General features: G+C 34.8%; 4 protein-coding genes and 1 non-coding gene across 5 annotated transcripts; 2 read left to right on the top strand and 3 right to left on the bottom strand.

Moving 5' to 3' along the window:
* Nucleotides 1-14,664: 14,664 nt before the first annotated feature.
* Nucleotides 14,665-25,653, top strand: LOC137925150 (facilitated trehalose transporter Tret1-like). Its single transcript, XM_068768532.1, has 3 exons — nucleotides 14,665-14,738; nucleotides 23,502-23,637; nucleotides 24,368-25,653. Exons 1-3 carry the CDS (start codon nucleotides 14,688-14,690, stop codon nucleotides 25,651-25,653), a joined length of 1,473 nt encoding a protein of 490 aa, XP_068624633.1. The 5' UTR covers nucleotides 14,665-14,687.
* A 15,906-nt stretch (nucleotides 25,654-41,559) lies between these two features.
* LOC137925149 (facilitated trehalose transporter Tret1-like) lies at nucleotides 41,560-46,288 on the top strand. The gene is made up of 3 exons (XM_068768531.1): nucleotides 41,560-41,601; nucleotides 42,979-43,105; nucleotides 44,997-46,288. The coding sequence occupies exons 1-3, from the start codon at nucleotides 41,560-41,562 to the stop codon at nucleotides 46,286-46,288; spliced, it is 1,461 nt and encodes a 486-aa protein (XP_068624632.1).
* A 7,018-nt stretch (nucleotides 46,289-53,306) lies between these two features.
* Nucleotides 53,307-57,570, bottom strand: LOC137925148 (facilitated trehalose transporter Tret1-like). The gene is made up of 3 exons (XM_068768530.1): nucleotides 57,529-57,570; nucleotides 55,937-56,063; nucleotides 53,307-54,595 (listed from the first exon to the last, which is right to left on the bottom strand). The coding sequence occupies exons 1-3, from the start codon at nucleotides 57,568-57,570 to the stop codon at nucleotides 53,307-53,309; spliced, it is 1,458 nt and encodes a 485-aa protein (XP_068624631.1).
* A 6,284-nt stretch (nucleotides 57,571-63,854) lies between these two features.
* On the bottom strand, nucleotides 63,855-70,517 carry LOC137925147 (facilitated trehalose transporter Tret1-like). Its single transcript, XM_068768529.1, has 4 exons — nucleotides 70,444-70,517; nucleotides 67,866-67,993; nucleotides 67,077-67,203; nucleotides 63,855-65,137 (listed from the first exon to the last, which is right to left on the bottom strand). Exons 2-4 carry the CDS (start codon nucleotides 67,905-67,907, stop codon nucleotides 63,855-63,857), a joined length of 1,452 nt encoding a protein of 483 aa, XP_068624630.1. The 5' UTR covers nucleotides 67,908-67,993; nucleotides 70,444-70,517.
* Nucleotides 66,883-66,964, bottom strand: TRNAS-GCU (transfer RNA serine (anticodon GCU)). Its single transcript has one exon. It is a non-coding gene; the product is annotated as a tRNA-Ser (tRNA).
* Nucleotides 70,518-72,089: the final 1,572 nt, after the last annotated feature.

The following is a 72,089-nucleotide window of genomic DNA, read 5'->3' as shown; positions in this document are numbered from 1 at the left end:
TTATACCTTCTTTCTTTCCTCGCCTTTCTTCCATCATCTTCTTACTCTAAGGTGGCTAGGTACATTTTTTATATTTAATTTATCTTTATTTACAAATTTATTTTACTTTCTTAATTCTTACACACATCTTTTTCTATTTCTTATTATTAGTTAACAATTTATTTTGTGCAGAGTTTATTAAGTACCTTATTCTATACAGTTTTATTTCTTTCAACCGTATCACTCGCCACCCCACGAGCGAAAGATAGGAATGATAATATATTGTTGTTCAGAGTGTATAGATCATTGATTCGTCATTTATCTGTTGATAGCCAGCATGACAGCGACGCCCCGCAATATTGAATACATGCTGTTCAACTAGGGGGGGGGAGGGGATGATCGCCAATCGTGACTTTCCACCCCAACGCCATAGGTAACACGAGAGAAATGCCCTGCCAACTGCCATTTATTTAACGAGCAATTCTGCGAGCTACATCGGTGACTTTGCCTGATTTGCTACTCATATAATAACCTTTCGATCTTCGGCACTATTATATTATTATTAAATATATATACTGCACAAGTTTAAGTTCAAGTTCCTCCTGCTCCTCCCAAAACATAGTAGAGATCCGTACCTAAGCTGCCGTGGGAACACTCGAGCTTGTACATCTACCATATACTATATATATATCTACTGTATAGTCCTATATACAATATACTATTGGTTAATTGTAATTTTTCAATATATATATATCAGTGTACTTCTTATATGTGTTAAGTACGGAACAATTTTAACGACATTGTTAAATAAGTTCACACTCGTTCTCTTACTTAATAGTGTACTGGAAACATATTAAATTTATAATGATGTTGACATTTACCAGCGGCGCATTACAACATCTAGGACTATATACAGAATGATTGACTTTATGTAGATATGAAACTTTAAAGATGTTAACGTGTGGCTCATTTACTGTCAATATAGCGAGGTACAGGGTGACGCATAGATGGAACAACGGAGGCACTAATCGATGTAACATAACTCCTGAAGATGCCCCGTGGAGGGGTGAAACACGTGTTGAGTGATTTGGCGATGGCGGTTGTGTGATTCGCATTGTTTGCCGCATACGCATTTATCAGCGGGCTGGCGGGCGATGCACTTTGTTGTACGGCTACCACTGCATGTGCGGAAGTGGCTAGATATTGGTCCTTTTCTTACACATAAAGTATGGTATATTAAAAGATGTAAGAAAGAATTATTAATTAAGGAATAAAAATTAAAAACTGGAATATGGACTTGAATTGTAAACTATATATTATCTAAGAATATGACGAAGGTAGAGAGATGTAAGTATTGTGAATGAAAGGAACAGAACAAAAGAAAAATTAATGAATGAAAGAGAGATGGGAGAGGAGATTGAAAATAAATAATAATGTTAAATGAAGTCACTATTCCACATACAATAAACGGAATGATAGGACCCTGATAACAGAGGTCCTTTTAAAAAAACCTAGAGGATTTTAGGGATCTCTGTTTAGCTCGTTTTGTGGTTTGTGGTGAATGTTTTTCATTAATCGATAATTTATTTTATTTTATCACAAAAAAAACGCATTCTTAATTTAAGTCTAAGTAATTTAGATCTACTTTTAACTTAAGTAGGCTTCGAGTTTACTGTATAAAGTAAGCTATGCACAAGCCAGTCGATAACGGGCCTCTGACCCAATCATTTTCCGTTCGTAACGCGACCGTCTACTTGCAACCGTTAATGACATAATGATTACCGTCCGCAATAAACTGTAACAGACTTACATAATGACACCGTCACAATAAATATTAGCGAATGTTTTGTACAATGAAAATGAAGATTCATGTCGTAAGAATCTTTGTAATTTTATAGCATGCGGCGCAAAAGTAATGTCATGATGTGAATGTACCTTAATTTTTACAAAAGGCGCCCAAATTATACTATAATTTGATATTTATAAAGTAGATATATAAAGAATTAGTTTTTAATAAAATATAGTATATCTATGTATACGATTTGTGTCAAAAATTAAAGCACACTCACATTATCAAATATCTTTTACAGCGACTCTTATATTACTTATAAACGATAGAAAATATAAAATCAGGAATACACGGCTTTTGTTAAGTTTAAAAATTTTATTTATTGATTAAATTTGAAATAAATAAATGAATTTTAAGTTAATATGTACTGGCCGATACAGTCGTTGAACAACATTATTTTGCATCTTATGAACTGTAAAACGCGCGAAATTCTTAAAATTCGTATAATAAGCAGTGTAGGCTCCTCCGTCTTCGCTACCTTAAAAGAGGTTATATGCTAGTCGTACTCTGTGTCCTGAACCTGCGGAACTTACATTTACTTTGAGCAGGTCCGAAAGTACAGTAAATAAATATAAAAAGGAGTTAATAGATTAAAATTCATCTTTTCATAAGAACCTTGTACATAGTATTATAAATAATATAAAAACGATGTAATAAAAACAATAACGTCGTTCTCTAGTTACAACGTAACGTAGGGAAATCTATATAACATGTATACATAATTATAATCATGTATATTATTAAACTAATTTAATACATTTTAATTTAAATATTCACGCTTTGTATTGCTGACCAGTATGGCAACGATACTCTTTGTTAAATCATTCTCCCGCGTTCGCATTCAAATTTCGAACGCCGATTTTAATTCGGACGCCGTCAGTGTTGTGTTCGCCGCCGTTGCGTTAGGTCGTGTAAATTGTACTCTATACATATGTGAATACACCTTTGATCACACTTGGTTATCATCTTCCTCGCCATCGTGATCGGGCGATAGTTCGCCCTTAATCGCATATATACTTTAATTTTAAGTGTGCGTAATATGGACCGGAGAATAATTTTTATGATTATTTTAATTAATAAAATAAAAAATTAACAAAAGTAAAATAAAGCGTAACAATAGATTGACAAAAAAAACAAACATATAAAAAGCATAGCGTCATAAATTGTTAATGTTTTAAGTGGCTCAGTCAGTCGCTAATAGCCATATATATTACTATATATAATAGTATCTTATTGTAAGCATGTAAAGATGTGATATATAAGTCATAGAAACAGGAAGTGATGAACAACAACGGAATATAAAAATAATTTATACATAATCACATTGCATCTGTCTTTCAAATAGATAAAACAAAGCAGGAAAATATGTAAATCATTTGTTGACATATACCAGTTTATTTTTTTTATTAGATAACACAATATATATTGATAAATAAACACGAAGAGTGTAATAAATTGATTCTACACAACACACTGCTGTGATATGAAACAAAACAATAACAAGATGGCGTCGCACAAAGCGCGGGAAACGGTTCTGTGTTCACTTGACCCAAATATACCGTACTGAGTTTATGTTCATTTGTTCCGATAAAGTTTGTGTATTACTGCGTTTTGTATTTGATAAATAGTACTTGCATCTATTGAATTAATAAATATATAAAAATATATATTATATATATTTAATATATGTATATATATGGTACATATACCAATATTACATTTTTTTCTCAAACTTTATGTATGGGAAGGAGTGTGCACATAAATAATAAAATTAAAATTGTGATGCTATAAAGCAAAACACTAAAACAACAGATGCGCTTGCGCATGCCCTAATATTAAAGTGGCAATTGTCCGGACATATGCCGGACAATCGGTAGACCATACAGACAACAAATTATAAGGGACCAGAAGAGAAAGATGGGAAGACCAAACAGACAGTAGACTGGTGATGTAATTAATATAGGAGAAAAATACTGGCTGACCCAAGTCAAAGCAGGAGACGCAAGAAAGAAGTTGAAGAAGTTCTTCACCCAAAGATGGATTCCATGTGCCGCAATAACAAACAAAAACAAACCACTTAGACATAAGTAAAGGAATAACTTGAGAAGAAAAAATTTTTTTTGTAAAAGTAGTCCTTGTATAAAGGGAAAGTACGATAGGTGCATAAACACGAAGGCCATATAAAAACATTTCAATTGCAAAATATTGATATGGAAATAAACGGCTTTGTTCTTATTATTGCACTAGCGTAGAAAGGCTTTAATTTAAAGTAAATTTATTTCAGTGAACGTGTATTACTTAAGGATTCCATCCATAATAACGATATCTCTGGAACTATAAAACTAGATTTGGTAGATACATTTCTTTTCCACTCTCAATGCGGATTGAAATGGTGTTATACTTTGGCCCATGTATACATAGAACTATGCCTTAAAATATGGAATTCAGGACTCATTTTTTAAATTTAACAGCCTTGGAACTTTATTGTTAAAGGAACAGGTGTCGTTATCGCAAGGGATGTTATGAAAGTCAACCCTGTACCTTCATTCATTTGTCAATCCGATTTGGACGCGTTTAAACATTACCTTAGTTTAAAAGCATCAAAGTATCTATTATGTATTTTGTTAAAAAATTGCTTTACAATATACATTGATTATTAATAATAGTTTTTGTAGTAATATTTAATTATATCCAAAGTTCTAGCACTACTTGAAAAGTTTTATGAAACTACACAAAAGAAAGCGCAGGCCACGCGTAGGTTGAGAGACATCTGACAGCTGACAGATTTTAGTTAACATGATTTCTTACACACTTCTGTTCGATACCTATATATACACTTGAACAGATCATAGATCTCAAATCCGATGAAGCTATAAAAACCCCCAGACTAACAGCATCAAGTTCAACCGAAACCTAACAAGCACTTGGACATGTGACAGATAAAAATAAAACACAATAGCCAATTCAGGTATTGTAATAAATTAAATTGTAAAGAAAGCACTAAAATAGTAACAAATAGTGTAAAATAAACATAGAGTAGTAAGTAAAATAGTGAGAAATTGTAATAAATAAATAGAAAATGTCAATAATTGAACAATTAATATGTAAAAATATAATATAGATAAAATAAAATTGTAAACAAGAATTAGCATGTAGTTGCTGAGGATGGATGTAACGGAATGGAAAAGAAAGGCCGGGAAAACTGTAGAGAGAATGAAGAAGAAAGACAGACAATAAGAAATATGCAAGAAGAGAATAAAAATAAATAGTAGTGTGTGAATAAATTAATAAAAAATAAAAAGTCCCTGTCCAACATAAGATAGGGGAACGAGAAAAAAAAAGCACTTGGACAGATGGTTGACAGGTTAGTTTGCGTTTCATAAACATTTACTAGTTTATAGCAAGATAAATATTAATCTACAATAAACAGCTGACAAAAAACAATCCTAAAACAAATACGCATGCGCATGTGAGAAAGTGACAATGACTCCAACGCTGACATTATTCAAAGGCAAAATGATATGTTAAGAATCATTTGAATCTCACAAAGATTTATCACTAACAGAATTTTACAAAGCACTGAACTTAAAAAATAAGCTGGTCAAGTAGGAGCTAAAATAGCAGGCAATAAATATAAACAATAATTAGCTATACTAAGCCATTGAAACGCCATGATTTAGAAACACTTGGTGACGGTGAAGAATGAGGTATCTCTTGATAAACGCCTAAACGTCATAAAGTACATATTTTGAAGGGCTCCGAATCGACACCGAGCACCGGTTGGAAAAAAGGATGGAGGAGGCGACTATCACCTTCATCATCACAGACGTAAAGGAAAGAACATTCTTCCTCAAATTCTCCAGGAGGGTAACTAAAAATGTAATAGATAACAATAAATACGTAAAATAGTGCAAAGTAACTGTACTTAATTAAGAATTTAAATTAAAATTATGTTAGGAAACAGATTAAAATGTAATAACAACACTACTGAACTGTGATACATTAAATAAAACTGTGATACATATATGTAACAGAGAAAAATAAAAAATAAAAATATAATATCTATCTGTAATATATTGTAAATAGTAAATAGACCTAACCGCAGTTGAGGATGGGTGAATAGAATTGAATGGAAGAGAAACATAGATAAAATTGTTGAATGAAAGAGTAACAAGATAGATATTGTGAGGAATGGAATAAGAGAAAGTAAATAATACAAACATAGTGAAAAAAATAATAAACAAAATAAAGACCTTGTTTATCAATAAATAGGGGTGGAATGAAAGGTTTCCCAAAAATAGTCTGAATCTGGTTGCCGATAAGCACAGAGAAAGGATTGAAGATTTGTTTAACTCATAACATCTTTAATTGCTAAGTCATTTTAATGCATCTGCTTCTTATATGTCTTTCTTAATAAATAAATAATCGTAATAAATTATAATATTATTATAATTAGTACAAATATTTGTACAACATAGAATATATATAATAGACTTTCCGTGAACCTTCGGAATGTGTACACATCTTGATATAGATTGAGGTCATTAGAAATTACATTCAATGTTAATGACACTTAAGACAATCATTGTTTTACTGTACTTAGAAAAAATTATATATAAATTATCAACAATATGATTAGAACTAACGCAACACAATTTTGAATTGTACCAACCTTGCAATAATTATTAACACTTGTGGGCAACTATGTATGGTATTACAATACACTTTCGTCTTTCTCAGTATTATCATGAAATACATTTAATATCTTGTTAAGGTCGCTTTTAACAGGTCTTATTAGAAAGGCTATAGGGAATCCTATGATCAGCAATTGACTTCAATTGACGATGATAAAACTTGAGAAGTTTATTAAACAAAAACCTCGTTAAAATTGTATCACAGTGTAAAAGATTTTGTTACAGATAATAAAGCAAGGGAAATTCAACTTCATGCGAAGCAACCACGAACCGGCAGTCATAGCGTAGAAAGGTGTACTAGGTGTAATGAAGAAATAGTTGAGGTTGCTGAAAAAGAAAGATCGGTCATCGTGGCAATGTTTGAAAGAAGCCCAGGAGCAGCTCTAGCTCGTGTAGCGCCCGTGTATAATGAAACCCTGGCGGCCCCTAGGCCTAACCCCCCCACATCTATAACTATATAAGAAAAGGACCAAGAGCTCAGGAGAACTCCTGAAGATTCCCCGTGGAGGGGTAAAACACGTGTTGAGTAAATAAACGGTGGCAGTTGTGTAATTTGCATTGTTTGCCGCATACGCATTTATCAGCGGGCTGGCGGGCGGTGCACTTTGTTGCACGACTACCACTACATGTGCGGAAGTGGCTAAAAATTGGTCCTTTTCTTACTAAGGATGGACTTCCGCAAGGTAACGCCTGATTCCATTAAATAGCTATAATTATTAACTTTGCCGTTGTAACTAGAAAGGTTTTTCATATTCCAACAGGCTATTTTATAAGTAGGTATAGCCAGTATGGTATAAGTTACGGCCTTTATTCTTATGTTACTGCCGCCACAGTGCTGGTTGGTCACTTCTGTCATATCATTTTGTACCATGATGGTCCATGACGATGTTCTTAGCTGTCGTGTGCATTGCACACCCTGCACTATAGGTTAAACCGCCCCTGAAGAGGTCTGTACCTTGCAGCTTCTATCAGGTGAAAAGAAGAAAAAATTGAGGTCGAGTATTAACCATTGTAGATTTAATTTGAATCCTTTATAGAGTAGCTGAACCAGATTTAAGTTTCTATTAAAACTAGTATTTTTGTCACAAAGTAAACTAGAGGTGAGTGTAAATGATACCATGTGATCTCTCTCACAAATTTACAACTTAAAAGTAAAGTTATTTAAACATGAAATCCTAAGTAAGAAAAGGACCAATATTTAGCCACTTCCGCACATGCAGTGGTCAGTCATCTCTGTTTCTTTGTTTGGCACTAATCGGTGTAACATAACTCCTGATGCCCCGTGGAGGGGTGAAACACGTGTTAAGTGATTTAACGGTGGCAGTTGTGTAATTCGCATTGTTATACTTACGCATTTATCAGCGGGCTGGCGGGCGGTGCACTTTGTTGCACGACTACCACTGCATGTGTGAAAGTGGCTAAATATTGATCCTTTTTTTACTTAGGATGGACTTCCGCAAGGTAACGCCTGATTCCATTAAATATGATATCCTAATAAAACTCTCTGATCTTTAAAACATATATCAATACCACATAACTAAGTTAAACAATTACTACGAACTGGTAAATGAAATATTAATGGTTATATTCTTAGTAAATTTATTAGCGGCGGAAGCAAACATAATAGCAAAATCTCTTAGGCGTGTTGAGAGTGAAAATCAAATTATTTCTGGAACGGAATTGTAAAGCAGCGTTGGTAGGGTTATATAAAATTTGGATGGTAGGAAAAAGAGTCTTATCCGTGAAGGTCAATGCCAATGCTTTTCATGGAGACATTCCTAATCCTGTACCTGGCATCTCTTATACAATCCCAAGCACCAGTCCTTGGTCCTCTCGCACTGGTTGCCAAAAGAATGCAAAGAAGTTACTTCACCAGTCTAGTGTATTTATAAAGAGCTTTGATTATTTAGAACCGGTCATGATAACCGACATATCATATAAGATCAGCTCTGAAGCAATCGTGCTAACATAATACAACAATGGAATATAAATGCGACATCTGTTTATACATAAATCACGATGAACCGCCATTAGTACGCAAATAAAAACTTAATTATTTATGGGATATTTATGAATGCTATAAGATTTGTTTTACACATTTACAAATGCAGCATTATACTGCATTTTAGTACCTTTTTTTACTCTTCCCCCTTGCAAAATATGGTACAGGGAACGTCCTTGAACATTTCAGGTAATTGACGTTTTCAGGGTTTTAAATTTTTTATTTACATACTCCTTCCTTACTTCTCAACATCTTTCATATTTATTATTTCATTTGCAAATCTTCTTCCATACATTGCCTTTCTTCCCTCATCTACATTCACTTTATTTCTAGTTTTACAAATTTAATGAAAGGTGCTCACATTTCACTCATATATATATATATATATATATATATATATATACATACACTCGCCTATATATATATATATATATATATATATATATATATATATTTACGACAACCTAATGTATGTAACATAAAAAATATATTTCATTTAATTTTGTATTTAAATGTTTACTAAAGAAAACGTTACTGACACATACACAAGAGACCTAATCGATCTCTTAAAGAACTGCTTTAAAAAATTGTATATTATTTATAATACTTAGATTAAATAGCTTATTATCAATATTTATTTACTATGCTTAACACAGATAATTGTATATATTTGAGTTCTAAAAGTAAACAATTTTTTTTTGATTTCTTAACACACTGTATATGTTAACCAAGTCCCTTCAATAATTGTGTGTAAGATAAATTTAAAGAAAAATAAATAAAATGTACCTGGCTACCTTAGAGTAAGAAGATGATGGAAGAAAGGCGAGGAAAGAAAGAAGGTATAAAAGAACAAAACGAAAGATATTGTGAAGGACAAAAGTAAAGAATAAAAGATATTGTGACGCGTGAAAGAGAGTGATAAATAAAGAAAACACTGAAAAAATTATTAAACAATAAAGTCCCCTACGAGATACGAGAGGCCCCCAATAGGGGGGCTATTAAAAAAAAAAATTGTGTGTAAAAAATCACAATGTGCTCTCAAACCTTTTGTACTTATTCTTTTGCTAATTTATTATGTTCCTTAATAAATAATTTTGTTTATATAAACTTTGATTATTGTATGATAAAATTTCTGGGTTTAATTGAACCAAACATTACGGCGATCTGTAACATTGACTACAATAAACCTAACATATAAATCGAGGCATGCATTCTAATATCACTGTTAGATATAAATGGCAAGCAGTCGTGTGATCTTCGCAACTCTGTATTTGTACCGTAGGCCTTCACCTATTTAACTGTTCGTAATTAATTTGACAGCGATGGATAAGGTCAAAGTGCTTCAGATATTTAGCTATGCTATTAACATATGGAATAAAAAAGTAATTACAAAATTAAATAATGTATTTACAATACTTAATGTACAGAGATGAATTTACAAAGGCATTATTCAGTTAACCTTTTGAGAGGTGCAAAGATAATTTAAGACAGATATTTAAGACGTGGTCACTTACGTAAGAAAAAGACCAATATTTAGCCACTTTCGCACATGCAGTGGAAGTCGTGCGACAAAGTGCACCGCCTGCCAGCCCGCTGATAAATGCGTATGCGGCAAACAATGCAAATTACACAACTGTCACCGTTAAATCACTCAACACGTGTTTCACCCCTCCACGTGGCATCTTCAGGAGTTATGTTACACCGATTAGTGCCAAACGCAGAGTGGTCACTTACGACGGCCTCATAAAGAGTCTCAAGGGTATTCAGAGAGCAATAGAGAGGGCTTAACGGGAGTTAACGGAATGGAGAAGGCTTTGTTTTCATTGTTCATGTAGCTCCATCATTTGCCCGTCTGAATAGGCAGTGTTATGGGCACATTGCTCTAACAACTGATGATCATTGGAGCCGAAAGGTTCTACTCGACATAGTAAAGGTTGCCGGAAGTCGCTGGATGAACGCAGCTGGAGGCAGCGCAGGACCGGTCATCGTCACAATCTTTAAGGTAGGTCCATGACTTGCATCGACTAGAAAGAAGAAGAAGGAAGAATAAAGTCAAGGAGTTATGTGTGTAGCCAGTAATAGATCTCAAACTATGAGCCTCATTGCAATTTTACAGTCACACAGTCTTGAAGAAGAATATGCTTTAGATTTATTTACTAGATCGAATCAGGGAATCTGGAGATCCAAAGGCTAATGAAAGTCACTGACAAAGATCAGCGGATTGGCATATTAAAGTGACAATGGGCAGACCACATACCACGTAGATGGCTGCTGAAGACTTAAGTTGGTGAAGTGGAAATTACGGCCTGACAAGCACAGCGAATGACGTACATCCTCATGGTGGTGTTCACTTTAAACAGATCCTATCGGAAATATAATGATAAGGCCTATATGTAGCAGTGGTCATCTTACAGCTGAAATTATGATAAATATATGATAAATAATTAAAAAATAGTTTAATTCAAATATACATTAGTACTTATAATGATAAAATACAACAATATACAATTACTTTGATGACAACGTCAGCAATAACATTCGAATCTAATAAGGATAGAGATATAGTTCTAAGTAAATCGTAATAGTAACATGACGCAGGGGAGAATAAAATTAATTAGTATTGTCAAGATTAATAAATTAATATATTAATCTTGACAATACTAATAAGGATATATTAAGATAAGATATAAAATAGATCAAGAGATAATAGATAAAAAAGAGTTAAGATAAAAAAATTAATTAAAATGGACATAAAAAAATTGCGGATTATATTTATTAAAAATTATATTATCAAAATGAGATAATCACGTCGGGCACACTCTTGGAATCTGACTCGGTATTTCGTGCTACTCGCTAGCAGAAATAATCAAGCGATATTTCTAACCTTGTGAACTCATTTTATATTCTTTAACCGTCGAGATAGTCACTCGAACCGTTTCGTAGACGTTCAGACATATCAATGTTTTATGTTTTATGCCATAACTTAAAAACGAATTTCTCAATTTAATTCATCTTTAGTAAATATTATACATGAATCAAACTGCAGCGCCTGTGAAAAAATAATAGCATTTTTGATTCAACTTTTAGTTGCGAAATTAAAATAAAAGGACGATATGTATACATATAGGTACGTTATATTGACGATGAAGGTGCAAAAAATCATTTATGAGGAATTCAAGGTTTTTCCTGGTGCACTCGCAGATTTATCATCGTCACTTAGCCATAAGATGTTCACAGCTGGACATACACCTCTACTACAGGTATGATTAATAACTACAGTGACCAATTGAATTGCGAACAATATAACAATTTTACATCAAATTTAAGTAAAATCCTACAAAATACACTCCTTGGCTAGCGATGCACTTATCCCAGCGTTGATTGCACGATTGGAAGCACTTCTGAAATAATTCTTTCGGAAAGCCCTTCAGTCGAAAATTGTGTTAGAACAGTTTCTTTTTAGCAAGGTTTTTATTTTTGAGTCAGAAATCGTTTCGTGCTAAATCCGAAAAGTAATATAGGAGTGAACAGACAGTCAATTTTGTTTTCCTAAAACTCGCGAACAAATAGCGATGTGTGGCATGGTTTCACGAAGGAGGTGAAAACCGTTGGCCCATTTTTCGCGTTTTTTACGACACCATAGCTGTTTAGTTCCTTGGCAAGTAAAAAGACAAAGTTTTCGTAGGTTTCTGAGGCCAAAGGACAATCCGGCCTTTGTCCATTATCAACATATATATCAACATACACTAGTTTAAACATTTCATGGGCTATACGGCTTATTTACCACTTTGTTGTAGCTTTATAAAATAAATTATGTTAATACGTACAAAATCCACGAAGTGTGACAAATAATGCGAATATCACCTCACTCTTCTAGCTGCGGAAGTTGGTAGAAAAGTCACAACCTGTCCAAATTGCTACAGACTATCTCAATGAATCAGAACATCCAACGTATTCATTCAAATGAACGAAGATACTGTAGTTTCTGGTGTTGGCGTGTGGACTATATAAACGCATTAAATAAATATTATGGTGGTAATTTAATTATAATTTTACAAAACTAGATAACAGTAAACTAATATATAATAATAAGCTGTCAGAACAAAACGAACGACATAAACTGTCAATATGAAAAAAAAAAACAAAACAACTCGAAACTCGAAGGTTTACAATAAGGCTGGTTAGTAGCCTGTATCAAGTGTCTACCAATGACCTAAACCAGGTCGACTGTCTTATAAGCCGTGTGTTTCATCTTTGACTATATCTTCGTTTCCCATTTCGTTCTGGCGATTAGGTGATCAAACCCAGACAAGGAAGTGTTAAATAAATCTGATAGAGAAATCCGTAACATAATCTTCTCCATGAGTTGAGCAGCTGGTCCCCGAGTCTTAGAAAGGAAACTGATGGCGTGAGACAGTTGTTTTGAAAAGCGCTCAGAGAAAAAGAGTCAAAAGCGTGTATGTGCATGTGAAACTATTGTCACAGTTTATACGAAATGATAGCACACAGTTATATAAACTGAGGTATAAGACGTAATGTTTTTGATCGAACGGCCTTGTATAGGGTTATCGTACCTTTATGTAATACGCGACTGTAGATAAACATATATATTTATATATATATATATATATATAGTATAGCTATATAGTTCAAACATTTGAATTTGAACAATCAAAACAAATTTATACAGAATGACTCTTAATCGTTGTAAAATGTTTAAATAGGTTAATGTGTGTATAAAAATCAATGATTTCAGAAATAATAAATAAAAAATCATATTGCATTTGCTTAGTTCCGATTATTACATTCAAATTAATTATTTTTTACTATCTATCATTGCATACACACACACACACACACATATATATATATATATATATGTATATATATATATATATATATATATATGTATCTAATATATTAAATTTCCATGTCACAATGTTAGTTACCGTACTCCTCCGAAACGGCTTGACCGATTTTTACCAAATTTTATATGATTATTCAGTAGGTCTGAGAATCGGCTACTATCTATTTTCCATACCCCTAAGTGATAAGGATAGTCCACCCCTGAATTTTTTATTTCATTTCTTAGACAAAATTTATTATTTTTATTTTTTTATGATACAGCATACAAAAATACACACAACCCTAAATTTTCACCTCTCTACAATCAACTTTTATTTTTTATTTATTAATTAAAAACTATATTTATTTTGCAAAGCAACGTTTGCTGGATCAGGTAGTATATATATAAATAAAAAAAAAGGAAATTTTTCTCGACTATGTAGTTACATGTTTCAAATAAACAGTAATGCGTTGTTTTGATAATAGATATTTGTATATATTTTAATTATTATTTACTGTCTGTCACTGCAGACTTTGTACTTTGTGCTCAAGTCGGTTAATGAACCTATCTGAAAACAGATAAACAAATTTAAAGTTTATTATTTAAAATGTCGAATTCTTTCAGAAGTTTATTCTGCAATATTTCAAATTATCACTTTGACATCTCAAATACCGACTGCTTTACCGACCGCAATAGACGCCATCATAACACAATTAATAACAGCGCCATCTATGAAGTGTGAAGGTTAAACAGCTACTGCTTTACCGACATTAAGCGCAACAATACAAAATAAAATTATGGTAATCAATCATCCTGTAAATGGAAGTAGTAGACTGCCAGGCTACTTTTAGTTCATTTATTCTTCTTCCTCTTTTTAACCCATAGATGCCCACTGCAAAACAAAAGCCTCTTCTGAAGATCTCCACGTTGTCTGGTCTTGCATTGCCGGATTCCAAGCTACTTCTCACAACTTAGCGTGGCACCACTTGCCCACTCTATGTCCAACAGCTTGCGGTAAGGTTGTGCACTTTGCCTCAATCGCCGCCCGCCCACTGCACTAATTACATTAGAGAAACCACATAAGTTTAAAACTAGTAATATTAAATGTTTTATATACCGTATAATAACATTCGATTCGGTATCATTTACCCAAAAAAAAAAAATACTAATCACCATTCGTTAATTCAATCCCTTATCATATTTACACTTATTCTCATTTAACAGTTCACAACGTAACGGCACAGTGTTTAATTGTAATTATAAATTGAACAGTGTATTATATTATTCAAAAATTATGAGAAACGACGGATATATTTTATGATCAAAATGTCGACTGGATATGGAATTTTGACCCCGTTTGTGAAACAGGTAATGCGTGAGGAATATTTTTTTATCGAGTATATACAAAGTTTTTCATCTCTCTCCTCTGATGTTAAATGATGACGAGGTATGTGATGCTACGTGCTTGCCTAGAAGAAACCTATTCGCTCTAGACTTGAAGGTTCCAAAGTTATAGTTTTTTTTTCTTTTGGCTTTTTCTCTTGTTTTAGGACGGGGTTTTTACACATCCTTTTTTATTCTTCTTCTTTTATACCTCTTAAAATCAATGTTTCCTCTTCTCATTATTCCACAATTTTCTGTCATTATTTTCCATACTAATATCTGTTCATTCATCGCTTTACTTCCTTCGTCTCGATCCTCAAATATCACACAGTTATCTCATTTATACGAGTATATTTGTTTATGCTATTATTACTATATATAAATATATATATATATATATATATATATATATATATATATATATATATATATATATATATATATATATATATATATAAACTACTCAAAACAAAATAGGGCCCACCATCATTTTGCCCCTTAATTTATGTGCATACATGATTATTAGATTTTTACAATTAGTCGATGTTGAATTAGGGTTTTACATATTAAGTAAACACAAAATAACGTTTGAATTGTTTAATTTTATCGCAATACACTCAAACACACATTTTTAGAGAAAATGAGCACTAAGTAGACTGTCAATAAAAACTTTTATAGTCACTGTTTGTTTTTAATAAACTTGCCGGGAGCTTTTCTTTAATATCGAGTAGGACCTCCTTTGCTTCGTATGCACTCTCTGAGTCTATCTGGTACACTCTCAATCAGATGAGTGATGTTTTGGTCGGGTATTCGTTCCCAACAGAGTTTCAGCGCGTTTATGAGGTCCTGTTGGCTGTTAACGTAACGCTTAGTGCGGGTTGAAGGAATTTCAACCGTGTAAAGATGTCGTGTAGCTGTAAGTGTCGTTGCCCGATGAAAGAAAACAGATGGGGGAATTAATTCATATAACTCTGAAGAATATTCACCAAAATTTATATATAGAACACCGATTAAGCGGCAATTCTTCGCCAATACTACAAGCTCGATTTTGCAATTTTTAATTTATTTATTTGTATAATAAATATTCTTCAATTTCAATAATTTACGTGTACGTCATGTGAATAATGAAGGAAGAGCATAATATTAACATAAAATTCTGTCTTATTACGTATTAGCAGTCAGATTTAAATACCCTATAAGGCTTTCTTTAAGTTACAGCTACAAAGGTTCCAAACAGGCTTTAATCTAAAAAGGTTCTAGCTAAGGAGCCTCAGTACATAGGCTGTTTGTTGGTACTACCACCTACTAAACAATCACACACATTTAGACGCCGTAATTCTAAAATCGAGACATGGGCTTGGCTCTCCGAAATTAAGACAGCTAAACAGTTATTATTGTCGAACGACAGCCCAGGTCGAGAAAACTCCCCGAGGATCCTTGAGCCTAATTACTCCATGGAGTCATCCGCTGAAATCATCTAAGAGCTCAGCTGAGAACGGAAATAAAAAAAAACTAAGTGAAAAAAAATTGCCCAAAAAAGACCCTGTCCCACCACGAGGCCCCCAATAGCGGGGGTGATAAAAAAAAAGAGCTCAGCTGCCTCCAAATTCGGTGAAATCTAGTAGCGGCCACAGCTGAGGCTTCCTAGGTAGTTTCGAGATATGTCACCTTAAAAACAGGTGTACCTTAGAAACAGACTGAGCGCCTTCAGCGCCCTGCCACCTCGCACATGCGAAGTCTGCAAATGCCATTTGAGCAGCAAAGCAAGTCAAATAAAAAAAAACTCAACTAGTTTTTAGTGTGATATTCAACACAGTTACTGAATCGATTCATTCCCAAGCTGTTTCATAGTTGTAATGAAATACGCGTTTGTCTTCCATCTCACCTAATGGAAAGTGTAGATGAAGACGAAGGTGGTACACGCCCATCCAAAAGAAACCTGTTCACTCTACTCTTAAAGGCTCCAGAGTTCAACTCATCAGTAAAAATAGACACAGGCAGGTTGTTCCAAACCTTGGCGACTTTCACAAAAACCAAGCTGTCAAACTGTTTAGTTCTTTTGGGTATGTCGACAACGTATGGATGTAACTTTTGCCTGCGCCTAGTAGTCCGATAAAGGAATGGAGATGGATTAATCAGTTCGTAAAGAGCCTTCTAGCATTCTCCAAAGTGTATCCTATAAAAAACCGATAAGCTGGCAACTCGACAACGATGCTCAAGGGTGTGTAGTCTGCTATTTCAGCTTTAAGAAAGCTATCGACTCTGTTTCAATTAATTCTTAAAGCGTATTATAACTTAGATTTTTTTTTAGTAATTCTTTCTGAACAAGTTATTAAACTTAATTTACATATGTTTCCGAGGCAACACAAAATAGTTTATTATAAATATTATACATATACAGGTATAAGTCTGTCATTATTTGTAATGTTTCAGTGCTAAACTTGTGTAGATCACTGTTTTATTTTACTAAATTTACATAAAAATCTATAAACAAAGTAAATGCAGACATATACGAGAAAAATCATAGCAAAATTTAAAATATATGTATTTAAATATGTTAATTAAAGTGAAGTATATATCTATAAGTATATAAAACAAAGTCGATAACCCAATACAGTCAGGATGACAATATGGAGTAGGGATAAGGAAGTGGTCACACGAAACGTTGTGCCGTTTTTAGGATGAAAAATATATATATATTTAATTAAGGGTAGGCCTGGTCTAATTTTACACCGCAGCTCGGTACTCCCCTGATGGTGGTGGTGGTCAGCCGCACGATCTCCCAGGACTGATCAGGCGGCTGCAAGTCAAGAGCAGGGAGCGCCGGTAGGTAGCAGGATGTGATGATTCCGGTGAAAGTTGATATGAATTTCAACAGTGTAAAACTCGAAGCATTAAACTCGCAATGTAAAACTCGAAGCGTAAAACTTGCAATGTAAAACTCGAAGCGTAAAACTTGCAGCATTAAAGTCGCAGTGTAAACTATGCAGTGTAAACCTTGCAGCATAAAACTTGCAGTATAAAACTTGCACCCCTTTGGCGTGCGAGGCGATGTAAAGATTGTGGCGTGAACTAAATGATGCCCAGAGAATGAATAGGACCAAGGCGTGAATTTATAACGTAAATTCTACTTGGCCCCGGCGCGTATGAAGACACATAGCTGGTGAACGCAACCGACACAAAGAGTGTGCGTCGGTGCGTGAGACGACACCTAGCTAGTGAACGCGACCGAGGCCTCGACCCTTCTGCCGAGCACCGGTGTAAACTCTGTGTGCTGGTGCGCGGGCGCATTGGAATTTTTGTTATAAAAACAAAGATCCGTTAAACCAATATCATGCTCCCACGACCCCACGCCACTTGAGACGTACCGTTACCCGCTAAGGGTTGAACAATTTTTTGCTGTGTTGCGATTTATGAGACGTTTCTCGTGATTATATTTTTTTTGGTTAAAATTTTAACTAAGATTTATGGGACGTTAACTTGCAACATTACAACGTAGTTTTAAACTCTAGACATTATCAAGGCGTCGTTAAAATAGATAAAAGGGATAGTAAAAACTAACATGCAAAAACTCGAATAAAAAATTTCGAAATTATTAAACGTATATGTAAAGACGGTAATGTCTGTGGAATAAGGATACTAATTTAAAAAAAAAAACATGCATTTGGAAGCGTGCATTAACATAAGTTAGTACGATCAGTATTGTATAGATCTGAAAGATGCAGCGTGGGTAGATCTTCCACTAGGTCAGTGATTCCTAAAGTGGTCTATATCGACCCCTAAGGGTCTATGACAACCTGCAAGGGCCTACGTCAGCGAAAAAAAAATTTGGGGTCCATGAAGTGAAAATGGGGGTCCACGATAGTGGATCTCAACACATACACTGATAGTACCTATTTACTTACACCATACTATCTTATAATGTCAAAACATTTATTTATTTATTATTTATAAAAATACCTATGAAGTAAAAAATTTATTATATATGTTTATAAAATTGTGTAAGTTTTAGGATGTTGGTATTCGCTTTGTGGTCGCAATACATTTTGAACTTGTAAAAACCTGAGAGTCGCAGTCTCAGAGCTTCGCTACCTTGTTCAATTCGTCACTCTAAAAATCAGATGTGGGACAAATACGTTTATTCGTTTCCTGAATCTTGAAAAGGAAAGTGCTAAGAAAATATTTTAAAAAATTAAAAATATAAAGAGACAGTATATCACACAAATGTATAAATTAACATGTGTTTTTACTTTAAGTTTTTAACACTAAACTTCACTTTAGTTAGAAATTTACAAGAAATCAATATCAGGTAAGAAGGGGGTATACTTAACACGGAAAAACATGGCAAGGGGTCTACGACACAAAAAAGTTTGGGGAACTCTGCTATATACATAGCAAGGGTACTTATAATTCCATACATGAGATCCATATTCTACGATACTCTATACGAAATGTTGCGTGCGGTAGAATGAATTGGTCGAAGAATTTGAATTTGACTTTTTTAGCGTCAATATTATTATATGCATTAAAGCGCAAATACATGAAACATTTCTTTGTTTCTCGAATTTTAAATAACAACCTTTTTATTTATTTATAAATTGTATGCATCTGTGTGTGCATGCACACGTATACATGTATATATGCATGTGTATGTGAGTATATGTTTGTATATATCTTGTAAGACTTTGTTGAACATCCTGTATGTGCTATAGAGTTTATTGAGTAACTTTGGTCTATGTAGGATTATGATCCTTTTGCACGTCCTCACAATAAATAATGCTAAAGGCGAAAACTTGTAATAACACCATGTTGTATAAGTCGCCTGTTAAAATACAATTAGTTCTTAAGTTTCCTGTATGAGAAAAAAAAAATAATGAGCATTATTAAACTTTTAATTCTTTTAGATTCTAAATACAATATCGTCTGCAATACAAAAGAGTAAATTTAAATTTGGAACAGGTCATTGAACTTCTATATTAATATCCATGAATGTTTAAATTATCTGTAGTGACAAAGAATGATGTATAATTATAGAAGTTTTAACGAGATAATTATTTATTAAGGAATTATTTAAGACTGACTTCATTAAAATTAGCGGTCGTTGAACCATATATTCACAAGCGTCGCAAATATTACTTCTTGCAACATTACGACAAACTACAGCTTTGTTTATGACTATTAATGACAATTGCCTCCTCACAGATATAGCAAGTTATTTTAGTAACTTCCTGATGGATTTAGGCGTTACTTTGCGGAAGTCCATCCTTAGTAAGAAAATGGCTAATATATAGCTACTTCCGCTATGTAGCAGTAGTCGTGCAATAAAGTGCACCGCCCGCCAGCCCGCCGACAAATGCGCATGCTACTTAAACAATGTACAGAGATGAATTTACAAAGGCATTCTTTGTCATTTAACCTTTTAAGATAATTTATTGTAGTATTTTTAATGTATTGCCGGTGATGACGTACATCCGAGTCGTGGTCACTTACGTAAGAAAAGGACCAATATTTAGCCACTTCCGCACATGCAGTGGTAGTCGTGCAACAAAGTGCATCGCCCGCCAGCCCGCTGATAAATGCACATGCGGCAAACAATGCGAGTTACACAACTACCATCGTTAAATCACTCAACACGTGTTTCACCCCTCCACGGGGCAACCTCAGGAGTAATATTACAATTGTAAACGGTGTAACGGGTAGCGGTGTAACGGGCTTTATTGCACGACTACTGCTACATAGCGGAAGTAGCTATATATTTGTCCTTTTCTTACTTCAGTAACTTTACCTCATCTTGCTAGATTACTTTGATCTGAAATGATACATTATTTCAGTACTTAGTTCACATAGAAGTCAAACCATTCTATTAGTTCAAATTTACTACGTATCATTTTTACTAGACTAGATTCACTGCGGAAAATAGGTTCATCTTCATCTATTTCCTTTACGATCACCTGCTTTCTTCATGCAATTACATCACAACGCTGTTCCAAGTTTCACCACAATATTTCTTTCAAAATTATCCTTTCATATTAAATATTCATACCTAGACAGATTTGACGAACACGTTTACTTCATTTTACAGAAATTAAAAAGTATGGAGTAGACTTTTGTTGTTTTTTTTTTGTCGATTTTCATCGTATCGGCTTGACCGTTAGGTAAATGACAAGTATAACTTTCTCCATCTCTAGATATCTCAATTTAGTATCAGAGAAGTAACACAACAGATATGTATTCTCAATTCTATACTATGTAAGCCAATGTTTAAAAAAATATATTTACCAATATTTTTACAAAAAAATACTTTTCTAGTATAATTCATTGTTAATAATTTTTTTATCTATTTTGAGGTTTACAAACAAGCGTATTATATTTTATATTATAAGCCAATTAGATGTAAACAGGATTTTAATTTAATTTTAAAAAAATCGATATGAACTATTTTTTCACTCTTACATGTATATCTTATTATAAAAACAGATTAAGAATTACAATAAAAAAAAAATTGTTCTACTACTGTATTAAAGATCGTTTTAAAATTTGCCAGGCTTTTTGGCTCTTCCCAGATCCCTTTGGAACAATTGTAGCTCCGCTTTCTCGTCTTGGGGGTTCTCGTTCCCGTATCATAAACAAAAGACGGAAGCTTTTATTTCTAAATATTTTTTTGATTTGATTTTTATTGATTTATCTTCTTTTGCCTTCAAATTTCTACCGCTCTTCTTCTCCCGTCTTTCATTATCTTTCATTCTCATACAATTATTTTAAAATACATCGTATTTTTAGATATTTTTATGACCTCCGTTATTAGGGACTTGTCGTACATTACTCTGTCTTGGGTAAACAGGTACAATTTTTCAAATAATTTATTCGCTTTCTAATTCAATCTTCTTCATCCTTTTCAATTTCTCCCACTCGTTTCTCTTTTTTATCTTCACATGATCTTTCATTCCTTTTCATTCAATTACAATTCGTACATTACCTAATTTATTTCACTGTTTTTTTTTACAATTTTTATTTTGTTATTTTCTTTATCTGTACTCACTTATTTTTATAATCTTTTATCATTGTAACTTAGACGTAGCTTTAGCTTAAAGCATGTTATTACAGGAGAGCTTTATTTTATTTTAGTTTCTATATTAGAATTCTATATGAGAATCCTTTTTCTCCTTCCGTCGTTTTTCTGACTAGTAAGGATTATGACTCTTTTTAGAAAGTTAGTTTCGGACTATGTTACGCCATCTGTGCCGGAAACAGATACGTTTCCGGGACAATCATTTCCGCTTGCTTCTTCTCGCACAGCGATGGCGATTCGTTGCAGGATCCACACCTCGCCTTCGATCGCCGAGTACTACTAGCTCTTATATCAAATCCCATATACTCTGTCTCTCTCGTTGAATTATACGCATGTATGTGTATACTTTAGTATACTCACACGCATATGATTCACCTTCACATGAATGTCAACGCTCAACTGGAAAATTTGTTAAGTTCGTGGATCCTTCAGTTCTGATGACACTGTAAAAGTCTAAAGGCTAGCAGCATTAATATCAACAGATACAAAATACATCTGTGCCGACTTTTAGCGGTGTTTATTTCTTCGGCTACTGTTGTATTAAGCGTTGTTCGAATCTATACAGAACATAGTGTTGGAGTCTTGTGAGTCACCATCGATCATGTTATCTTTTTTTTTTATTATAAGGATATATATTTCGCAAACATTAGCGTCCGTGCATTTGTTTTTAAACGATTTTATTTAGTTCGACCCGTACGGAATTTATTTGTTTGGGTTAAAATTAGAAATTGAAATTTAAACACCTTCCCGTTGTCAAATTGATCTGAAATTTGGTACACACATTTAATTTAGATGACAATACAATTTAAAAAAATCAATAACATTATAAATCTTAGATGGTCGCCGATACAAAATAGCGAATTACATATTTTTCCTTAACCCCCTCAATATGGGTATCAAATGATAGGGCTAAACTAGTAAAACACGATGATTATGTTAAAATTTAAAATCCAAGATGGACGCCGTTCCAATGTGGTGGACTAGGTACATATTTTTCCACAATCACCACAATATGGGTATCAAAAAATCGTTTAACTTAAAAGTTTTTTAAATGTATTTATTATACCTTTAAATATTCCGAATTTCTTTTGCTCACGTTTTTGCATGCATACAGTGTTTACTAAGTCTCTTGATCTATTTTAACGACATTCTAACGATGTCAAGTTTTTAAGAATACGTTTCGTGCGACCACTTCCTCATCCCTACTCCATATTGGCATCCTCAGGTTGTGCGTCAGTGTCCGTTTGATTGCCGTATTCGTCACATCGATGAACCTTGCGATCGCATCTTGAGTCTCGTCCGTGTGATACACGCACGAGTTCGTGTGACGTCATATTGCTACCATCGCGTGATGGACACTGTCATACAGCCCGAGGGTGCCTGTTATTCGACGGACAACGATGACCGCCTCGCTCTTTAGGCCCTAAACTTCGCGGAAGGCGAGCGTCCTTGCACCTGTCTCCTTACCATAGCCTTGGCTAATGATAACTTGTTTAATAGCTTGGGTGTGAGTTAGGTGCAGGGTGGTGTATTCTTTTCAGATTAAAGGCGCAGGCGAAGGCGCACCACCTCTTTGGACGAATGGGCATATATGGTCTATCAACTTTGACGGTGATCAAATGTATTTAATGAATTCTTAGTGGAGGAAAATACTGAAAATTTATTGATGTAATTTCCAGTGCTTCGTAACTTCAGGAGTTACAATAAACCTCGCCGGTCATGGTGTCGCTAATGGTTTTATGGCAGGTCTCCTCCCCCAGCTGCGAAAACCAGGGTCTGAGATACCAATAAATGACGAATCCGGTTCTTGGATTGGTAGGTATACGTGTGCCTTTTTATGCCAATTGTAACAGCATATTTTCATTGTATTGAAATTCTTTTTAAGTAAAACCAATTAATGTTTAAGTTCAATTTCAAGAAAGAGTCCACTTGCCGGATCCAACTCTAAAAGGCAGTGTTTAGGAACTTCCGAAACCTCTTTCCATCCAAAATACCCCAATGTTTGAAAACGAAGGTCTTTGAGCAATGTGTGTTGCCGATGATGGCTTATGGATCCAAGACGTGGTCACTTACGACGGGCCTCAGACAAAGGCACTCTAGGGTAACAAGACACAATAAGGTCACTCATAAAGCAATACAGAGGACTATACTCGGAGTTACGCTGCGATATGGAAACAGAAATGAAGAGATGCGCAAAAGAACCAAGATCACAGAAGTAGCTCGAAGGATTACTTGTCTGAAATGGCAGCGGGTGGAGCACATTGCTCTTGCAATCTGATTCGATCTCGCAGCGAAACTCAAAGCGTAGCCATCCCTGTTGCTCTTGAAATGCTCTTAAATTGCTCAAGAGGGTCACCCAGTCTTATGAAGCTCGTTGTAAGTGACCACGTCTGGGATCCGTATTTATTCGTCTTTAATTAATATGACTTTGAATTTATAACCATTATGAAGCCGCATGACAGAGATATAGCATGAAATGGAATAATAAAATCATTATTTTGCACTTAATAAGACTGTTTTAAAATCATTTGATTATTTCTTACAGTATCTGTCGCCGGATTTGCTTTCGTCGTTGGAAATTTTGTGATACCTTTTGTTATGGGAAAATACGGAAGGAGGACCGGAAACATGGTCGCCTTAGTTCCAATGATCATCGGATGGATATTTATAGCGCTGGCAACTAATATAACGATGCTCATATTGGCAAGATTACTGCATGGCCTGTCGATCGGCATGGGCACTACACTAGGTCCTATCCTGATCGCTGAATATACTAGTCCTAAAAAAAGAGGAGCTTTTCTAACACTTATATCATTGATGATGTCTATTGGAGTGTTGGTTGCACATACACTTGGTGCATACATACATTGGCAGACCACAGCTGTTATATGCGTCTTCATCACTCTAGCCAATTTTGTAATAGTTTTACTATCACCTGAATCACCCAGCTGGTTAGCAGATAAAGGTAAAATTGATGAAAGTGTAAAAGTATTCAGATGGTTACGTGGAAATGACGAAGAAGATGAGTTGAAAGGTATAATAGAAGCTTCAAGCGACAGAGATGAGAATATTCAAGTAAAACCATCAGTATCAGCGATGAAGATGTTCAAAGAGAAATGGGAGTATATAAAAGCGATGACAAAAAGAAAAGAGTTTTATAAACCTATCATAATAATGATACATATTTACATCCTTTCGCAATGGGCTGGAGTGAACATATTAATAACATATACTGTTGATTTGATAGATAGCTTACTAGGAAAGGAAGTTGATTCAGCTTTGATAACTATATCTGTAGATATACAAAGATGTATTTCAAATTTACTAGGTGTTTACGTGATAAAGAAAACTCGAAGAAGAACCATGTTAATGGTTGTTGGATTACTAGCTATATTTGCAATTTTAATGACAGCCTTCTACTCGTATCTTAAAGAGGAAAACTTACTACCTTTTGATCATTACATGATTGGTATAATTCTTCTCCACGTACATATGATGTCAGTAGGTCTAGGAACTTTAACATTTAGTTACATTATATCTGGAGAACTCTTCCCTATGAGGTTTAGAAGTGTTGCTGGAGGTATCAGCGTTATATTCCACTCAGTTGGATATGTTATAATAACAAAAACTTTTCCGTTTCTTTTTAAATCAATAGGACTTGCTGGAACTTATCTTCTTTACGCGGCTATTACAAGCTATTCTTTAGCTATCTCTTGGTGGCTTCTACCGGAGACGAAGGATCGAACGCTACGAGAGATTGAAGAAGAATTTAGTAGTACATCGCACAATGTCAGACTTTTTGAATTGCAGCCAATGAAGTCTGAAATGTAGCTGTTAATTTATGGGAATATATTTATTAATAATTGTAAGCAGATTATATTTAAATAAAACATGTTTTTGAATTTCTTTTAGCACTTCTAAAAAGATATAGAGAAGCTCCGTCCATTCCTTAATTTGCATTTGAATAAGTATCTCTGGTCCGATAGACGCCATTGCAAGACCTATACCTTTGCCACAGATCGCCACGATGACTTGAATTGTCTTACGCTGCCCGGATCTAGTGACTTCGTTAGTAAACCACCTAAGCTGTATCTACTGGCTTGTGGCTGCCACTCGTGAACCTTTTGCCACCAATGGTGTTGTATATACCCGGCGTAGGATCATTCATTTTATATACTTACGTCATCTGTTTTAACAATAAATATGCAAATAATCAAATAGATCCCAAAAAAAACTTTGTGGAAATTTACGGAAAAAATAATAAAAATTCGCAAAAATAAAAATCTAAAACAGATAACGAATCGCAATCCGTCATGGTACCTGGTTAGCATACGTAACAAAAACAAACAAAGGTCGATGTGCAATATTTATCGCCGGGTGCTTTAATTATTCATGCTAAATATAGGAGGCTAATATACGAGGTTATGTGTCCGAAAGAGAGTCTCTTCACGGGTCACGGGGGGTTCTCTGAGTACCTTCACAGGTTCAAGCTCAAGGAGGACCCCTCGTGCTTCTGTGAACCGGGCGTGGGCCAGACCGTGGTCTACCTTGTGGCCCACTGTCCGGCGTTCGGAAGACTGCGCGCAGATTCCGAATGCCGGATGGGCAAAAAGATAGAGGAAAGGAATGTCTCGGCCATCATGCAAGACGAAGGGGAGAGAGAATGCTTCCTCAACTACTGCAGGAAGGTGGTAATAAATGCAATAGGTAGAAATAAAACAAACACTAAAATATAGAAATAAAAGGAATATAGAAGTACCAAAAATAGTGCAATAAATAGTATAATACGAGGGTCAAACTGAAAGTTCTTAGAAAATCAAAAACTAAGCATTCTAGCAAGTTATTAGTTTTATTATAACTTTTCAAAATAGCGTCCATTTACATCAATACATCGCTGCATTCGATGGAACCATTGAGAAAAGCACCTTGCCCACTCGGCCTTAGGAGTCTCTTCGACGGCGTTTTGAAACGCAGCCACTGCTTCTTCGGCGTCCATAAAATGTTTTCCTCGAAGTTTTTCTTTTATTTTCGGGAATAAATAAAAATCGCAGGGTGCGAGGTCGGGGCTATACGGCGGGTGACCCAGTAATTCCACGTCTGAGGTCGCCAAATAGTCGATCGTTTGCCTGGCGGTGTGCGACGAGGCATTGTCGTGATGAAGGAGGATCCTGCTGCGAGGTCGTTTCTCTCGAACTTTTTCCAAGACAAGTGGCAAACAGTTGTTAGTGTACCACTCTGCATTAACCGTTTTCTGATCCTCTAAGACAACTGTCGCGTAATGACCTGTCTTTTCCGAAGAACGAGGCCACCATCTTTTTACCAACACTTCGACCTCTCTTCACTTTAGTTGGCAACTCTTCGGAAGGAAACACCCACTGAGCAGACTTTTTGGTTTCCGGATCATAACAGTAAATCCAGCTTTCATCACCCGTTAGTATGTCGAACACAGCATTTGAGTCACCTCCGTTAAATTTTTGGATCATTTCTCGGCACCAATCAACACGGCGGAGTTTTTGAGCCTCGGTCAAATTATGCGGTATCCAGCGGGCACATAGCTTCCTGACCGCTAAATGTTCATAGAGGATTTTGTGCACTTGACTCATACCTATGCCTAGACTTGTCCGAATCTGCTGATAGGTCACTCTTTTGTCAGTCTCTATCATACGCCGCACAACACTGTTATTGTCTTCAGTCGTCGCTGTAGAAGGCCGTCCCTCACGCAAATCATCGGTGAGATTAGTTCGACCACGTTTGAATTCATTAAACCAGTGGTAAACTGTGGCACGAGATGGGGCTTCATCGTGAAAAGCCAATCGAAGTCTATCATAACTTTCTTGTTGACTTATATGACATCGAAAGTCATAAAAAATCATTGCACGAAAATTTTCTCGGCTTAAATTCATTCTGACGTGCACAGACAATTTTCAATTTGCCGCCAAATCGTAAAACAAATGACAAATGAATGAAATGTATACTCAATATTATTGGTAAAGAGTTCTATTTTCAAAATTTAAACTTATTTTTTTAATATAATGCTTTTAAGTTGCCAGTTCTAAAAACTTTCAGTTTGGCCCTCGTATAAGATGATAATTACAAAAAAAATACGTGTTAAATATTTGAACAATAAATGTAATGTTGCAAAATAAAATAGTAAGGAAACCTAGAATGTAGTGGTTGAGGATGGATGTATGGCTAATGGAATGAAAGAGAAAGACTGGGAAAATTGTAGAATGAAAGAAACAGTACGACAGATAAGATGATACATGAAAGAGAAGAATGATAATAATAAAAAATATGAATAAATTACTAGAAATAAAAAGTCCCTGTCCCACACGAGATAGGGGAACGAGAGGTCCCCAACAGCGGGGACCATATATAAAAAAAAAATTTACTCGAGCCTGCGCGCTGGTGGAAGAGATCTCGTGCCGTAGGACGCGGGATGGGGTTCCATGTATGCACACTCATCGCAGGCCCTGTAGGTGCGGGGCGCGGGGGGCAGGCTTTGTATGGCCGCTCTGCGCAATGCCGTCCGCAACAAGTGCTATGGTACGCAGAGAATGCTGTTGCCTATCCTCTGGAAACCAGTTTATAAGCAGTGGCAATCAATGCAAAAAGTTTCAATAATATAAGATTACTAGCTGATCCCGCAAACGTCGTTTTGCAAAAAAAAATTGATATTTTAATTAACAAATAAAAAATAAGGGTTGATCGTAGAGGGGTGAAAAATTATGGTTGTATGTATGCTGTATCATAAAAAAATAAAAAAAAAATTTCGTTAAAAAAATATATTTTTTTAAGTGTGATCAACCTTTATCACTTAGGGGTATAGAAAATAGATAGTAGCCGATTCTCAGACCTACTGAATACGCATATTAAATTTGGTAAAAATCAGCCAAGCCGTTTCAGAGGAGTTCAAGTTCGAACACCGTGACACGCGAATTTTATATTAGATATTTCATTAATCAAACCCGAAACCTTCGATCGCGTGTCTTGCTCCTTTACCGTTGCACTACCACCTCTATTGTGTAATGCTACTTTTTTTTTTTAAATGGCCCCCGCTATTCGGAGCCTCTTGTACCCCTGTTTTGTTTGGAACAGGGACTTTATTTACAAATAATTTTTTCAGGGTTTTATCTTTATTTTACACTCACTTTCATTCTTCTGGATTTCTTTTATTCTTTCCTTTTATCCTTCACAATATCTTGCAGTTTTTGTTCTTTCATTCCTTCTTGCTTTCATTGCCTTCCTTTCCTCGTCTTTTTTACTTTTAGGTGGCTATGTACAATTTTATTTACTACTTAATTTTATAACATACGCCGTTGATTTATTTAAAGGATTTTGATACTTGGTAATTTCGATTGTTTATACAGGGTGTTTGGTAATATGCGTAAAAGCTGTAAAGGAGTCAACACTTATTTGTCAGCGAAAAGCTTAAAAGTTTTTACATGACTTTCCAATCCCCCGATATATAGAGATCACTCTGAAATCTCCAGAGACAAGTAGTAAATAATAATCAAATTTGAAAACGCTATTTCTTTGTATATTATCATAATTTTATTTATTATTATAGAACAGGATTTGTTTTCGGATAGGATGCGTTTTATATTAATTGATGACAAATGTGCCATACATTCACCTATTTTAAGATTTTATACCTGTATATAACAACAATGTCAACTTTTATGTTTGAACCTTGCATTTAGTTACAAACCTAAGCAATTCAATTTATTTACCGTCTCGACGATTTTATAAATTTAAATAAATAGATTTAAAAAACTTTTAAGTTAAACGGTTTTTTTAATACCCATATTGTGGTGGTTGTGGAAAAATATGTACCTAGTCCGCCATATTGGAATGGCGTCCATCTTGAATTTTAAATTTTGACATAATCATCGTGTTTTACTAGTGTAGCCCTTTCATTTGATACCCATAGTGAGGGGTTAAGGAAAAATATGTAATTCGCCATTTTGTATCAGCGGCCATCTTTGATTTATAATGTTATTGATTTTATTATAGTGTATTGTCATCTAAATTAAATTTGTGTACCAAATTTCAGATCAATCTAACCACGGGAAGGTGCTTAAATTTCAATTTCTAATTTCGATCCAAATAAATTTCGTACGGGTCGAACTAAATAAAACCGTTTAAAAAAATAATTTTTAATTTTTTTAATCTCACGTTTAAATGGACGCGTGTGTAATAAACAAAAATGTATTTAATTTTAATATTACTCATCAGTCTAATAATTTTAATTCAAGCACCGTTTTTTTTGCCACTAAATGTGTTAATTTTTTTTTCATATGCACGATATTTAAACAAAGTCAGTTACCTCGTTCGTGTTGTGAAAACTTGTATGGTATGAATTTAAATTTGATTTTTAAATTTAAAAATTATTTATTTGTGAATACCTTTTATTTATATAAATAAATTCAGTTCTTCGATATACAATAACTGTAATTTATATCGGTAAGTTTATTTATTAATATATTTTGTTTTGAACCATCATTTTTTTTAAATACGCGCTAGCTGCGCTTATATATCTATGGAATGTAACATAGTACCTTTTTCATACCAACTATTTTACAATGGCAGATTATATGGCTGAAAAAGAATCCAAGCATTTTATTCTTTTCATTATTATAAGTGCGGAAAAAAAAATTAAATTTTGACGACGAAGCTTTGAATTCCATATAGACGAGCCAAGAGGTTGATCGGTAACTTTATTTATTTATTTAATATTCTTTATTGTACACGATAAGATACATAGTATACAGATACAATAATATACAGAAAAGTACAATGGGCGGTCTTATCACACAAGGCAATCTCTTACAGACAACCATAGTAAGGAAAAGATAATAGTACTTATAAAGGGTAGTTCACGTGTACAAAAAAAAATACATATTCACAAACAAATGAACATAAATATACATAAACATACATAGACATACATACATACGTATATAACATATATACTTATAATAAAAAAACTTTGTTAAACACTAAACTGCAAAGCTTGGAGGATCAGCGAAAAGTTGCCAGGTTATCGGTATCCTACATACTGCATTTTGAAGTGTATGCGTCGGAATTACACCAAATAATTCTTCCATTTACCTTCTTTCTTTGGACAACAAGACGCACGGATTGACGACATCAGAACAAGACACATCCTTCCAACCGCACAAAATTCGCCTATACTTTTATAGGGCGAACAGCCGAGTGGAACAACCTTCTGGCATCATTGTTTCCAACTATAACTTAGAAGTCTACAAAAGTCAAGACAAAATTGAAAAGGATGTAGCATGTAGCATCGTAGACCACATTATCGCTTACCATCAGCCGAGAAAGTCAAATGCTTCACCTATAAAGGATTTAAAAAATTAAAATTCTTAAAACTATGAAAACAATGTTCAACCAATAAAAGTCGTCAGCCAATCACAAGTCGAGAAATATTGTAAGCGCTCTCTTTCGCCTGATGTATATAAAGATTTATATTTCTGTGGAATTCCCCTTTTTATTTCTCCTGAATGCTGCGTATCTTTTTTTTGTGTTCCTTTTTTCATCTGCGATCAGTCCCAGGACTATAAGCGGATTTGTTGAGTGGTTAGCTTTAAAAGGGGTCTCCCCGGCGGGAGACACTCCTAGTTCACCATCGAGCGTCTAGTCTCTGAATGTCATGGCGTTTAATACGTTTCCTGTACTGGATGCAAGTCAATTCGGAAGTCAAGTTATTTGGGTATTTGTCTAGCCAATTTTTATAATTAGTCGATGACTGCTGGATCTCCTTCTTTACGCGTATCTAACCATAAATTCTGTTACTGGCTGTTTACATACATTACAAAAAAACATTGATTTGAATTTCGAACATTAGCTTCTACGTTAAAAAATAGACTTCTTTCCCGCCATTATGTTAGTGGAGCAATAAGAGAATAAGATTGCAGTAATTGCACTGTACTAAATAGGTAAAAAGCCAGTCGACATTTTTGATACAATAAAAAGCTAGAGATTAGCCGAATGTTTGTGTATCATACCATCCAAAGGTACACTGAAACAATGTCTGTTGATGACAATGAGAGATCCGGACGTTCACGCTCTATTCGAACAAACCACGCCGTTAATGCAGACAAGGCCAGAATTCGTCAAATTCCATAAGGAAGCAGAAAATCCTTTCCAGAAAAATGAGAATCCAACCGGGGACACTTTCTTGGAATATCAAACAAGACTTAGGTCTAATGGCTTACCGGAGAATCACATGACATACCTTAAATCAGGCACTAGAACAATAGAGAGTCGAAGAATCAAAACAGCTGTTACTTTGCGGTTGAAAAACACAGAAAAATTATTTTAAGGGATGAAAATTTTTTTACAATCAAAGAGCACTACAATAAACAAAACTAATCGAATGTATGCACACAACTCTAAAGAAGCTTCTGAGGTAGTGGCCAAAGTTCAGCGAAGCCATCATCTAGCAAACGTCATGGTTTGGTGGAGTATCTCTTACCCAAGGGGTTACAAAACTTCATTTTTGCGAAAATGGAGTGAACACTACACATGTATCAAGATACCGTGTTAGAAGCGATAGTTAAACCTCTCAACAATTTTATTCAAAAACGAAGTGTGGACATTTCAACAAGATTTGACTTGAACAAGCAGTTCCAGAATTCATAAAGAATGATGTTTGGCCTTCGGCTAGTCCGGACTTAAACTTTTTTGACTATAAATTGTGGTCTGTGCAGACGATATGGCCTGCTCAATCTCTCAATCGCAGTCAATAAATGCTATAAGATTTACTCTCTCTCTCTCTCTCTCTCTCTATATATATATATATATATATATATATATATATATATATACATACTACTAACGTACCTTTTTGAAGACGAAATTCAGCCGTGATTTTTAATTCTTGTATTATCATGTGTCTGTCACCAATTTTCATATAAGATTTTAAATTATTATACATAAAAAATATGTTATTAAAAATGTATTGCAGCAAGTTGATAATTATACAATAAAATATATAAAATAAATTATAATTTGAAATCAACATACGAAGTATAATTAATAATTTTAACAATACAATGCCTTATATCAATATAAAAATAAAAAAATTTAAAAACGATTTACCAATTATTTCATTCAGCTGGACCGTTCACCGCTGGAATAAGCCATAAGCCTCTAAATATGTCCAATAAGACCGTTTGTTCTACCTTTCTCTGAGCTTCATAAAATAAATAACTATTTTATGTAAGTATACGGTATAACAATACATTTCCATATGTCAATTAATTATCTCGAAATATATTTTACAAGTTCAATAAAAAAAATGCAAAAAAACTTCTTACAGTGTAAATAATTTTTTGTGGTTATAGAGCTTAAGAATATTATAAAGGCGTGTTCACAAAAAAAAGCAGTTTATTGTAGGCTCTACACGAATCAGGACACGTTTGCAACCCTCGGTTTAAGTTGAAGGATGCCTTGGGTCTTCATCTAGCTTCTTGACGACGTGGAGTCTAAACCACTATCACCACAACTTGTCAATTCGCTAAGTTAATAGAAATCATTAAGTTTAAGCTTAAATAAGTTAATCTTTACGATTTATTAAATAGTTTCTACTAATTATGGACTAGCTTTGCCCGCCGGCTTCGCGTAGCTCGCACTGTTTTTTAAGTGTGTCATTAGCATATTATAATATAAGATTTATTTTTAAATAATAATAGCCTAAGTTACTTCTTATTACATCAGCTATTCACCAGTATAATTCCTGTCAAAATCAGTCCAGAAGTTTCAGAGATTAGCCAAACAGACAAATAGATAGACATATATTAATGTGTATATAGTAAAAATCGTTTACATTAATACGAGTACTAGCTGATCCCGCGAACGTTGTTTTGCAAAAAAAATTAAAGTTTTTATTTAACAAATAAAAATAAGGGTTGATCGTAGAGGTGTGAAAATTTAGGGTTGTATGTATTTTTTTATGCTGTATCATAATAAAATAAAAACCAAAAAAATTGTCTAAAAAATTAAAAAAATAATTTAAGGGTGGACGACCCTTAACACTTAGGGGTATGGAAAATAGATAGTATCCGATTCTCAGACCTACTGAATACGCAAGTAAAATTTGGTAAAAATCGGTCGAGCCGTTTTAGAGGAGTTGAAGTTCGAACACCGTGACACGAGAATTTTATATATTAGATTACAAAGAGACAGTCAAATTTTATTTATTTGTATAAATTACTCTATTCGATTGATATTCTTCTGAATAAACAATATTTCTCATTTCTTCATAGATAAGGAAACCTCCAAAATAAGTTACATTTAATGGGAAAATATCATAATAAAGAAATTTCTGGAACAAATCCTGGGTAAGTTATAAACTTAAAAATATTACGTACAACTGGCTTGCAGTGAGAAAAGGCTGTGACGTTACGGAAAAGAAGTTTCCTTTGTACACGCACATAAATACTTAAATTAGTAAAAATTATTTTTAAACATACGTAACTAAAATGACGGTGGAACAAAAAAAGGTCTGAGGTCATTTTCATAAAATTAACATAATTTTAAGTTTACAAAGCAAATATAAACTACATTTTTTTGTTCCAAATTTAAACGTTAATATAATTTGCGTTTTAAAAAAGTGTGACGTCAACAGTGCAGACATCACTATAATTATTTCTATGGTCAATCGATGTGTTGTTAGTAAAATATAAATTCTATAATATCATCTTAAGCAGAGTTCCACAAACTTTTTTGTGTCGTAGACCCCTTGCCATGTTTTTCCGTGTTAGGTAGACCCCCTACTTACTCATATTGATTTCCTGTAAATTTCTAACTGTAGTGAAGTTTAATGTCAAAAACTTAAAGTAAAAACACATGTTAATTTATACATTTATTAGGGTTTTACAAGTTCAAAATGTATTGCGACCACAAAGCGAATACCAACATCCTACAACTTACACAATTTTATAAACATATATAATAATTTTATTACTTTATAGGTCCTTTTATAAATAATGTAAATGTTTTGATGTTATAAGATAGTATGACGTAAGTAAATAGGTACTATCAGTGTATGTGTTGAGATCAACTATCGTGGACCCCCATTTTCATTTCATGGACCCCCAAATTTTTTTTCGCTGACGTAGACCCCTTGCAGGTTGTCGTAGACCCCTAGGGGTCGATTTAGACCACTTTGGGAATCACTGATCTAAAGTATTCCCCGTCAGATAAAATTCTCTTTTTTCAACGCATTTTCCAGACCTTGAAATAGTCAGAATAATCTTTATCGGGAATAGCTAGGGCATTACAACTCTAAGCTAAAATCTAAATACCGGTTTTTCCAATTTTAAATATCGGGATACCGATACTAAAACCGGTATTATTAATTATAAAATTTACTAGTTATATTTTTACTTACCTCAGTTGTTATATTGACTTGTTAACAAATAATATATGAAATCCAATAAATATTGTTCCGAAATAATTGAATATTATTAATTTTATTACACAGAGAATAGGAGTAGATAGGTACAAAAAAAAACGTGCAAGTAAAAAGAAAATATTTATGAAACAAAATCTTGCGGTTTGTATGTATAATGTAATACCAAAATACCGGTATTTTGTACATAAATACCGGTTTTTAATACCGGACAAAAATTGTCCGGGATTCCGGTTTTCGGGATACCGACATCCAAGTATTGTAAGCCCAGCTTTTGGCTTTAGTTTGCTGAATTGCCAAATCAGGTAAATACGGTGGTTGCAAAAATATATCAGTCGAGTTTTTGACGCTTTTTTATACACAAAAATCAGCGATTTTGGAACCAATTGAGACTTTTGGCAGAAGCAGATTTATTTATATATATATATATATATATTTATATATATATATATATATATATATATATATATATAAGAACAATGCGAAATAAAAATAATAAGTATTTAAAAAAAACTTATTTAATCTGTAATGTCCCTGTCCCAAATAATGCAGTGAACAATTTAAAAAAAACCGGCTAAATGTTAAAACGCTCTTAGTTTATAACTTACTGCCGTCTGTGCAACGATTTCCACTTATTTATTGTTCATATTTCCATCATAATATAAAATCATTCTAGAATTTTCCATCTGGCTCTGAATCATGGTCATGCAACAAACCATAACAGGATTGAGGCTTTTGAAATATTGTACCGAAAGCTACGCACACCATCGTCAACTATACGAACCAAGTACTTTACCTTTTAAAGTTACTTGTACATGAGTTATTTTGGTCCACAGCGCTGGCACACAACTTGTTTACTCAGACTGACCTGACTTTAAAAGACCATATGTTCCTTACAGCTACAACTCCGAGAAAATCATTACTTAAAAAAATTATCAACTCTTCTTTCTTTATTTCTCTAATGTTCAAGTCAACTTTGATAGAATTTTGAAAGGATATGTAGATAAAAGAATTATATATTTATGGTAATTTTTATTGGCATTCTTATATCTAATAGATTCAGGCGTTACTTTGCGGAAGAACATCATAAGTAAGAAAAGGATTAACATATAGCTACTTCCGCTATGCAGCAGTAGTCGTGCAATAAAGTGCAACACCCGCTAGCCCGCTGATAAATGCGCATGCGGCTAACAATACGAATTACACAACTACCACCAGTAAATCACCCAACAGATGTTTCATCCCTCCACGGGGCATCCTCAGGAGTATTGTTACACCGATTAGTGCCGAACACCGAGTCTCAGTTGCATTGTTTGCTGCACGTGCATTTATCGACAACGATGCCAATGACCCTTTACTTAAACTTGATGTACCTCCGTTCAACTTACCGGACCTTCTTAAGAAAAAATCAACTCCAGAATCTTTTAAATTGGTCCGGCACATAGTCTTAAACCTCAATGCCTTTAACGGTCTGTAAATGTAAAATTGAAAACAGAAAATTATGAAACTAAAGTGGCGAAGAAAGAGAGGCGATGCCTCTTAGAATTGTGAATGAAAGAAAAGAGAATGTAAGAAGAAGTTATATTTGAAAGAAGATAGAAGAAATTGCGAAGGATGTCAGAAGAGATACTAAAAAAATGGAAATATTATTGCATATAAAGTCCTCATTACAGCTAGAAGATAGGAAGAACAAGAGGCTCCCAAAACGGAGGCATTTAAAAAACAGGTCTGTAGCGCTAAAGCAACAACTTCAAATAAAACAATTTAGAAATTAATGTATAATTTAATAAAAGTCGTAATTATATTTTTATGTACATAAATTTTAACTGTATTTAGCTATAAGAAAAATGGTAAAAAATAAAACGCAATCGTTACTCGTAGCTGGGAGAATAAAGATCCGTATCAAATAGCGGAAAATACTCTTCCAACTGTATGCGGTCAGTGAACACATTGTATGCAAAAAAGAGTAGCTATATAAAAATTCAGAGACTGCGTGGAATTGAAAATCAGCTTGGAAATAGTTTAAAAATATTTACACTTAGAAAGAGAAACTATATGTTGAAGCAACATTGATTCGGAGTAAATTGATGTCTGCCTTGAGCAGTGGTATCCCAACGATAGATGACTGAGATTAGCAATCGTTGGTCGCAGGTTCGTTTCTCGGGATACAGTCTTATATAATTTACACTTTGCGCATTAATTATATAGGATTGCTCTGCTCACAAATGTTTCCAGAGGATGAACAGTAGCGTCCATTGCGTACCATAATACCACACGGAGAACGATACCCGCTCGCCAAGCGTGGCGATTACATTATATCCCCCCTTTATCTATCCCCCATATAGATATCCCCCTATAGATATCTTTGGGAGAAGCTTATACCTTGCAGTGGGTGTCTATGCTGGAACGACGACGACAATGCCTTTGTTTCTTTACTGAAGCGTAATTTAACTAAGAAATTTTCTAATAAATATGTTATTAAGTATGAGACAAAAATGCAATACGAAAAAACTGTCGCCAAGTAGAAATAATTCACTAATATATTCAGGCGTTACTTTACGGAAGTCCATCCTAAGTAAGAAAAGGACTAATATATAGCTACTTCCACTATGTAGCAGTAGTCGTGCAATGAGCCGAGTCCGAGTCGGTGTTTGGCACTAATTAATGTAACGTTACTCCTGAGGATGCCCCGTGGAGGGGTGAAACAAGTGTTGAGTGAATTAACGGTGGTAGTCGTGTAATTCGCATTATTCACCGCATGCGCATTTATCAGCGGGCTAGCGGGCGGTGCACTTCATTGCACGACTACTGCTACATAGCGGAAGTAGCTATATATTAGTCCTTTTCTTACTTAGAAATAAATGATTTTACTAAGGTTGCGGGATTAGTAGAAGACTAACGGAACACACTTTCGTACTGACATATAGTTGTGACTATATCTGACTGTCTACTCAGGCTGTAAATTAGGGAAGCTGACAATGGGGATGATAATTAATCTTATCACAAGGTTTACTTAAAAATCACAAACGACACTACAAGCGCAGGCCTCACCACAAGAGCTACTATTGCATAATTAAAAAACCGCTTCGCTTATGGGGATGGTCACCCGCTTCCGCCTCAGCGCGCAGCTAGAGCGATCCAAGACAGGACCCGCATCCCACCTTCGATCGTCGAATCCCATGTCCTATCCCACGCTTGCCTCAAAACGCACACTTATGACACTACGAATTCACACGAGTAAAGTTTATCTTCGTACCCATGTCTTTAAACCCTTCATGTGGAGAACACATCGTGTTACAGAACAGCGCGGCGTGCAGACATTGTTATAGCAAGCGAACCGATATAATACATTGAAAAGGCAGCAGTTAGGGCTTACAATACCGGGATTCCGGAATCTCGAATACCGGTATCCCGGACAATTTTTGTCCGGTATTAAAAACCGGTATTCATGTAAAAATACCGGTATTTTGGTGTTCCATTAGTTTTTGAATTTATGCACAGTGATGCTTGAAAATGAAACAATTAATTGTTTATGTTTTTAAGAGCATACTTTAACAAACAAAACGCAAGATATTAATATTATTTTATAAATTCTCTCAATTTAATTATATTTTTTGCTTCTTTACTTATATAATGCCGTAAGAGCCTGTTTCATGTAAAATGTGACATACAATTTGATGTGTACTTATTTTTTGCTTTCACGTTTTTTGTACCTATCTACTCCTACTCTCTATGTAATTGATTAAATAATTACATTTAAAAAACTTTTAAGTTAAACGGTTTTTTGATACCCATACTGTGGTGGTTGTGAAAAAATATGTACCTAGTCCGCCATATTGAAACGGCGTCCATCTTGAATTTTTAATTTTGACATAATCATCGTGTTTTACTAGTGTAGCCCTTTCATTTGATACCCATATTGAGGGGGGTTAAGGAAAAATATGTAATCCGCTATTTTGTATCGGCTGCCATCTTAGATTTATAATGTTATTGATTTTATTATATTGTATTGTCATCTAAATTTAATGTGTGTACCAAATTTCAGATCAATCTGACAACAGGAAGGGGAACAAGGGGAAGGTGCTTAAATTTCAATTTATAATTTTGATCCAAATAAATTCCGTGCGGGTCGAAATAAATAAAACCGTTTAATAAACAAAACGCAAGATATTGATAATATTTTATAAATACTCTCATTTTAATAATATTTTTTGCTTCTTTACTTATATAATGCCATGCGAGCCCGTTACATGTATAATGTAACATACAATTAAATGTGTACTAATTATTTGCTCTCCACGTTTTTTGTACCTATATACTCCTACTCTTTATGTAATAGATTAAATAATATCAACTCATTTCATAACTATATTTATTAGATATCATTGATTATTTGTTAATAAATCAATGTAACAACTGAGATAAATAAAAACATAACAAGTAAATTTTGTATTAATAATACCGATTTTAATACCGGTATCCCAAAATTCAAATACCAAATATTGGTACTCAGATTTTATTTCGGTATTGTAAACCCTAGCAGCAGTATATATTACACTAATTTTGTAAAATTTTCCAAATTTGTTTAAATATGAAACACAATTTCCGATTTTTTTTAAATAAAAAATTTAGCAAAAACTTTGTGTTTAATTAAAGTAATTGTTACGTTCAGTACATCATTTCTATGCATAACTAATATTTCTAGATAATCACCACATCACATCGACCAATGAAACTTAGACAACGTGCTGCAAAAAATATGTTTCTATTACATTATTCTTATTCGAGGTTTATAAGCGTAATAAAGATATTTTTATAATATTACAAAGTTTTGTACATTAAAATTGCCGCAAGCCAATGGACGCGGTATGAGATTGCCCACCACTGGGTGGACTAACGATGTCATCCGCTGAAAATAAAAACAAGAATGTCTTCGTCTATTGATGTCGTCACAGCTTGGCACCGACAGCCCTTGGGGCCGAAAGGTTCTCGAGCGGTGATCACCAGCTGGTGGACGCGCGTGAGCAGGCTGCCACTAGATGGACCGACCACATATTTAAGGTCGCCGGAAGTCACTGTCGTGACGACCTTCAGGGGAGTTATGCTTTGCAGAACATTCATTGGCAGAAAAAAAAGGAACTCTTTCTTTAGAGACAAATAAAGGTCTTTTTTGAAGACGAGGTTATTAAAAACAAGGAAGATACATTTCTTCCTCTCCTATTCTTCATTTGTTTCTTCATAGCTGAAGGTTGTGTCAGTAAAACGCAATCACAGTATTAATGACGACGCAAACCGTTGCGTTCGATCGTTTTCTTTATTTTCAGAACATACAACTTTATTTTCTGAACTGTTTTAGTGACGTAAAGAGCTCTAATATTATGGTTACAATGTGACAATTTTATAACCTTTTTTATTTGTCACGAGAAATATGAAGGCATCTATTTTTAAACGGTTTTATTTAGTTCGACCCGTACGGAATTTATGTGGGTCAAAATTAGAAGTTGAAATTTAAGCACCTTCCGGTTGTCAGATTGATCTGAAATTTGGTACACATGTTTAATTTAGATGACAATACAATATAATAAAATCAATAACATTATAAATCTAAGATGGTTGCCGATACAAAATGGCGGATTACATATTTTTCCTTAACCCCCTCAATATGGGTATCAAATGAAAGGGCTACACTAGTAAAACACTATGATTATGTCATAATTTAAAATTCAAGATGGACGCCGTACCAATATGGCGGACTAGGTACATATTTTTCCACAACCACGACAATATGGGTATCAAAAAACCGTTTAACTTAAAAGTTTTTTAAATGTTTTTATATTTATTTTCAGAACACTTACAGGCAAATTCAGAAGTCGCTGGATCTAGCAGCACTCAATAGCTCTATATCTTGCAGCGGGCGTCTATCTAAAATAAAAAAGAGACGAAGATAATCTCTATTATTTATATTCATAAGCAGTTGTTAATTATTTTAGTGTCATTATTGGAATTTGTAATTATTACGTAAAAAGCTTCAATATTATGTTACAAACAATTTTATAACTTTTTATTTGTCACGAGAAAGATGAAGGCATTAATTTTACAAATATTGACTTGATATTTTACTTATAAAATTTACTCTAGAATATGTAGCAGCTAAATGAAAAGACCTTTTTCAGTAGATTACTATTACAGTATATGTTCTTTAAGAAAATATTGTTTCAGATTTCATTTCATCGTAGTGCATTGAAACGAAGGTTATACCGAACCGCTAGAGTCCTGTGCGTGCATTCAAAGCCACCATGACGAAATGGCTTCTATGTATGTCAACGCTAGCACGACAGGTATGTTGCACTTTCCTCCTCCATTGGTGTTTTTTTTTAATGGCCCCCGCTATTGGGGGCCTCTTGTACCCCTAACTTTTTGGGATTAGGGACTTTATTGTTCAATAATTTTTTTTCAGTATTTTCTTTATTTATCACTCTCTTTCACGCGACACAATATCTTTCATTCTTTACTTTTGTCCTTCACAATATCTTTCGTTATGCTCTTTTATACCTTTTTTCTTTCCTCGTCTTTCTTCCATCATCTTCTTACTCTAAGGTGGCTAGGTACATTTTATTTATTTTTATTCTTTAATTTTATCTTACATTTAATTTATCTTTATTTACACATTTATTTTACTTTCTTAATTCTTTATTACACATTTCTTTTTCTATTTCTTATTATTAGTTAACAATTTATTTTGTGCAGAGTTTATTAAGTATCTTATTCTATACAGTTTTATTTCTTTCAACCGTATCACTCGCCACCCCACGAGCGAAAGATAGGAATGATCCTTCATTGGTGTTACTGCCCCAGGTAGATCATGACTGGTATATCGGATAGATTTCATTTTAATTCTTTACAATTTTTTTTTGTTAGAAGATACGGCTTGTGACATTTTTATAGTTTAGGAAAATATTGCGAGTTGAACCATGATATCTGTTATATTGTAAAAATCGAATTTTGAATCCACTGGTTTTTATAGTTTAAAATAATAAATTTAGATTTATTACATATATTTATTGTCAATTTTACGTCGTAAAAAGGATGGACGACAAACACTAAGTCAAGCGCTAGTTCATTCATATTTGAACGCAAAAACGAAAGCAATATACACCATCGAACACTTGTACTGATATAAAAAAATACATTTAAAAAACTTTTAAGTTATACGGTTTTTTGATACCCATATTGTGGTGGTTGTGGAAAAACATGTACCTAGTCCGCCATATTGAAACGGCGTCCATCTTGAATTTTAGATTTTGACATAATCGTCATGTTTTACTAGTGTAGCCCTATCATTTGATACCCATATTGAGGGGGTTAAGGAAAAATATATAATCCGCCATTTTGTATCGGCGACTATCTTAGATTTATAATGCTATTGATTTTATTATATTGTATTATCATCTAAATTAAATGTGTGTACCAAATTTCAAATCAATCTGACAACGGGAAGGTGCTTAATTTTAATTTCTCATTTTGACCCAAATAAACAAATTCCGTACGGATCGAACTAAATAAAACCGTTTAAAAAGGTTCACGATACAAAAAGATAGCAGATATTTTATTACCTTACGACTTATAATAACGAAGGTGTTTTAGTACTAAAGAGTATAATTTTTCTCGTATACAATAGGAGATTTTCATTGAAAAAATTAATTTTTCATTTTCAGTGTATTGCTATTCTGGGCGTCTCGTTGGGCATGACTTCAACGAGTCACGTCGTATCGTTCACCTCGGTGATGCTGCCGCAGCTAAAAGAAGTTCAGGACATTGATGATGAACAGGCCTCGTGGATCGGTGAGTTTCGTATAGCTAATTCATTTTTATTACTTACTAGCTGATCCCGCAAACGTTGTTTTGCAAAAAAATTGATATTTTAATTTACAAATAAAAAATAAGGGTTGATCGTAGAGGGGTGAAAATTTATGGTTGTATGTATTCTTGTATGCCGTATCATAAAAAAATAAAAACAAAAAATTTCGCTAAAAAAAAAAAAAATTTAAGTGTGAACAACCTTTATCACTTAGGGGTATAGAAAATAGATAGTAGCCGATTCTCAGACCTACTGAATACGCATATTAAATTTGGTAAAAATCAGTCAAGCCGTTTCAGAGGAGTTCAAGTTCGAACACCGTGACACGAGAATTTTATATATTAGATTTATATTTTATTGTACACTATAGATAATAACTAAAAAAAGAAGTGATATAGTGGTACAAGACGCGGTCTTATCGCTCGAGGCGATCTCTACCAGACAACCTTTGGATGGAGATGAGAAACGTGAAGTAAAGGGCAGTTCCCGGCGTACATACATATAAACATATACATTACTGTACACATATATGCAGATCCTTTTTACCAACAATATAGTAAACAAATTGGCTGATAAAAAACTAAAAAAAAACTTTTAGTACAAATTTGTACCACTATAGTAGACGAGGTAACCGAGTATTTAAGGCTTTGGACTACTAATCCTATGTATTCTGCACGAGTGGGTTCAAATCCCATCCTCGTCATTACCTCTAATTACACATAATAATTTCTGCTATCTTACATGTAAGTGTTATTAACTGCTGAGATACGCGCGGACATTTTGCCTGCGCATGCGCAGCCATCGTACATTCCAGCCAGGACCTTTCCGCGACACACCCGTGCCACTCGCCACGTTCAGCGTTCGGCTCAGTCTCCACGTTCATTTAACTTGAAGCCGTGTTTCTTTAATTCTTGATTAATCTTTAATAAGTGTTACTGTTGTTTACATTTTTGGCGACAATGCTAAAACAAGACGTATTTCTTCGTGCCACTCCGCACATCACGCTCGTCCAGTACCATCTTTGGGCATTGCTTCTCGGACCACAGACAACCGGAAGTAGCACACCAGAGCAAAAATAGACAGGCTCCATTTACCCCACAACCCTCAGACCTCTTGCACTCTTGATTAAATAATATATTTAATTACTTTGCCTCTCATTTAGATGTCCAAGGTCCATTTTTGGGCAATTAGTTCGGTTTAATCAGAGAATTATTGATTTTACATTAATTATTGCAAAGCAGGAGTTGGTGTTGAGTTGTTTTTAAAATTGATCTGATCATTCGTTATAATTCGAAAAGTGACCTTGAATCCTATATATCCTACATATCTATAAACATAAACTCAATTATACAGATATTAGATTCATAATGCAATCTACCGACTTATTCAAAATAGGTGAAATGGCTTTACCAGAGTGAATGTATGTCTCTTATGCTGACAAATAATATTTGGTACAACCTATCTAGAAATAATAGATCATTTAGTGACAATTTAATAAGAAATAAAATCCATTTATTTCCAAATTTAAAATTCTATATACTCTGTATTACTTTATTGCAGTATCAGCCAGTCACATTGCAAAAGAAAAAAAAACGTTTAGTGCATTAAGAAATGTGATTGAAAAAGAGCCATACATTTATTCCGTTATAGCTTTTGCAACTCTCATGTCCTCAACATCTGATTACATTGAGCTTTTATCATTTGCACTATGAAGTGATAAAGCTGTGATTTTATAGAACTTGAGCATATTTAATCTAAGACAATCACTCGATAAAATCTCCTCTACTCTTTACGTTCTTATCTAATATAAATTGTTTAATAATTAAATAGGGATCAGATGATGAATGTCATTAATGCATTATCCTTTGTCCACAGCTTCCATCAATGGTATATCTTTACTAATCGGTTTATTAGTAACGCCATCGCTGATGTCTACATACGGTCGCAGGATCGTGAACTTGATGCGTTCAATTATCCTGTCCATCAGTTGGGGCGCCTTGATATTCACAACTGACGTTCACGCTATCCTCTTCATCAGATTCATCCAAGGCTTCTGTCTCGGACTCGCTGCGATAGTAGTACCAGTTCTGATCGGGGAATACTCCAGTCCGAAGTACAGAGGTGTTGCGCTCACGACAATTTCCTTGGCAATATCAATGGGAGTACTGACAAATCACACGATAGGAACATATTTCTCATGGAAAATCGCTGGTGCGTTTTGCTGCGGCACCACCGTGTTTAACACACTAATAACTCTGCTCTCACCTGAGTCACCGACTTACCTCGCATCACGCGGTAAATTCGATCAATGCAAGGACGCCTTCCGCTGGCTTAGATATCCCGAGGAAGAGGAGGAATTGGAAAAAATGATATCCAAGTACACGTCAGAATCACAGGATAAAATCAAAACGAATTTAATAAAAAAGATAAAGAATAAAGCAATTGATTTTTTTTTAATGTGGAAAAGAAAAGAGTTTTATAAGCCTGTGATAATAATCTTACATTTACACATTATAAACGAGTGGTCCCCGGCTACTGTATTCGACGCGTACACCACTAACATAGTCCACGGTTTAGCTGGCAAGGATGTGAATATACCAGTAATGTTGCTATCAACTGATATACTTCGAGCTGTGTCAAGTATGTGTGCTGTTATTGTTACCAGGAAATGCAGAAGAAGACCAATGTTTCTTGTGACAATCTCCTGTAACATTTTATCTTACATCGCCATGATTGTTTATTCGTACTTAAAAACTCATAACCTTCTAGAGTACGATCACCCGATGATTGGAAAGATTCTGATCCACATCCACGTGTTCACGTTCTCAATCGGCAACATCACGCTGCCTAACATCTTCGCGGGCGAAATATTTGTGTATGAATATCGAGGCATTTCTAACATGATTGGACAAATATTCTTCTGCATGAACTACATTGTTTGCACTAAAACTGCTCTGCATATGATGTCTAGTATGGGATTGCATGGTATGCTGACTGTGTACGCATCGTTAGTTGCGTACGCGCTGGTTGTTACTTGGTTCCTGGTGCCGGAGACCAAGGATAAGACGCTGCAGGAGATTGAAGAAGAATACCGCGGTAAAACTAAAAATGAAGAGAACGCAGAAGTATTGAATAGCCTATTGACAAAAGTAAACCATGTTAATTGACTTAACATAAGACACTCAATAAACATAGAATATTATAATGAAGAAATTTAATAACAATTTTTTTTTTTAATTTCAAAACTAACAACGATTTTGCTTCATATATTTAATTAAACTTATTTACATTAAAATGAGTTTTGATAAATTGTTTTTTGTTTCATTTATCCGCCACAGAAATATGGATTGACTAAATACTCGTGCAATAGTTGGAGCCGAAAGGTTCTCGACTGGTGAACACGAGCCGGTAGGCGCGGCGTGGGCAGGTTCCCCAGCAGGTGGACCGTCGTAGTCAAGATCGTGGGATGTCGCTGGCGGCTGTCAGCTCAATGGCGTTCTTTGGGTAAGGCCGGTTCCTAAATTGACAAAATTAGTCTAGACTTTTTGCATGAAATAGCAGGACAAGTGAACAGTTTTGTCTACAATGAAAAATAGTTCAAAGTCTGCCTAGAATCCTAACATAGACACAGACGGTTTTATGTTTTCTTTTTATGGTCCAGCTGTTAGGGCCTCTGGTGCTCCCCTACCATATGTAGGGGGAATATTTTTTCAATAATAATTTTATCATATCATCTTTTATTTTAATTTTCTTAAATTTAATATCATTGGCGAATATAAAGCTCAACGAATCCGCTGGCTTGGTCGCTTGAAGCGAATGGGATCGGATCGGAGCGTGAAGGTAGCGTACCTGGAAAAACCGAGAGGTCGAAGACTAGTGGGTAGACCCAGGTATCGCTGGATCGATCGCGTTGAGGCAGACTTGCGCGAATTGAATGTCAGCCAATGGCAGACGATGGCGCAAGATAGAGGAAAGTGGAAGTCTCTCGCTTCGGAGGCAAAGACCCACTTTGGGTCACTGAGCTGAGAGTAGAAGTAGTATCTTTTATTTTAATTATCATTTTACATCCTTATTAATGTCAACCATACGTTCTCATTTCTTCACTTTAAATTATCTTTCATTCGTTCCCATTCTTTTCCGTACATACATCACTTCACTTTTATCGCCTTCATTTCTCGATTCGACGTTTATATTTATTCATTTTATAATTATATTTGTTTGGTTTTGACATTACTCTTAATTTTTTTTTGTTATTTCCTACTGGCTATATCGCAGAATAAGTTTGTCACGATTTTAAAACTTTTATCACAGATTGAAAATTTCTTTTATTATTGTTCTTATAACCACTTTTACAGAAGTCATTGCTTGCAAATGAGGCGATGTTCTGCTCTATTCTCTTTGCTAGAATGGCCCTAGACTGGCATTCCAATTTCAACAATCCGAAGATGTTATAAGAGTACAGATGTTTAGTCAATACAATTGATGTTAATTTAAACTTTGTAGTTCACATTACAAAAAAAGGCTTTAAGTATTGCTTGTCTAAAATGACCTAGCAATCCATCAAGGTTCTATGCCCTTGACTCCTAATACAAAACAGGTATTATCGACAAGTTACAACTCAATTTGAGATTCCCCCTAGAGGGGGGTAGCGATGTAAGAGCTCGACCCCTTCCATACAAGTGAAACTTTAGTAAAAAGGGTTCAAAAGTTTACTATTAACAGAAACGTTCTACAGGATCTATTCTAGATCCTTTTCTAACTTTCGAGTTTCCATCTATAGAATCAGCATTTCGAACCAGTAATTATATATGTCGTGTTATAAAAAAATGGGACTCGTAGTACATATTGGTGCATATATGTTTCGTATATATATCTACGTTTTGACTTATCGAAATTACTTGCAAACCTTATTCTAAAGAATAAATATTTGTTTCATTATTACATATACAACCACCTGAACCGAAGGTCACAGGGGAGTCCCCGAAATTCGCTGCTCGTATCTTAAAAGAGAGAGGTTGTATAAGTGCCCTCAGCGCCATATTCCTCGCCATCGTGGAATCAAATATTGACACCTGGAACATCCATTCGTTTTACTTCAATTAGGATATTAGCCGTACTTTTTAATACGTAGAAAAACCATGACACTGTTACAAAGCACGAGTTACAGAACCCTCTAAACAATAAACACTGAACCCTAGGATCAAGAACACGCGAGACCTTGAAGTTATTTATATTTTTTTGTGTGTGGTTTCTTAATTCTAACCGAGTTCTATCTCGAAGTTACTAGAACTATACTTATTAAAAACTGAAACATCATTTTGAAAAGTTTTCCGACTTAGAGTTAATATGCTTGATCGATAGATGTCGCTAAAATAAAATAACAACGTTTTTAAAAGTATGTTTTGTTTACGGTAAGTAATATGTTAAAAGCTACAAATTATAAACACAGATATTGTATATTGAATATATGTATGTTAGACAATGAGAATGTGTAGAATATAGCAATAATATAATATCGCGTGATTTTTTAACTTTTCCTTAGAGACCATCCCTTCAATTTTAAAATGGCTGTTTACTGACAGCCACGGAAATTAACTATTACTCATAAATATTCATAAAATTGTATTGCAAGTGATTATGAACGTCATAAATTCCGCATTTACATAACTGATACAAGATAATGAGGCTATTTGTAAATAGAAAAAGTAATAAAAATTTATGACCAATTACGTTCGTTTGAATGTAATCTTTAGCTTTTATTGCTTTTGTTCGTGTGATAATTGAATTTTTCCTTCTTCTTATTTATTCCATTTTTAAATTTCATTATCTTAATTGACACATGCAAATGTCAAATTTACACAATTGGCACCAGCTGTTTATGCAGTATTGTGTATACGAAACTGGTTCGTTGAATATTTCCTTTTTATCTAGTTTTATACAATAATATTATTCCTTAATTAAAAATTAATTATATTGTGTATTGTGTAGTTATGATGTATTCCCGTGAGAAAAATTATAATATTCTTGAATACGGAACTTCTATAAGTCAAGGAAACAATACTGGACACAATTTTGTTAAGCTTGTTCGTGTTTTAAAATGCAGTTTTAACGCATTTTACGTTTATTGTAGACCGCAACAAAAAATATAAAAAAATGTAAGGTAAACGCAGTTTTTTCTAAAGATATATATCTTTGCAAAATATATAATCTATATCTCTATGGTGGCTCGTTCAGAGCTAGAAAGAAAGAGTTGGGCTTATGTAGAAATTTACACGTAAAAGAGAGAAACGGATAGCTATCGCATGCTAAAGTGGATTTTCGGTACGACAAATTCACGCGTAGAGCGTTTATCTTTTTTGTGCTTTTTGACAAATACGTAAAATGCTTAATAAGAAGCAAATGCAATTTTCAAGATTCCATTATTTAAATGTCACACTCTTTATCCTTACTGAGTTCTAAGTCTTTTTTTTTTGTTTCGGTGGGGGAAATCTTCCGGTATTCAAGATGCCCTACCTCTGGGGGGAGGACAGGGGTATGTGGGATTCCTTCCCACTAAAACTCCCCCCCAGTGGTCGCCCTCTGCGCTAAACGGGGGACCGCGGTATCTCCCGGTCAGGGATCGCCACGTGGTCTTCCGTCGCGCCGTGCTATCTTTCGATAGCCCGTCCCGGGGTATGCGTGGATACGCTACCCCCGAAACCCTCGTGGTGCTATAACGATAGTTCGAGACCACGTCGAACCATCGTCCGCCTCAGAGTCGCCGAAGCTAGTGGGAGTTTAGGGCCCCCACCCTAAACTCTCGCGACTCCGAAGGCCCCGTTTATGGTAGGGGAGCACCATTCATCGGAGGGCCGTCGCGAGGCACGTCTTTGCGCTGATGGCGTCGTCTCCGAGCGGGATCTGTCCTCTGCCGATTCCGTTCGTGAGTTCTAAGTCTGAGCTAACAAGCCGAAGATATAAAGCATATATGTATTATAAGCGTCACCTGCCTTATTCTCTCTCTGAGCCGTATTGAGCTAAGTGAGTTAAAGATATAAAAGAGTGATATATATCCTAAGATCGAAAACATATAAAGCACTCTTTTCTTATAATATATCATTAGACTGCGGCATTTTGGTGAGTGTTTATATTAGTGTATGCAATGTTGTTTGTATTTATGCTCTTATTACTGTTAAAGCATAAATGTCTACGTGTATTAATAAATAAAATAAATATATTTTAATGTTTATTTTCATGACGAAGTATATGCGCGCCATAAATTCGTGTCACTGTGAATAAGTGACATAATTTACATGAAAAAAAAAATAGAGTTCTATTTTCGAATTTGAACATATATATTTTTTTATTTTGATTTCACACTGGCCATTTCTAAAAACCTTCCATTTGACATACGTGTATACTATGTTATTATCATATGGATACTTTTTATTTAAGTTCATACTGCGATGTTAGAAGGCAGAATGTTGGGGTTGAATTTGGAACTAAGAATAAATAGTATACTACATTACCCGGCGATAAATATTGCAAATCGACCTTTGAAAAGAGACAATCGGCTAATTTAGGCTTTTCAGAGCGTTATCTCTGTCGCACTCCTGACAAAACGTCATATAGGTAGTGCACACACAACAACACAATTGTAACATTAGTTGGTACATTATTTTATTTTACGTCGCTGCCCAAACGCTACAGACCGTTAAATGCCTTGAGGTTTAGAACAATGTGCCGGGCCAACTCATCAAAAGATTCTGTCGTAGATTTTTTCTAGAGAAGGTCCGGTAAGAACGGAGGTATATTAAAGTTTTCACATAAGGTCACGTGGTTACGTCTTTTGGATTCGAATCGGGAGCAGTGTCTGAGTAAGTGATGGAAAGTTATTACTAGCTGTCGTACATTTAACATTAGATCATCAACCGGCTTCACTCTTAATTGCACGACTTTTATTTATATTTCAAATATACATATGTCTTATAATGATAAGTACACTACAATGCAGGGAAAAATAGAAAAAAATATATATACATATAAAATTTTTATACTTATTACAAAACCTTGTGAAAAAACTTTTATACTAAAAAAAATAATTAAATCGAAAAGATATTTTTGTGGTCATTAAACAAACGATTCAATTGACAAGATATTATTAAGTTATTTTATTTATTTGGTTCAACAACAAATATTACAGAAATAAATAGTTCTTAAATCGTAACAATAATTAATTACTTATCCTAACATTACAATTATATCTTACTTAAACTTAAATGTTTTTAGATACATAAGTAATTATTTTAATTTAAATACATAAAAGATGGTTCTCATAAGTAAAGGAATTTGCATATAATTGAATCATATTTTTACATACTTTAGGAATCTCCGGCGATCTTATAAAAGCGAATGTTATCTCTATTTGCATTAGGTCAGTGTTTCCCAACATGGGGCCCACATCCCACAAGGAAAAAAATTGAATATTAAGGGAGCAATTCTAAAGTAGACTTGACACGAGTTTAACCCTTTCACTTCAGGCTTTGGCTTTTTCGCAAAATAAAATTTTTAAACAATTGGCTTAGATAATTATATAAAATAATAAATTAATATAGAAATATTTTGTTAAGATTATTTGGATTTTAAATTTTAATTTTCATTACATGTTCTGAATTTAATATAAATATACATACTATGTTTCGTTAACAAGTTCCTAGTGATTTTATAATCAAAATTTTGTATGTTACATAAAGAAGACATTTGAACTTTAAAAAGACATGTGTGACATGGCACCATAAAGCCTCCTTGGCCTCAAGGCCTCCTTTTTTGAGGTCACTCCATTTCCCATCTTAATATACGAGAAGGACTTGGCTTAAGAAATATTTTTATCAGTATTTTGTTCTTCATTTACAGTAAACTGTTCCATACGGAATACTTTCACAAGGCTCCATATAGTTGCACGATTCATGCGTGCGTGTCTCTTTGTGGTGATTTTTATCCAATTTTTTATGGCCCCTTTTTTGTGGTCTCTCGTTCCTATATCTTAAACTACGACAGAGACTTGGCTCAAGAAATATTTTTTTTTCACTATTTTGTTCCATACGGAATACTTTCACAAGGGTCCCCACAGTTGCACGATTCCTACGTGCGTGGCTCTTTTTGGTGATTTTTATCAACTTCTTTTATGGCCCTCTTTTTGTGATTTCTCGTTCCCATATCTTAATCTACTACAGAGACTTGGATTAGGAAATATTTTTTCTTTGATTCATTCTTAATTTTTCTTCTTCCATCACATTTACATAATCTCGCATTCTCTTTTCTTTCTTCCTTCACAAATTCACTCTATAACTTATATTTACATTCTGTTCACACATCGCTTTATATCCTTCGCCAGATTTCTTACAATATTACAGTTTTATCATTTTAATTTTAATTCTTTTTATTATTACATTTGCTTCACCATAAAGGTTGCATTAGACCATAGCTTACTGGACGGCAAGATGTATCATACCTGCCGTGGATGTTAGGTATTTTAGCAGGCGTGGAATTGTTTAGTCTACTACATGTGAAGTAACCTAAGGAGTTTATTGTTAAAGAAATTGATATCTCGAAACAATTATTTAGCATTCGTTAAGAAAGGTAGACCTGTACCCGGCTGAACTCAATTGCCAGTCCCGCGTATCGTGTTTTAACTGCCTTGTATCATAGTAATAGTTATTTGTAAAATAGTTATTATATATATTTATGTATATTATCGTCTAAGTCTTTCCGTGCTTTACCGAGTCTAACTCGTGATGAAAATTTTGGCCCAAATATAAATAAGACGAGTCGAGCGTGATTAGATCGTTGGACTAAACGTAAAAATCACGAGGCGAGGTCGTGTACGATAATTGGGTCAAGAAAATAAAATCGAATATACAACAATATTAGAATACAAGAGCAGTAACAGAAACGCGAATATTTCTTAAAAAAAAGTATCTATATTAGAAGCATTTACTTTTGGCTCATATTGTAACCTTCCGGGCATCAGTATGATATGTTTATCAGGCGTTGAGTCATAATACGTAGGCCCGTGTTTCGTCGAGCTAAATGACACTATAAGGGGTTAAATTCAACCATACGAGACTACAGTAATTTCAAATATAATCTATTTCTAGAAAATTTATGCAATTACTTTTGAATACTCTATACTATTTATATAATTAGTTAACCTGCGTTTACTTTGGTCAATAGACTATCTAAAGCCCCCGTGTTTTCTTGTTCTCTCGTCTTCCCGCGGAATTCCTCCTCGATCTCCTGAAGCGTTTTATCCTTGGTCTCCGGCACTAGGAACCAAGTCACAATCAGCCCGTATGCAACTAACGATAAGTACACCGTCAACATACCATGCAATCCCATACTAGACAGCATATGCAGAGCTGTTTTAGCGCTAACAATGTAGTTCATGCAAAAGAACATTTGTCCGATCATGTTGGAAATGCCTCGGTATTCGTACGCGAATATTTCGCCTGCGAAGATGTTAGGCAACGTAAGGTTGCCAACGGAGAACGTGAACACGTGGAAGTGGATAAGAAACATTCCAATCAGCGGATGGTCGTACTTAAGAAGATAATGAGTTTTCATGTACGAATAAACGATCATGATAGCAAAGGAAAGAATATTGGAAGAGATTGTAAGAAGGAGCATCGGTCTTCTTCTGCATTTTCCAATGACGATGACGGCACAGAGACCGGAGACGGCCCGAAGTATATCACTTGAAATCATCATTAGCGATATATTTACTTCAGCTCCAACTAAACTGTGATAGATTGTGGTAGTATACGCATCAATTACAGTTCCAAATGACCATTCGTTTATAATATGCAAATGCAGAATAATTATAACGGGCTTATAAAATTCTTTCCTTTTCCACATTACAAAGAAATCATTTATTTTGTTCTTTATCCTTGTTATTAATTTCATTTTGATTTTTCCCTGTGACTCTGACATGTATTTCAGGATCATTTTTTCCAGTTCGTCCTCCTCTTCGGGAAATCTAAGCCAGTGGAAGGATTCCCTGCATTCATCATATTTTCCGCAAGATGCGAGATAAGTAGGTGACTCCGGTGAGATAAGAGTGATGAATGTATTAAACAAGGCAACACCGCAACAAAACGCAGCTGCGGTTTGCCAAGAGCAAAATGTTCCAATCGAATGAATGGTTAGTACACCTAATGATATAGACAACGACATCGTTGTGAGGAACGCACCTCTGTACTTCGGACTGGAGTACTCTCCTATTAAAACTGGCACGAGGATCCCAGCTAAACCTAGACTAAAGCCTTGGATGAACCTGATCAAAAGGATTGCGTACACGTCGCTGGTCAGGACCAAGGCGCCCCAACCAATCGTGGAGATAATTGAACGCAATAAATTCACTGTTCTACGACCATATCTGGTCATCAGGGATGGTGTTACCGTCACACCGATCAAGAAAGATATTCCGTTGATGGTAGCTGCAGACAAAGAATAATATGTTACACAAATACTCTATTCGGGTTTAGACGAATTTATATCTAATTTCAGAAAGCGCTTGCGATTTTAGAAAAGTTTGATTCACTACGTCGTTTCTGGGTTTATGTTTGACATTATGTAGAGTATATCATTAATATGTTGAAATTGTACTAAAGTTCGTAACGTTCATAGAAAAATACATACTTAACTATAGGACAGGTTGAAATTGTATCAATACAATAACAGCAAACGTTTACAAAAATAATACAAAAATTTATGCAAGGTTTTTTCCTTTTTAATACAAGGTAAGTTTATTACGAAGAAAGCCTTTGCGTAAAATCTATAACAATCTAAAGTTATATGTTGACATATTTAGAACTGATTTCGATTTAATACAATACAGACCCGACGAACCCTGTGGTCATAATAATTGTTAGTAATATTAAACACATACTTGATATAAAAGCAGTAAATGCTAGTGCCACAGGTAACCAATGGCAGTTTGGCCTGCCGTGTTCACCTGATACTATTAATTTAGACATTGTTATAAGCAGACATACGTAATACATCCGTGGGCGTATGGATTAAACATGCAACAAACCTTGGAGTCAGGCATAATTAAAGTTTTAAGAGAAGCAATTGTCGAAGATGAGATTGGAAATCTCACATACAAGGCATATTGGATTAGTAAGAAAAGGACCAATATTTAACCACTTCCGCACATGCAGTGGTAGTCGTGGTTAGTGCCAAACACAGAAATAATCTAATAATCGGTGTAACATAACTCCTAAAGATGCCCCGTGGAGGGGTGAAACACGTGTTGAGTAATTTGGCGGTTGTGTTATTCGCATTGTTTGCCGCATACGCATTTATCAGCGGGCTGGCGGGCGTTGCACTTTGTTGCACGACTACTACTGCATGTGCGGAAGTGGCTAAATATTGGTCCTTTTCTTACTTACATATTTTAGTTAATATAACTGACTGTTGTGTAAAATGTTCCATACGGAATACTTTTATAGAATACACCGGAAAAAATAAAATGTCCCCAAAGTTGCGAGAAGTATTCGTGGCTTTCTGTGGCGGGCGGTGCACTTTATTGCACGACTACCACTGCATGTGCGGAATTGGCTAAATATTGGTCCTTTTCTTACTAAGAATGGACTTTTCTTACTGGAATGAACAGGTAACGCCTGATTCCATTAAACATATTGGATTAGCAATCAACTTCTCTACTTGTCTACCTTGTTCTGATCCTGATGCCTAGAGCCTGTAAAATATTGTAGTATGGATGTAGCTCTTTTGTTACTCCTGTTTTTTATAAGTAAATTTTCTATGAAACTCACCAATCCATGATGCAGTGTCATCGTCGATGTCTTGAACAAGTCTCAGCTGCGGCAGCATCACGGACGTGAATGATTGTACTTGACTTGAGGAGATCATGCCTAAGGAGACGCCAAAAATCGCAATGCACTGAAAATACAGAAAAAAAATCTTTTAATCACTGTTCATAAAAGTTTCAGTCAATGCATGGTTTGGTTTTTATTTCGCATTTCATCATCTTCATATCAGCCGTAACGCCTCCATAGCTGAATATATGCCTCCCCAAGCGATTTTTTGTAGGATCGGTTGGAAGCGGCCTGTATACAGCTTCTTTCGACTACCTTAAAATTGTGAAACTGAGTATTTAAAAAATAATTACTCTCTAGAATTCAGCCTCCTATTTATTACTATTTTTAAAATACATCGACAGCATTAACATTAACCTCCTATTTATTACTAATTTTAAAATACATCGACAACATTGCTTACAACAACATTACAATAAACTTAAAAACTAGTGTAAATGTTAATGACAATGAACAATGTTTTTGTTCAAATTACAAGTTAGAACAACACAGTTCGTTGTTCACAGTTTTAGGCCATATACGCCCTCTGCAAGGCATGTACCTCCTCAAAAGGAGGATATACTATGATCGCCATGATTTGCAGGCGTGTTGGTGATCACATTCAATTATGGTACGCAGAAGACGCCGGTGCTCATCATCTGGAAACATATTTATGATCAGTGGTAATCCTATATAATTAATGAAGACAGTGCGAATCAAATAAGGTTGTATCGATAGAATCGAACCCGACAACTGCGATGCAAGCCTACTTCCTCTACTACTGGTCTATATCTTACGCAATATACAACAATAACGTAAATACTTTTTGTACTTATTTTCTATTGCTATTATACACGTTAGGGGCATCGATATTATAAATTATTATAGCGCTTAATTCTAAATTCTAAATAAATAAATATGATATTTTGAGAATTGGAGCCAAATGGAGCGCCCTCAATCGCACATAAAATAGAAGACATTTAGAAATAAAAGCACTTGCAATCGAATTGCCTTTCATTAAACACGCAACGGTAAATTGGCGACCCAAAACAGCTGTCAAAGCTAAAATATAATGAATTCAATGAATATCAACTTTACTCATATATATTGAGTAAAGTAGATATTCATTGAATATATGTAAATATATATATATATATATATATATATATATATATATATATATTTGTTCAACACTTACTTCTTTGGGGTGCGAGGCGATATAAAAGTTGTGGCGTGAATTAAATGATGCCCAGAGAAAAGGACCAAGACGTGAATTTATAACGTAAATTGTTATTGGCTTGACCCCGGCGCGTGAGACGACACGTAGCTGGTGAACGCAACCGACACAAAGAGTGTGCGTCGGTGCGTGAGACAACACCTAGCTAGCGAACGCGACCGAGGCCAGGATCCTTCTCCCGGACAATGATGTAAACTGCTGTGACTGGTGCGCGGGCGCATTGGAATGTTTGCTATAAGGTTGGTCTTGGTGAATATATATATATAAATATATATATATATATATATATAATCTCATTCGTGAACGCAAGTACCTGTCGCGTCATCGGTGACATTGACAGGAGCCATTTGGTCATAGTGATGCCTGCCGTGCAGTCTTTCAGCTTGCTATAGCCTCCGCTTCAGTCCACCCCACTTACTACAACCTGAAAAATTTTAAAAAGAAACTTCGAAGGAATTGTAAATATCGTATCTAAGAATATAAGATTTTAAGAAGCCGATACGTTCATATCAATTTCATTGAGACTAAAATATATCAATATTCTTAACATGAATGGCTATTAAAAATAATGTTTTCTGGCTTTGTATGCCACCCATTACGAGGGCCAAACTGAAAGTTTTTAGAACTGGCAACTTAAAAGCATTATATTAAAAAAATAAGTTTAAATTTTGAAAATAGAACTCTTTACCAATAATATTGAGTATACATTTCATTCATTTGTCATTTGTTTTACGATTTGGCGGCAAATTGAAAATTGTCTGTGCACGTCAGAATGAATTTAAGCTGAGAAAATTTTCGTGTAATGATTTTTTATGACTTTCGATGTCATATAAGTCAACAAGAAAGTTATGATAGACTTCGATTGGCTTTTCACGATGAAGCCCCATCTCGTGCCACAGTTTACAACTGGTTTAATGAATTCAAACGTGATCGAACTAATCTCACCGATGATTTGCGTGAGGGACGGCCTTCTACAGCGACGACTGAAGACAATATCAGTGTTGTGCGGCGTATGATAGAGACTGACAAAAGAGTGACCTATCAGCAGATTCGGACAAGTCTAGGCATAGGTATGAGTCAAGTGCACAAATTCCTCCATGAACATTTAGCAGTCAGGAAGCTTTGTGCCCGCTGGATACCGCATAATTTGACCGAGGCTCAAAAACTCCGCCGTGTTGATTGGTGCCGAGAAATGATCCAAAAATTTAACGGAGGTGACTCAAATGCTGTGTTCGACATACAAACGGGTGACGAAAGCTGGATTTACTGTTATGATCCGGAAACCAAAAGACAGTCTGCTCAGTGGGTGTTTCCTTCCGAAGAGTTGCCAACTAAAGTGAAGAGAGGTCGAAGTGTTGGAAAAAAGATGGTGGCCTCGTTCTTCGGGAAGACAGATCATTACGCGACAGTTGTCTTAGAGGATCAGAAAACGGTTAATGCAGAGTGGTACACTAACAACTGTTTGCCACTTGTCTTGGAAAAAGTTCGAGAGAAACGACCTCGCAGCAGGATCCTCCTTCATCACGACAATGCCTCGTCGCACACCGCCAGGCATTTTGTTTGACCCTCGTATGTGTTTATATATACATATGTCCCATCAAACATATGGACTGTTGGGACATAACGTCCCACTGAATTGTGACGAGAGACTGCTACGTCAAATTTATAAGCAGTTTGGTTTGAATGGTCCCAATTTAGTCTTTACACTCCCAACTACTTGAACAACTAATCAAGTTATGACTTGCACCTCAGTCGCATTCGTTAGTTCGATAAAAAGTTCGAAGGAGTGCACGCGTGCTCACATTTCATAAACAAAACAATTAATTAATAGTGAATTCATCTAAATTTGAGGTAAGTGTCAATTATATTTTAATAAAGCTTACATTTTAAAGACTTATGGGACAGAAATTTACACTTCTACTAGACCAATGGTGCATATAATCCCATATCGAATATCAAATTTTTTATAGAAAAATCTTAGTGAAAATTATATGTTTATTACCAATTGGCACAAATAAGTACATTCACACGCCTGAAGTAAGAATTAAATATAATTTTAATTTTAGTCCTGACACACTATTGTACTGCAGTATCGAAAGGGTTAAGAAGGAGGTAACTGTCAATTCAACTTCTATCAGCTAGAATAGGTCAGCAAATCTTGAACGAGAGCGTTCTAAATCTACGTCGAGTGAAAGAGACAGCGCTCTACAATACTTCTAGCTTTTATGACGATTTTTATTGCCTGAAAGTTATTTTCAGAAGGCTTAAAGTCACTTAGAGAGCAATGGAGAGGGCTATGCTTTGTGTTTCTTTGCGATATCGAATCAAAAATGAGGAAATTCGCAATAGAACAAAATCAATCAATCAAGATCTCGAAGAATTGTTCCTTTGAAGTGGAAGTAGGCGTGGCACATCGTTTTTCCAACCGAAGACCGTCAGATTTTCCAATCAGCTGGGAGATGTCGATTCCTTTCAATCATCCACGGATTTCCTCATTGACGCAATCTCATTGAGGAATCTCAACCATAGCCCTTTTTATAGCTTGTCGGACTAAAAACTTTCGAAAGAAGCCAGAAGTTGTCAAAAAGATACGAATTATAAAATGATTTATTCAATAAGAAAACTGTTAACAGGACTCTTTTTGATCTCTAATTTTTATTATTAGTGCTATAGTTGTGGAGAAGAAGCACTAATAAATTCCACAATAACATATCTTTTAAATGAACTCATATATAAGTGTATATATATATATATATATATATATATATATATATATATATATATATATAATCAAGCGTCATCATTACCAAGGATTCTTGTCATTTTAATTTACCTTAACCGTCAATTTACTTGTAATATATGTTTTTAATAGTAGTTCAATAATGTATTGAGAAATTTAATTTTAAAAAATCTTACAACGTTTATTAAAATCAATGATTCTTCACTAATAGTTAACCTTCACTAATAGAGAACCTTCCAGCTGATGACCAGCTGGAAGGTTCTCGAAGCGGTAGACGCGCCTTGGGCCCCCCACTAAGTGATGTCGATGGCTTGTATTTTAAAGTGATCATATTATACAGGTTGATAGGAAATATGTGTGAAATTTGAAAACTTTTATGCATATAACTAATCAACCTATGTATATATATATATATATATTTATATATATAATATATATATACATACATAGTATGTATGACAAGAATAAATCAACTTACCCGTAATTAATCCACCTGTATCTTGTAACATGTAAGAACCTTTTCGTAATATTTAAGTTTTATAAACTTTATTAATAATAGTACGCAACATTCGTGTTATCATAACAAGATCTCTAAAGTCACTGATTTAATTTGAATATTGAGGAAGTTAAATAAATAAAAACAGGAACAGTTTTTATAAACACGCTTGCAAAATAATTGACTACCTTTACGAAATTTATGGCGGAAGATCGGAGGATCATTTAAGTGATAACTTAGTATAAATGTTTATAATTTAATATAGCCTTCAAGTACCTTGGATATAGTAAACACATATGTATACACATTTTATTTGAACATACGTTCACTGCTGTCTGCTGAAATTTGCACATTCTGCAGTTTCATGGCGGCATGAGGAATGAGGCGCCTATGCTGAGATCTCTGCTGTTGAAGGACGTTGATCATTGATGATATTGTTGAAACGATTACTAGATGGAGTTTCATCACCAGAAGCTAAATCGCGACTTTGTTGCTATCTAAAATGTCTTTGAAATTCGTAAAAATCATATAGTGATATTTTAAATCCATTCATGAAAATTAATAATATTAAGTAATGTACGTAATAAACTAGCAAGGAGGTTTATTTACGAATTTTAAAACAGTCTGATATATTATTTTTAAGCTGGCCAGTTATAAAAACTGGTAGTATACCAATGTATTAGCCTGTACAGCATAATACAGTTCCATACAATGTTTAGATCATTCTCGCAGGTACTGGCGTTTCCAGCTAGTGTTACAATATAAGCAACTCGAGGTAACATTGAGAACAGAATATAGTATCAGGTAAATGAAATCAGAAGAAATATCTCTCTACGTAGGGTGAATTCTTTTTTGTTAAAATCCATATTCCACAGGCGGCCTTTGTTTTTAAAATTACCATTAATGCTTCCTAATTTTTTTTTTGCTCGCGTTTTTGCATGTTACAGTGTTCACTAATTCTCTTAAAATACTTCCTTATTTATATCGTATGCTATTTAAAACTAAATTTAATTAAACTATTCATTTTAAATCATTGGACTCTTGTTTATTTTGGACGATGCCATTACAATGACAAATTTTTAAAATTTCAATTCGTGTGACCACTTCCACGTTGCCATTCTTAGGTCGTACGCCAGTGTCTGTGTGGTTGCTGTATTCGCCATATCGATGAACCTTGCGATCGCAATTTGGGTTCCATCCGTGTGATATACGAAATTTATGTGAACAAAACCTGTCTACGTACATACATAAGTTGAATTAACACGCTTGATTCAAAACCAGGTCTTTTTGGCCTGTTTGTCACCTCTTGCTCAATGCGGAAGCTGTAGCTTCCGTTGTTCTTGTGGTGTAAAAGAGATAGTTATATATATAAACATGATGACTATGGAATAAAGACAGCACCAAAAATGACGTATTTATTTATTTTTCACGGTTCCATTTGATTTTTATTAGGATAACGGCATCATATCATAACAGACTGGTTCGCATTAGTGATGTTTTCTCTACCAGGTCGAGCCGACCTGGCTTAGCACGGTATAATAGTGCTCAAAGATACTGATCTTCGCGCACTTTCACTTTTGCTTTTTTAATGTTAGTTTATGTAGCTATACACACACACACACATGTATATATATGTATGTACATGTAACAAGAGTCAAGACTAAGCTTATGTTTATAGCTACATAAAGTAACATTAAAAAAGCATTTCAACCGATATTTATATATATATGTGTATATATGTATATATATATATATATATATATACATATGAATCGGTTATGTGTGGTTATGCGCGTGTGTTTGTGTGCGCGCGCGCGCGTGTGTGTGTGGATAAATAAATATATATATGTTTACATATTAAAGTATTTTTATTTATTTAAAAATATTTAATTCATGTTCCAGCACACTAGATGGCGTTAGTAGTTGATTAAATGGCTATCATAAAATGTTTTGTCTTATGGCATATAAGTTGAGATCGACAGCTGGTTTTCATTATGGAAATGTTGGAAAACTATTAAAGGGAATTGTTTGCTTAAAGAAGTAATCATATTGATTTTAGCGCCTTGGAATTTATGAATAAATAATTATTAAAACTGTCGATTGTCATGACCGGCAGGAAATAATTATGAAGTGTAATAGAACAATATTAATGATGGCATTACACGCGATGTTCATTTAAACGAATATTTCTAACACCATCATTATGTATGAGACATAAAGCAGGGATTCTAAACATTTTTTTCATTTACGATACCATTGATGATTGCGAGTTTTTCGGCCACCCCATTTAATATAAAAGAAAGATAAATAAATATTTTTTGATCATTTAATTATCAGATAAAATATATAATTTTAGAATTGGTTTCATAATGCATGAGACATAAAGCAGGGCTCCTAAACATTTTTTTCATTTACGATACCATTTATGATTGCGAGTTTTTAGGCCACCCCATTTAATATAAAAGAAAGGTAAGATATTTTTTTATGATTTAATTATCAGATAAAATATATAATTTTAGAATTGGTTTTATTATGCATGAGACATAAAGCAGGGCTCCTAAACATTTTTTTCTTTTACGATATCATTTATGATTGCGAGTTGTTCAGCCATCCCATTTAATATGAAGGAAAGATAAATTAATAATTTTTGATGATTTAAATATCAGATAAAATATATAATTTTAGAATTGGTTTTGAAATATATAAAAATCTAAAATTAAAATTTGCACAAAATATTATAGTTAAAAAAAATTAATGTCGTATTTTTAATCAAAATTAATTTTTTCGCAATAATATAAAATAAGATATTGACTGTCTTAGTTTGCTCGAATATGTTTAAGTCGTTGAGTAAGTATCAAATTAAAGTAAAAAAAAATAATAAGACGGATGTGCGTGTTTTTTATTGCATAACAAATTAAATCTAGGCGGAATATCTAACACTACAGGGCGTAAAACATCAACATTTTTTAGCGCTGAACGATATTGTGATTTCATGTGTTAAAATTTATAAAGTTACATGATTTAATGGAATCAGGCGTTACCTCGCGGAAGTCCATCCTAAGTAAGAAAAGGACCAATATTTAGCCACTTCCGCACATGTAGTGGTAGTCGTGCAATGAAATGCACCGCCCGCCTGCCCGCTGATAAATGCGTATGCGGCAAACAATACGAATCACACAACCGCCACCGCCAAATTACTCAACACGTGTTTCACCCCTCCACGGGGCATCTTCTGAAGTTATGTTACACCGATTAGTGCTAAACACAGAGTGCTCATCATAAAATTCATATATTTATGTGTAAATTTTGAAATTGTTAAATAAAACTACAAAGTGTCAAAATTAATTATAATCTTCAACTTTTTTTTTATTATCAATTTCAATGTTAAATTAAAATGTTAATTCTATGTAACCTTCAGCAGTAGGCTATTTAAAACCTCCGGATTGTCTTGTCTTTTCGTTTTCCCACGGAACTCCTCCTCAATTTCCTGCAGCGTTTTGTCCTTGGTCTCCGGCAGTAGGAATAACGTCACCACCAGCCCGTAAAGTACCATCACCATGTACACTGTCATCATACCATGGAACCCCATGTTGGATACCATATACAAAGCTGTTTTTGCGCTCACAAAGAAGTTTAAGCCAAAGAATATTTGGCCGATCATGTTGGAAATGCCCCTATACTCGTAGGCGAATATTTCGCCCTCGAAGATGTTAGGCAACGTGAGGTTGCCGACGGAGAACGTGAATGCGTGGATGTGAATAAGAATCTTCCCAATCAGCGGGTGATCGTGTTCTAGAAGTTTATGAGTTTTCACGTACGAGTAAACAATCATGACGAGAAAAGACAAAATGTTGCAAGAAATCGTCGTCAAAAGCATTGGTCTCCTTCTGAATCTTCTGATAAATATGACCGCGCAGATACTGGAGACAGCTCTCAGTATATCAGTTGAAATCATCATTAGCGATATATTCACTTCAGCTCCAACTAAACTGTGGTAGATTATGGGGGTGTACACATCAAATATGGTAGCCGGTGACCATTCGTTTATAATATGCAAATGCAAAATAATAATGAGCGGCTTATAGAATTCTTTCCTCTTCCACATTCTACAGAAGGCGATCGTCTTATTTTTCATCATCATCATTAAACTTCTCGGGACTTCATTCTGTATTTCTGACATGTATTTAGATATCATTTTTTCCAATTCATCCTTTTCCATAGAACTCCTAAGCCAATGAAAAGCTTCTCTGCATTTATCATATCTCCCGCGCGATGCGAGATAAATCGGGGACTCCGGTGAGAGGATAATTATAAATATATTAAACAAGGCTGTACCGCAAGAAAACGCACCAGCGATTTTCCAAGAGAAATACGTTCCAATCGCGTGATTTGAAAGTACACCCAATGCGATAGCTACTGATATCGTGGTGAGAAACGCTCCCCTATTCTTTGGGCTTGAGTACTCTCCGATCAGAACTGGAACAATGATTGCGGCTATACCAAGGCAAAAACCTTGCACGAACCTGACCAGGAGTATAGCGTACACTTCGGTGGTGATGAAGATGGCGCCCCAACTAATGGCGATGATAATTGAACGTAACATATTAACGGTTTTGCGGCCGTATGTGGTCATCAGCGATGGTGTTACCAACAGACCGATCAATAAAGATATGCCGTTGATGGATCCTGTGAACAAATAAATGTAGGTTAAAGAAACAAATGATTTGGTTCCATTTGAAGGACTGGATATCAGAAAAGTTAGATACTATCTGTATTGCACTTGTCCTTTCGGGCTGTGTAACAGTGTCTGTCATGCCAAACGAACTCGTGCGTGGATTACACGGACAATACTGGAAATGCGATCGCAAGATACATCGATGTTGCGAATACGGCAACATGTGGATGGCATTATGGCGTTGGGATGAGGAAGTGGTCGCACGAAACGTAATTTTAAAAACATTGTTAGGTCGTCGTTAAAATATATCAAGAGATTTAGTAAACACTGTTACATGCAAAAACGTGAGCTAAAGAAACGTAAATATTAAACGTGAATGTAATAACAAAGGCACCGATCCTAAAGTCTGTGGTATATGGATTCCTAATATTTAAAAAAGAGCAAGTTGACACGCAAAAACTGGTTATAATGGGAATGTAGATGGTAGGCCTATATCCAGATGTGGATATCCTGCGGCTGAAATTATAATGATGACAGTTACCAATAATTGTTAGATGTAGCTATTAGAATTTGTAGCGAAATAATCACAGTTGTCAAAATGCTTTCGCTTATCTGTCAATCCATCAGACTACATGTATGCATGCGCAAAATGTAAGTACGCGCGGCGTATGATTTGTAGGCGGTTGTCAAAACCGCGTCTCATGCCGAAAAATATTATGAAATATAATAATGACGAACGGCGTCAAGTGACATTTTGTGTTGTTGTTTGTGAATTTGTATTAAATCTTTAGTGCTGTGATGGAATATGGAATTAAAAACTATCTTACATCAATTTTGAATCTAAACAATATTTACAAATGAGTGGTGAAAGTTTTATGTTAAAATTATTTCATTCGCATGACAAATAATTTATTACGGCGATGGCGTATCTGAAGTTGTTGGCGGATGACTTTTAAAATAAACTGTGTCTACCTTTCATCCAAGCGTATAAATTTTTGTGCTCCAGCTCGTTAGGTATTGTCTCTAACATTGCCTACCTAACCTGTTAAACTACACCCACAACTGGTGACCCCGACGTGATCTGAACACGCAACCTTCTGATATGATATAATTCTGCCTACTTCCAGCGACTTCCGGCGACTTCCCTCAACTTCCCGCGACTTCCCGCAACTTCCCGCAACCTTAATTATGTCGTTGGACCCCCTAATGGGAGGCCTAACCACTCCAAACGAGCAATTCTTCAAATTACGTCGGTGATCTTTATTCTTCTGCAGATCTCATTTCTGATCCGAAACTCCGAGCAAAGCGCCCTCAATTATTTTTTCTCTCCAGTATTCATACACATATTAACATGAATTTATTAAAATACAAAATTGTTTTTCTTGTACCGATATAAAAAATATTCAAGTTTATAAGCTATTTGTAAAGGAAATTAGAGCAGTGATGTGTTTAATATTGATAACAAAACGTATCGACGAGGATGGGCAGTTGACAAACGTCGCCACGAAGAGTCACGCATACTTCTCGCAACTTTGGGGACATTTTATTTTTGCCGGTGCATTCTATAAAGGTATTCCGTATGGAACATTTTACACAACAGGCAGTTATATTAACTAAAATATATAAATAAATTTTATTAAATTCGTTGAAACTTTTTCTTAAATCTGTTATAAATGTGTAATGGGTTTTTATATACAATTTAATATGCAGTCTAAATTTAAGTTCTAAGGTGTAATTGAAATAAAAACATAAGTACCGACGAGGATGGGATTCGAACCCACGCGTGCAGAGCACATTGGATTAGCAGTCCAACGCCTTAACCACTCGGCCACCTCGTCTGATATATCATACTTCTAGAAATTACTACTGAAAGATGTTTTTTTTTCAATTCTTTATCAGATAAATTGTTTACAATATTGTTGGTAAGGAAATTAGTTTTACGAAACTCACCGATCCATGACGCCTGTTCATCATCAATATCCTGAATCGCTTTCAACTGCGGCAGCATTATCGAGGTGAATGATAATACTTGACTAGATGATGTCATGCCTAAGGAAGCTCCGAGAATCGCAAGAGACTGAAAATTATAAAACATACACCTCTAGTTTACACTCATTCAGGTTTACTTTTATTTATTTATTCCACTCATTAGTACAATCCGTACTGTTTATACTAGTAGGTGTCATTGTACTGCATTTTGTTAAGTAAATAAGTGAATTCCGAAAGGTCCAAGTGACCAGGAACCGGTGGATGCGGCGTGGGTCCCCCCACTAAGTGTACGGATGACATGATTAAGGTAGCAGGAAGTCTCTGTATCGGCGTAGGGCCAAGGATATTGTGGCGATTTTCGGAAGAGGCCTATACCTTGGGAGTCCATCAGCTGAAAAGAAGAAGAAGGAGGAATAGTTGTAGTCCAGAGGTAGAGGACAGAGGCTTGCGCTCGAGAAATCAAATGAAAACTGTGATAATGTAGCAAAATTTGGGCTAGGAACGAAGATGATGGGAGGTGGGTGATCCACGAGAGACGATTTAAATGTGAAGAAAGACAGACTGTGAAGGATGAAAGGAGAAAGTGAAATAAAATCAAATATGTTACCCGAGTTGTAGTGTGCGTCCCTGTCCCACACAGGTGGGGGGAACAAGGCTTACCCAAAAAGGGGGAAGGGGGATTTTGAAATCTGCTTCGAGTATAACGGCAATGAACTCAAAAAGGTCCAAAGACAAAGGATTTTGACTAACCTGCCTTGCCAGCGGTGACATTGAAGTCAGCCATTTAGTCATGTTCCCGTTGGATTCCTGCAACGCAGGCTATATCTGATTGTAGTGGTCTCCTCTCCAGTGTACCAGGACGGACTGCAACTAGAAACCTTCACAGAACAAAATATATTATAATACCAAATACAGTGAGAAACAGTACGGAAACCCCTGAGGAAATAACGGTGAAATATTTTAAATCGCACCTTTTCAAAGTTTTATGTTCCCTAGCAAACAAAAATACGTGAAGACCACGTAACGAAATAAATAGATATAAATTCATAGAAAATTCGTAAGCGGTGAAGGTACAAAAAATTCCAAGTGTAAAGTATATCAGGGGTGGCCAAACTGCGGCTTGCTAGCCACATGCGGCTCTTTGAACGATTATTTCTGGCTCCAATTGTTTGTCGAACCATTTCAATATTTAAATTTATATAACCTATGTCAGCTATTGGGAAATCGAAACAAATTACTGGTGTGAAAAATAATTATTAATATTCCACCATAAAATTAGCGAAATCCAAACACCGATCATAATTAACTAACCGGCATCTTAAGTATTATTAGGAGTGTTGTCATATATGTGTCATTTTTAAACGGTTTTATTTAGTTCGACCCGTACGGAATTTGTTTATTTGGGTCAAAATTAGAAATTGAAATTTAAGCACCTTCCCGTTGTCAGATTGATCTGAAACTTGGTACCCACATTTAATTTATATGACAATACAATATAATAAAATCAATAACATTATAAATCCAAGATGGCCGCCGATACAAAATGGCGGATTACATATTTTTCCTTAACCCCCTCAATATGGGTATCAAATGAAAGGGCTATACTAGTAAAACACGATGATTATGTCAAAATTTAAAATTCAAGATGGACGCCGTTCCAATATGGCGGACTAGGTACATATTTTTCCACAACCACCACAATATGGGTATCAAAAAACCGTTTAACTTAAAAGTTTTTTAAATGTATTTATTCTAACTTCAATACACATATTTTGTACTTTTGTTATATAATTTCAATATATATAATTTAAAAAAAATATATTCATTTGTGTGTTTTAAATGCGTAATAAATTGCGGCCCGCGAAATATTTCAAATTTCGAATAACGGTTTAAAAAAGATTGGCCACCTCTGCTTTATAATTATATTAACTGTATTTACGTTTTGTTTCTTAATTCAATTTTTATAACTGTTTTTTTTTGTGTAGTGCTAGCTCAGCGGTAGAATACTGGCACTTAAGATCGATGGTCGCGTTTTCGATCCCGGGATACAATCTTATATAACTCACACTGTGCATTCTTTGTGGATTGATACTGCTAACAAATAAGTTTCCAGAGGATGGGCAGCTGCGTTCTTTGGGCACCACAATACCACACTGCGATCGCTATAGAACTCCTCATATATATCTTTGAGGGTAGCCTATGTCTATGTGCTGAAATGACAGCTTTGATGACTATGCCGAAAGGGAGTTTATTCCAAAGCACTATATATTTACCAAAAAATCAAATTAACTATGCTATCTTAAATAAAAGTAACCAAGACATGTTTATACGTATAATATTTTTTTTGAAGTTTTAGTTTATAAATATTAATAAGCGGAAAAATCATTATAATGTTTATCTTTTCTCACGGTAACATAATTAAATAATTTTTTTAATTATATATATCGCTAACTAAATATAATTTCCCACGTGCCATCGCGCATGCTGTTTTAGAATGTTACGTGATATGGTCGACGTTACACCGTTACGGGTGATGAGTTTTACTTTAAAGAAATGAAATTGCGTCATATTCTGTACGTGCAACTAATGGCCGTTGGGGCTGAAAGTTCTTGAGGGGGTACAATATTATATACAATAATACTGTGAGATATAAGAATAGAAGGATTTAATATATATATAAATATGTACTTCTATTTAATTTTACTTATATGGGTTTATAAGTAACTATTTATGCACTTATAATAAGTATAAATTTTATACCATTTGGTCACTTGCTCAGTAATTATCTCTGAATCACCTTAACTTGACTGGTAAAAAATACTTAAAGGCTTTGCCTTTAAGTATTTTTTATTGACTTTATAGTCAGCCTATATAAAGGAAACAAGTAAAAATGTGAAGAAGTAGATAATATTTATGTAATATATCTATATATTTAAATTGTAATCAATGTAATAAATACAACAATGTACCCTAAAAATAAATACTACAAGTTTCGCGAATCTTTTCTTTCATATTTTCGTTACGTTATGAGATAGATTCTTTTTGTGACACAAAATCGAAAAAATTTTGCAGTGAAATAGTAATGTATATATATATTATCAACTAAAGTGTTTCCCAACATAGGGCCCACGCCTCAAGGAGGCAATATAATTGTTAATATGAGTAATTTAAGTGGACTCGACTATAACCCTTTTTCGCTTTAATATAAAAATTATTTATGTTACAGGGAGGAATAAGAATTTTAGATAACCTAAGGTGAGGTATGGCACAAAAAATGTTGGAAAATATTGATGTATTAGCACTTAATTTTTAATACGCTTTTACTCACGTGTAAACATGCAGAGATATGAGCAAACACAATATTTTATATATCACAAAAAGGAAAAAAAACACTGATTAAAATTGTATTAACAGCTGTAGAACACACATTGAAATGTTCCTGACGAAAGAACAATTGCTGTCGCAGTGTTTTGTTCAACACTTAGCAGCATGTGTTAAGTTAGAGGCTTCGAACGACACTGTTGCTAATTGTAGAAGTCGGATATCCAGTACATTACTTTGTTATAACAGGTGTTGCAAAAGTTATGTCATAATGTAAATGTGTACATACACTACATACACTATTTAAATCATAAATGTCAAAGCAGTAACAATTGGCGCCATTTGTAAAAATGAAGTCGCGTTCACATTACGACATTACTTCTGCGCCACTTGATATAATTTATAACTATTGTGTTGATCAAATAAAGATGTAATTCATTCATTTATTTAGTGAAAAAAAAATTACAATTTTGTTTTATTATACAAAGCAAACAATAATTAAGAACAACTTTCCGTAGATGTATGACATTTGACGCAAATCAAAACAAAAAGCGTATTAGGATTGCATTCAAACAAAAAATAGCGTGTACCGTAAATTATTTTTTAGATATAAATATATTTGTTTAGTAGAAAAATTTCTTCGTTTTTTGTATGAAAATTCCAGCCATGTTTTTTATTTACATTGAAACGTAAGAAAAAAGAAGCCCCGCCTCAAGCCACTACCCGAGAGCAGGAAGCATCACCCTTTTCGACCGTCCAGTCCCATGAAAAAAATCGGTCAAATACATAGGAGTCACCCTGGACTCCCATCTAAATTTCTCACCTCACATCAAAAACGTGAGAAACAAGGCCGCATTCGTATCGGGTAAACTTCACCCACTACTCTATGCCTCCAGCAAACAAGCTCTGAGGCACAAAATCCATCTCTACAAGGCTTGCGTAAGTCCAATAATGTCCTACGCGAGCGTAGCCTTCGCTCACGTCAGTGAGCCAATATTGAAGCGCCTGCAAACAATCCAGAACCGCTTTGCCCGGAATGCAACCGGAGCAGAGCTTTACCAGAGGAACGTCGATATTCACAGCGACTTGAACTCTCAACTCTCAACCATCAAAGAATTCTTCGAAGAGGCGTCAGGGAAGTACTTCCAAGACGCCGTACACCACCCGAACCATCTGGTGGCCCAAGCGGCCGACTACGAACCAGAACAAAATTCATCGACAGCAAATCGTAGGCCACGCCATGCAATGCCGGACGAGGACGCATCGACCCCGAAAGGTATTAAAAGACGTCCCCCAAAAAGAAGGCGGGCCCCCATCAAGAAGGTCATACACAAGGTGACAAGACACGCCCAAGCAAGAGGGCGCACCGAATAGCAACTGCCAGGAGGCAGAAGCAAGAAGAAAAACACTCAACACAACATGACACTGACGGAGACTCCAGAACTACCATCGAAGGAGAAAAGAAGCAGCAACACAGCAAGTCTCTCGCAGCGCGCCGAAACGCCGGGAGGCGGCGAATAGTATAGAGTAGAAACCGAAAACAACAACCGGAATACAGAGTTAGCCACTTCCGCACATGCAGTAGTAGTCGTGCAACAAAGTGTTACAACAAAGTCCTTTTTTTACTTCACTGTCTTAGCTTTTAAAAATCCA

This window comes from Battus philenor, unplaced genomic scaffold (genome assembly GCF_028537555.1).
Source record: "Battus philenor isolate CCGP_79_NKW_IND1 unplaced genomic scaffold, ilBatPhil1.0.hap1 SCAF_26, whole genome shotgun sequence".
NCBI lineage: Eukaryota > Metazoa > Arthropoda > Insecta > Lepidoptera > Papilionidae > Battus > Battus philenor.
Note: the sequence above shows the minus strand (reverse complement) of the source record. Positions and strands in the feature narration are given on the sequence as shown.

Excerpts from the sequence above, each read along its gene's own strand:
- LOC137925150 (XM_068768532.1), top strand. The coding sequence starts at position 14,688 with ATGATCAAAATGTCGACTGGATATGGAATTTTGACCCCGTTTGTGAAA. Across the intron at positions 14,739-23,501 it reads TGACCCCGTTTGTGAAACAG|TGCTTCGTAACTTCAGGAGT; the intron begins GTAATGCGTGAG and ends TGTAATTTCCAG. Across the intron at positions 23,638-24,367 it reads CGAATCCGGTTCTTGGATTG|TATCTGTCGCCGGATTTGCT; the intron begins GTAGGTATACGT and ends TATTTCTTACAG.
- LOC137925148 (XM_068768530.1), bottom strand. The coding sequence starts at position 57,570 with ATGACCAAATGGCTCCTGTCAATGTCACCGATGACGCGACAG. Across the intron at positions 56,064-57,528 it reads TGTCACCGATGACGCGACAG|TGCATTGCGATTTTTGGCGT; the intron begins GTACTTGCGTTC and ends CTGTATTTTCAG. Across the intron at positions 54,596-55,936 it reads TGACACTGCATCATGGATTG|CTACCATCAACGGAATATCT; the intron begins GTGAGTTTCATA and ends CTTTGTCTGCAG.
- LOC137925147 (XM_068768529.1), bottom strand. The coding sequence starts at position 67,907 with ATGACTAAATGGCTGACTTCAATGTCACCGCTGGCAAGGCAG. Across the intron at positions 67,204-67,865 it reads TGTCACCGCTGGCAAGGCAG|TCTCTTGCGATTCTCGGAGC; the intron begins GTTAGTCAAAAT and ends TATAATTTTCAG. Across the intron at positions 65,138-67,076 it reads TGAACAGGCGTCATGGATCG|GATCCATCAACGGCATATCT; the intron begins GTGAGTTTCGTA and ends ATTTGTTCACAG.
- LOC137925149 (XM_068768531.1), top strand. The coding sequence starts at position 41,560 with ATGACGAAATGGCTTCTATGTATGTCAACGCTAGCACGACAG. Across the intron at positions 41,602-42,978 it reads TGTCAACGCTAGCACGACAG|TGTATTGCTATTCTGGGCGT; the intron begins GTATGTTGCACT and ends TTTCATTTTCAG. Across the intron at positions 43,106-44,996 it reads TGAACAGGCCTCGTGGATCG|CTTCCATCAATGGTATATCT; the intron begins GTGAGTTTCGTA and ends CTTTGTCCACAG.